This window comes from Pleurodeles waltl, chromosome 9 (genome assembly GCF_031143425.1).
Source record: "Pleurodeles waltl isolate 20211129_DDA chromosome 9, aPleWal1.hap1.20221129, whole genome shotgun sequence".
In the NCBI taxonomy this organism is placed as follows: domain Eukaryota; kingdom Metazoa; phylum Chordata; class Amphibia; order Caudata; family Salamandridae; genus Pleurodeles; species Pleurodeles waltl.
The window spans coordinates 400,783,623-400,855,711 of record NC_090448.1 but is presented as its reverse complement, the minus strand read 5'-3'; the positions used below and the strand labels follow the sequence as shown (position 1 = coordinate 400,855,711).

The 72,089-nt window shown below is 45.0% G+C and overlaps 1 protein-coding gene across 2 annotated transcripts; it reads left to right on the top strand.

The window, feature by feature from the left end:
• The first annotated feature begins 39,027 nt into the window (after window positions 1-39,027).
• NAA40 (N-alpha-acetyltransferase 40, NatD catalytic subunit) lies at window positions 39,028-55,105 on the top strand. 2 transcript variants are annotated; one of them, XM_069207119.1, is made up of 8 exons: window positions 39,028-39,159; window positions 44,528-44,623; window positions 44,976-45,028; window positions 47,225-47,320; window positions 47,899-48,057; window positions 50,287-50,370; window positions 53,681-53,758; window positions 54,123-55,105. In XM_069207119.1, exons 1-8 carry the CDS (start codon window positions 39,154-39,156, stop codon window positions 54,262-54,264), a joined length of 714 nt encoding a protein of 237 aa, XP_069063220.1. In that variant the 5' UTR covers window positions 39,028-39,153; the 3' UTR covers window positions 54,265-55,105. The 2 variants fall into 2 exon arrangements, with proteins under 2 accessions (XP_069063220.1, XP_069063219.1); XM_069207118.1 differs by lacking the exon at window positions 39,028-39,159 and adding an exon at window positions 39,681-39,717.
• The last annotated feature ends 16,984 nt before the right edge of the window (window positions 55,106-72,089 follow it).

Here is a 72,089-nt window from a genome sequence, read left to right as displayed (position 1 = left end):
TAAGTTACAGGAAATCCGCCAAACACACTCAAAAAGAGTGAATGGATAGCTGATGGATGGTCTGGAAGGTAGAAACAAATCCAGCCTTAAAAAAGTGTACAACCCCTGCAGTGCTCAAGGCGTTGAAAATTCTGCAGGCCAGCTCTCCAAAGTGTTTGGGGAAGTTGGTATTTAATAAGGATTGTATCTTGGCTGATGATCTCGCTATCTGGAGAGCATATGTCCCCTTAGCCAATGTCAACGCCACTTGGTTCTGGAACAGTAGCACCTTTAGTGCGCTCAGCTTGTCAAAATTTACATTAGTAGTATCAATGTGAGGCCACATTTCTGCTACTCTTATCTCTTGGTGTGTGGGGGGTGGGGGGGAGGGGGTAAAACACAACAAGTTACAATTTGAGAAACTGAAATTGTGTAGGCAATTCCTGGTCTCCTTCCGCAGCAACACTGATTGTTCAGAACTACAAAACTTCCATTCAAAAGTATATGAAATGCTGGACGAATCAAGGGGACGGGAGTACCCTTCAGAAAGCATGCCAAGTTTGCGACCTCCGCATTGCAGAAGCCATGAAGGGACACCTGCTTACAAATCCTTGAATGACCAACACTTCCGCTCAGAAAGACCTCTGTTTTGCCGTTCAGAAATTTGAACTCAAAAGGCAACTCCCACTCTTCCTTAATACAGCTATCTCCTACTTGCTCGTATCTGCCCACAGCAAAATGTTTCAAACATTTTGTGAAACAAAAGGTGGAACTTGGCAGATGTATAACCCCATGTATGAGCCATACTGTTGATGATGTCTCTGCTACAGTGAAAGACAGCTTTTCAAACTTTTCAATGTTAAGCATAGTGTAACATGCTTCCTTTTTAGCCATAATCTATTGCTCCCTGGACAATTTAAAAGCAGCAAACAAGTCACTACTGTTTATGTGTTTCCAAGGAACACAGCCATTTTTCAGAGTGTTCATGCCATTATCGACAACAGCTAAGGCCTTTTCCATATTGTCCTTATCTATCTGCCTTAAATGTGCAGCTGCATCCATTTGAGAAAGCTTCCAGATTTCATTGTATATGGCATACATGGATCGTTTAGAGTGAGGCTTTCTTGGACCTACCAAGACATCCTGCAAGTCTACATCCTCTGATAGGAGACTTAGATGTTCTTTTACTGCAGCTAAGGTGTTAGTGTGTAACCATTATTGGCACGGTTTTTGCACACTGTATGTAATAACTATACCAGAGTGTTTACCCGAGACATACAGAGGGTCTGGCCGGCTAATCTTGAAACCCCCTGAGGAATTAACAAAACGTGCCTGACACCCATTTGTGTACAAAGGTCACAATAACCACCTGCCAGGACTTGAAAGCGTGGAATTATAGGTACCATTCTGGAACGAAGCATTCAGTTCTTCTTCGGTGACATTTAGGGATGTTTGCCAATTGGTGAAAACAAAGGAATCTGGATAGTTTAGCTTGGTGTCAGTCAGCAAAATCTTCTACATTTTAGAAGGTGGTAATTTGAAATAATACAACTCTGCATTTGTAGTGTCATGCCCAGAAAAATCTGTGAATTTATCCACATATGCTTTGGGGCTCCCCACATGTGGAGCTGAACAATGTTCTCATTGTGTGTAATTAAATACTGCTCTATGTTTAGTTGCTCGGTGCAGAAAGTAATGTCCCCTATGTTGATAACAGACCATTACCCCATAACTCACTGTGTTCATATATACATTTTCACTTTCAAATACAGTATAATCCTGCAGTTCAGACAGCATACAATCAACTGTTTTCACATCCCAGTCATCAGAAACCACACCAGGGGTCACATTTGTCACATAAATTTTAAATACATAAGGAATTTGGATAACCTCAGTAGGCCTATATATATATCAAATGGTACTTTATCCCAAACATTCCCATCTGGGATTGGTACTGCTGAAATGTTCACAAGGGACAAGTCTCTTCGGACCTTATGTGAGGAAAGATACGGTGTTAGAACTTCACCCACTGGCTCGACAGAAGGGTGTTCAGGAAGACAATGACCATTTATTAAGAGAAATAAAACAGTCACAAAACCAATCTAAAACAGAAAGGCATGCAATATCAGTAGTATGCACAGATAATGACATGGATAAACCAAATAGTTATTTATAAGCCATATGTACAGCTTACGTGTCTCTGAAACAGTTTCAGTTGCATATGTAGATGAAGTTGTAGAAGAGTAATCTTGGTCGATAAAGTAACCAGAAGCAGTCTGTGCAAACACAGGAGCCAGTGCATTGCTGGAGGATGGATCCACTCTGTGTGGAGGTTCATAATAGGTGATGTTGTCAGTTTGTGTTGCATTGGAGTAATAGACAGCCACATCTTGGACAGCTCTTGTTGGTGAAGTGGTAACACGAATCAGCAGAAGCTCATTCTCTACCCTCCCCATGCTCAAGGAGATATTTGTAACATTGTTGTACACACTGGTGTATTCAGAAGCATTGTTTCTTCTTTGAAGGGGTATATCCTGTTGGGTAGTGAGGGGGGACTACCCAAGAGACCTTGGGGTCTACTGTGCAGGATAGGCCACATAATGCAATTTGATGTGTCAATTGAGAAAATCTGTTCCCTTTGGTACCTGGCAGTGGTGGTAGAATAGCCGTTCCGGTGCCTTGAACTCCCAGTACTGGAACTGGTGGTCTGTAAGATGGGCCAAATTTCTTCTTCACAGCAACCTTCTCAGGAACCAGATACCCAACTTTAGGAACCCAGCCTCTAGAAGTTGTTGACAAATCCCTCATTCCTAAGGTGGCAGCACTGGCTGATGAATTATCATCACAAAATTGTTGAAGCTCCTGTGAGACAGTGAGATGTTTATTTATGTCAAAAGTTGTGCCTGCTGCCACCATACCAGGGACATCTAGATATGGGACATACATAGGAATCCCAAAGAGGACCTCACAAGGAGTGTGAACCCCCAAAGACCGTCCTGGCAGATTATCCAGTGCTCTCTGAACTCCATATTGGTGTTGAAGCCACATGCGGCCTGAACCTAATACTTATGCTGTTAAGGACTGCTTTTGGTCACGACTCCTCCTCTCCACAACACAATTACCTTTGGGATGATATGGAGAGGAGTAATGGAGATCAACACCCATCGTCCTCATGGCATCCCTGAATGTCCCAGAGGAAAAGCAGGGCCCTGGTCCGAGGGGAATGCTGGAACCACATATGTACTGATAAAGACCAGCAAGTCTTTTTTATAACGGTTCAAGCGTCAGCCAACAGCTTAGGTCATGCCCACAGGAATCTAGAAAAAGAGTCAACAGCGACTAAGATGCATTTGTATGCACCATCTTGTTGTAAGGGACAACAATGATCCAGGTACACACATTGTAGTGGCCTACTGGACACTAAGAGGGATGTCTGCAGTCGTTTTTTTTTTATGTCAGAGCCCTTTATTTGCTGGCAAATGCCACAGCAAAGGACATTTTGCTTGGTCTGTTTTATAGACTGACCACCAGAAGCGTTTCTGTAGAAGTGAAATTGTGGCCGAAACACCAGCATGAGCAGATACAACACCCTCATGTGCTGCTTTGATGAGATCTAAACTCTGGTCTTGGTTGGGAATCACTCGATCTCCAACCCCAGGAACTGTCGCAAAGGCAACATTCTGTGAACTGATATAGTAGGAATATTTTGTAGGGTATGCTTTTGGAAGAGGCTTGCCCTCAGCCAAAGCTTTCATGGCAGCCTGAATCTCATTATCCAATTTCATGTGGGAACAAGTCACTGCAGCAATAGAAGCAGTAGCTAGTGCTGATTCGGCAGCTTCATCAGCCAAAGTATTCCTACAACGTGCACTCCTACATGTTGATGGCCCAGTGTATGTACTATATGAGCATCTGGTAGCTTATCCTTTAGATCAGCTACCCTCCCCCACAGAGTTCTGTGTTTTTTATGGTGTTCCCCTTTGAGTCTCTGAACCGGTTTAACAGCCAATGACTGAGATATTCATTGAAGGACTGAACACAATAGTACGAATCACACACAATCAATGTGAGCTGTTCTGGATCTGTAGTTTCCAGTGCCAGGATAAGAACTTTAAGCTCTGCCAACTGAGTAGTGCAATCCCCCAGGGTCTGCTTATAAGTATGGTTAGGGTGGAATACACCCTCCTTCATCATTCTGCTCACAGCTGCGCAAGTGGCTGAGTGTTGATATTTTGTAACTACAGCTTGTTATGCTGAACCATCAGTGTAAATGACAGTTTGATATCTGTCAAGTGGCAAGATTTTAGTAGGTGATGGGTACTCCTGTTCATATTGGAGAAATTCTTGCGTTTGAAGTTTTGGGTCAAAGATGTAATCAACATCAGTGGCAGTCAGGGAGGTTGCCCATTGAATCCAGCATGGATGTAATGCTTTAGCGTTAGAACGCTTGCTTTGGGGCAGCCTCTAAGGCTGGCACTGGGGTAACGACAATAATGTGTTTTCCTTGGGAAAGTTGCTTCCTCTTGGTGACAGCTGTAGGAAACTGGCTCTGTATATAATATACCAAAATTAGGTATAGTGTGCACAGAGTCCAGGGGTTCCCCAGAGTCTTAACAGAGGCTAAAGAAGATAATACTAATACTCTCTTTTGTGGTAGTGTGGTCGAGCAGTTACGCTTAACAGAGGGTAGTGCAAAGCATTTGTTGTACACACACAGTCAAGAAATGAGGCACACACTCAATGACTAACTCCAGGTCAATTGTTTTTATATAGCAAAAATACGTGTTGTTACTTTTTTGCTAGAACCAGAAGAACTCTGTTGCAGGTAAGTACAATTGTGAGTATGTATCATGCATATATATGAAATGTACTTTGTTTGGTTTTAGCAGTTAAAGAAGTTTACAAGTAAGTATCAAATTTCTATTTCAAAAGTTGACAGTTCAATTTTTCATAGGAACCAATGCAGTCCTAGAAGAGGAAAAGTATTAGCACGTTTTGAAGGTAAGTACTCGACTTACAGTTCTAGTCTCCGAGGGTTAGGATGTCCACCGGTCAAAGATCAAGTTGACCCCAAACATGCATCATCAGCAACATGGGGCCAGCCAAGTGTAGAGGTCAAAGTTGATGTTGGGTTTAGAATGGGTTCCTATGGCGACTGTGGGCACTTGAAAAAGATCTTCTAGCAGGTAAGTACCCGCGTCCTCGAGAAGCAGACCTGGAGGGGTTTAGAGGAGCACTAGGGGAAGGGGGCACATGTCTACACCAAACACACATCATCAGCAGTTCAGGGGTGGCCGGATGCAGGGTGCAAACACACAGACGGATTCCCCAAGGCCAGGCGGCTGCAGGTGTCTCCTTGGGTGTTAGGAATCTTCCTCAGATCCGGTCATAGTCAGGGAGGTACTCCGGATTTAGGCTGCAGGCATCGTTGTGATGGCCAGGAGAGGTCAAACCAGGATTGATTTGAGATTGGAATCACCCGGGGACCTTCTCTGGGCAAGTGGGCCACCTGGACTCGGGTCGTGGGCGTCAGGTGCAGAGTGGACAGGGCTTGCGGATCCGGGGCAGTTCTGGAGTGCTTTTGGTGATTTCTTCTGGATAGGATTACTGTCCTTTGGAGTTCTTGATCCTCTGCCGGGCAGGCAGCCCTCCAGAGGTTTGTAGAGGTCACTGGTCCTGCAGGTTGCATAGCCTTCTTGGAGTAGGTGGTGTTTGAAGCTGCAGACAGGCCGGTAGGGCTGGGACTCAGTCAGCTGTCGTCTTGAGTATTCACTGCTGGAGCCAGCTTAGCAGTTCTTCTTCTTTCTTCTGAGGTCATTAGGAATCTGGTGAGCAAGGTTCAGGGGCGTCCCTAAATATTAGATTTGGGGGTCTTACAGGGGTCAGAGGGCAGTAGCCAATGGCTACTGTCCCTGAGGGTGGCTACACACTTCCTGTGTCCACTCCCTTTGGGTAGGGGGGGGGAACATTCCTAACCCTATTGGTCCTTATCCTCCAAAACAAGATGGAGGATTCTGCAAGGAGGGGGGGTCACTTCAGCTCTGGACACCTTAGGGGTGGTCCCAGCTGAAGTGGTCACTCCTCCTTGTTTTTCCTAATTTTCCCGACGGACCAGCTGCCAAAAGTGGTGCTTGGTCCTGAAGGCAGGCATCTCAACTAGCTGGTCTACCCTGGGGCACTATAACAGGAGGTCTGGCCCTTTGAGGCACACCGCCAAGTGTTACAGTTCCTGCAGAGGGGAGGTGTGAGGCACCTCCACCAAGAGCAGGCTTTGTTCCTGACCCCAGAGAGCAAAAAGGCTCTCACCCATTGGGGTCAGAAACCTGCCTGTAAGTGGCAAGCTGGCACAGACTGGTCAGCCTTACACTAAAGGGTGGGATAAAATACAGGGGGCATATCTAAGATGCCCTCTGTGTGCATTGTACAATAAATCCAACACTGGCATCAGTGTGGGTTTATTGAGCTGAGGAGTTTGATACCAAACTTCCCAGACTTCAGTGAAGCCATCATGGAGCTCTGGAGTTCATAATGGCAAACTCCCAGGTACTGTATATGGCCACACTCCACTTAAAATGTCTAAGAATGGATTTAGGCCCTATGGGGGCATATTGCACTTGCAGCTATGCCCTCACCTGTGGCATAGTGCACCCTGCCTTTGGGGTGTAAGGCCTGCTAGAAGGGGGACTTACCTATACCACAGGCAGTGGTTTGTGGACATGGCACCCTGAAGGGGTGCCACGTCGTCTTTGCCTTTTTCTCCCCACCAACACACACAATCTACAATGGCAGTGTGCATGTGCTTGGTGAGGGGTCCCTGGAGGTGACATAATACCTACTGCAGCCCTTAGGGACCATCCCTGGTCACAGATCCCTTGGTGCCACTGTTACCTTTTACAAGGGACTTACCTGTGTGCCAGGGGTGTGCCAAATGTGGAAATAATGGTACAGTTTAGGGAAAGAACACTGGTGCTGGGGCCTGGTTAGCAGGATCCCAGCACTCACCTAGTCAGGTTAGCACAAATGCCAGGCAAAAAGGGGCACTTTCCTCCAACAGCCATCTGTACAGCAGTCAGAATATTTTCTGTGGGTGGAAAGCGTTGTTCTGTGTTGGAGTACAACTGTGATTTATATGGTATGGGTACTGTGCCACCCTCATTGAGAGTGACATTGGTGAGCCCAGTGGCACCAGCAATTATTCTGATGACCAAATTTGTCTTGTTGTCACATGTGTATAAGAGTTTTGCTTCTAGCACGTCTTGCTGCAGTCCAATAAGGATGCACGTGTGTTCAACTGTCCAGTGTCTGCTTGAGAAATATGGGTGAATTCATTCATAGATTGGTTTTATGCATTTTGCATAATCTGGAATGTAAGTTCTGCCAATGTTAAAGAAACCAAGTAATGACTTTAGTTTCTTGGTGGTATTTGGTGGTTGAAGGTGAGTGCATTTTTCTAAAAAGTGCAGGGCCAAGCTCTTGCCCTCATCTGATAACTCATATCACAGGAACAATACACTGAGAAAGGCTATTTTAGTTTTCTTGAAATTGAATTTGTAGCCTAAGGTGGTGAATCCTATGATGACCTAATCGACCCTGGCAAGATGAACGCTGAGGTTGCCATCAGTGAGATAGATGTCATCCACATAGGACAACGCCTCAGAATCAATATCATGCAATATCGATGTTACCAGGTAGAGAACAACCCTGGGCTGTTCTTATAGACCTGGGGCAAGCAATAAAAGCATTTTTGTGAGCCAAATGAGAATGCACTCAGGTCTCGACTTTCATGTGCTAATTTTGGCAGAAAAAAAACATTGGAAATATCTAAGGTTGATTTGTATTTCTTATGCACTATGTTGTTAACTAGTGTGGTGCTATGTGCATTTTGTATTGCATATGTGCATGAATAATTGTTTAAGTGTCTATAGTCGAAGACTATTCTATATGAATGGTCTGGTTTTGCAACAGGGAATAACAGGTTATTCATTGCAGAGACAAAGGGCTCTATTATTCCCTGGTACTCGAGTTGAGTGAGGGTCTCCCTCACTGAGGCTTTAGACTCATGTTTGACAGGATATTGGGGCTGAGGCTGGGGTGTAGACCTAATATGTATTACATGATAGGGGGAATCTTTATCCCACCCTACGTGGTTGTGGTACAGTGTAGGAGCCAGTGCCGAAGCCCAGTCGACTGCATCCGGAACAAGATCTGAGAAAGCAGGCAAAATGACATCTTCCCCATGCGAGAGCGTACAGATGTATTATGAAGGCCGGTCTCTTTCTGCCAATAAGATATCACAAGTTCTTGCCAAAAAATATGCTAATAGAGCGCTCTATGACTCCCTCAATTTGGATATTTAAATCATAAACCCTGTTGGGTGGGAGAACACGCCCGTCCGCAGTCTCTACTACCAGAAAGTTGTTAGTTGCTGTCAAATGCAGATGACCTTTCAGACTCTGGCGACATATCATCACTTCTTCTGCGCAGTCCAGCAGGGTCACTGCCCGAGTCTTCTTCCTAAGCAACGTTTGCTGGCATGTTTAGTGAAATCGCTGCCACCTTCTTCTTTTTGAATTGTGGCTTTTGTTGTGGCGATTTGTCCTCTTTCTTGTCTGAGGAACACTGTGAGTCTTTCTTTTGTTTCACGAAGTCAGTGCGTTGCTGTGACTGGCTCACTCTCTCACTCAGTCTATCCAACGTGACCTGAAAGGGACGTGTATCAGTATAATTGTCAGGAGCCTTTAAAGTTTCTCTATATCTGAGATTTTATTACAAGACTGGAGGCTCATACAGTCTTTTCTTGCTTTTAATTTAAACAGCAGCCAAGAAAGAAAAACTACATTCCCGAAAGGGAAAGAAAAAAAAAAAACTACAAAGTGACGTCACAATGGGGAACAGCCAATGGGACGTCGAGTACAGCTATTAATATATTTACTGCGAACAACAAGACCTCTTTTCTTGCTGCTCACAGTCAAGATAAGTACTCGCTCCTTTCATCTTTATTCATATTCAGCGTTTTATATATTTATTAAAAGTTATTGTGTTTTTGACTTCGTTCTGATCAAGTGCATACCTTCTTCCTATTCCGTTTTTTCCTCGCGTTAGCGCTTGAGCGCGCGTACCATTCTGCAGCCTCGCGTTTTCCAACGGTCCCATTCGGCTATAGGAAACGCTTTGTAGAGTTCGCCTTGCCTCATTGCTTGCTGCTCCAGTCGCTTCCCTGCGACGACTGCTCTGCTGCTCCGGTTTTTCCCTGGTTCCTTCCCCCTGGGAGGGGTTTACATTAGGTTACCGCCTCTTCTTGTTGTTGCAGTAGGATTTTTCTCCGATATTTCGACACACCTTTTTCCCCAGGCCACTCCCCCCTCTCCTAAGTTGTGTTTTAACCCTGTTTTTGCTGGTTAACTTTTGTTTACCAGTTTTCTATTCATTTTTTAACATATTTTTGGGATTATTTCAATATGTACGAGGAAGAAGACACTCCGTTTCTTCAAGAATCTTTAAAGAATTTGATAAAAGACTCTATCCAGCAATCTGTGTCTGTTTCAATATTGGATTTGTCAAAGACTTTGGAAGCTTCTTTTTCAAAAATGATTTCTACTAATGAGGTGCCTTCTAGCAAAGGCAAGAAATGTGCAGCCTTCCTTTCCTGGGCCCTCAAAAGATGTTTCTGTTTCTATTGGTCCTCCCACCCGAAAGGCTCTTAAATCGGGACCCCCCCTTCCTCCCCCATCCACATTACCCATTTAAGAGACACGGATGAGGAGGATGATCATAATGACTCCCTCAGTTAAACTGATGATGTGCATAGATCTGTTGATCAATATGTTTATGGGCCTACGGAGAAAAGGTGTAAAATATCTCCTTATGATGGAGGTGCTGCTCACCCTGTGTCTCAAGTTTTGGTGGACCATTCTGGTGAACCTATGTTTGACCCTTCCTTCATGGTTCATCCAAACTCTAAAGAATGGTTTCCCACTCACCATGTGGCAGATTATGTTTCTTTTTATTTACGCCATTCCATAGACAAGTTTACCAGAAATAAACTAAAGTCTGAGTGTCCCCGTCCTTCATTATCCACCAATGTTACCGCTACCCCGGTCATTGACCTGAACATGCTAATGTTTTTACCAAATGTGGCAAAAATCCCAAAAAAGTGTGGATAGAGCTTGGTCTGGTTGCCAGGATAAGCTGTTGGACTTAGTGGGTCCTCTAACCAGGATTCTCGATTTGGCAGAAGAGGCAAAAATAGAGCGGTCTCCAATAGACCCTATAGTTCTTTCTAATTGGGCACAACGTGCTATTTCTATGCTGGGTAATGCAAACACCCAGTTATCCATCGAAAGAATGAAGAGTCTACTTCTGCAGATTGACCCCAAACTGGCATCGCTGGCCTCCAAAGAAGAAAGTCCTTCCACTAATGGCCTTTTATTTGGAGATTCCTTTATAAAAGAACTCGGCAAGTATGTCTCCACCTTTGCCGCTTTGGACAAGGCTCAACTTTCTCTGAAGAAGATTTTTTCTTCACAGGTTTTTTTCAGGGCCGGCAAAGGCAGGAGTTGCTTCGCCGGCTGCTCCCTCAGGGGCCAATATCCCAACCGAGACTCCTACTCTCAACAGTACCAGCCTGATGCCTACTCAGGATATAAGCCATGTTTCTACCCCCACCGTTCAAGAGGTTACCAGAGCAGAGGGCACTCCAATAAAGGAGAACAATTGTCTGGTAAGTGTTTTCAATTCTGGCCTACCTCCAGTAGGAGGCAGATTAGCTTTGTTCATAAATTCATGGTTGCTTCTCACGTCAGATCCTTGGGTGATTCAGTCCATTCAGGGTTACCTGTTAGAATTTTATCACCCCCCATTCCAATCTTCTTTCCCTCTTCCCTTGGTTTCTTCACAAGAACTACACCAACTCCTCCACAACGAGATTCAATCTCTCCTTTCCAAACAGGCCATAGAGCCAGTTCAGTTCGACTCTTCGGGTTTTCCCAGCACCATTTTCATGGTCCAAAATTAAAACCAGAAGGCTCGGCTAGTTCTAAATCTAAATAATTTCAACAATTTTGTAATCTATCGCTATTTCAAAATGGAGACTATCCTCCACCTCAGGGACATTTGTCTACAAAACGATTGGTTGGTCAGATTAGATCTTCAAGATGCTTACCTCATGGTACCAATTCATCCCTCTCACAGGAAATATCTCAAATTTCAATGGGGAGACTCCTTTTATCAATACATAGTCCTGCCTTTCAGCCTCTCTTCGGCCCCTTGGTGCTTCACCAAGATTCTCAAGCCTGTAGCAGCTTTCCTCAGATCTCGAGGTGTCTGCCTCATCCTCTATTTAGACGATTTTCTCCTTATGGCACAATACAGAGATCTGCTTCTTTCCAACTTACATCTTTGTCAAGATCTTCTCCTCAAGCTGGGATTTCTCATCAATTTTCAAAAATCTGCCATCGTTCCCTCTAAAAGACTGGAATTCCTTGGTTTTCTCATAGACACTACTCTTTCTATTCTTCAACTTCCCCAGCACAAGGTTTCCCTAATCAAGAAGGAAATTTGTCAAACGTTATCTCTTCCTCATATCTCGCTCAAAACACTGTCTCGTCTGCTAGGGCTTCTTGCTTCCTCGATTCAAGCTATCTTCCCAGGTCCCCTCCATTATCGCACCCTTCAACGTTTGAAGATTTGCCACCTTCACAGGGGCCTTGCTTATTCCGATCCTCTTGCTCTAGACCCCAAGACCAGGGAGGAACTACTTTGGTGGCTGACGCACCTAGATGCTTGGAACGGGAGAAATATCTTCTCTGCCGTCCCAGATCTTGTATTAGAATCCTATACAAGTCGGATTGGTTGGGGCGCAAGATGTGGTCAGTTGACTGGAGGCGCATGGTCTCAGAAGGAGTCCTTCTTGCACATCAGGAGTTTAAAGATGCTTGCAGGTTCCTCTGCCATCCGCGCCTTTACAAAAGACAAGGTAAGTTGCACCATTCTTCTCCGAATGGACAACCTTACTGCCGTCAGGTACATAAACCACCTAGGAGGTACCAGGTCCAAGATTTAAACAACCCTGGCAAAGCATCTGTGGGAATATTGTCTTCCTCGAAACATCTCAGTCAGAGCTGTTTACCTGACAGGGTAATTGAATACAGTTGCAGACTGGTGCTCCAGACATCTTCAGGATTCCAGCCATTGGCAGCTGCACCCTTCAATGTTCAATCATCTTATTTCCATCTTTGGTGACCTTTCCACAGATCTCTTTGTTTCACGCCTCAACTCCCATCTTCCTTCCTTCTTCAGCTGGAGACCGGATCTGCAGGCTCTCGCCACGGATGCTTTCCTTCAGATCTGGCCATCATCTCTTCTTTACGCTTTTTCTCCTTTCCTCTTGATTCTTTGAGGCCTTGCACAGGCACGCAGATAGCAGTCCACGCTGGTTCTCATAACCTCCTTTTGGCAAGCTCAGTCTTGTATCCAACTCTCTTGGAACTAGCGGCCGACCATCCGGTCTGGCTTCCTTATTTTCCCAACATATTGCTAGATCCCCAGTGTCGTTAGCACCACATGGTCCTCGACAACTTCCTTTTTCTCAAAGCCTTGAAGATTTCGGGTCCTCCTGGAGACCCCAGGAATTTCGTAACATGCTCTCAAACTCATCCAACAATCTAGAGCCCCTGGTACCACCAAGGCCTATAAGTCTGCATGGACCGCCTGGTGCAGCTGGTGTATGGACAGGAATGCAGATCCCCTTTCAGCTGATGTAGTATTGGTTGTGAATTTCCTTGCATCTCTGGCTTCCCAGGGTAAAGCTTACTGTACTATTAATACTTACAGATCAGCCATTTCTGCTGAGCACTATAGAGTCAATGGGAGACCGATTTGTGAGCACCCTCGTTTGTTAGATTTTGAATGGAGTAAGATATGTTTTTCCTTCATCTCCAAAGTACAACATAATGTGGGATGTTAATTTGGTATTAAGATTCCTCATTGACTGGCCGGATAATGCTTTCCTTTCCCTTAAGCAGCTGTCTGCAAAGTTGGCTATGCTTTTATGTCTGATTTCGCTTAAACGGGTTTCAGATGTTAAAGCTTTGGATGTGCCCTTCTTTTTCTTTTCTCCTCTAGGTGTTTCTTTTTAGGTTCGAAGGCGTACTAAAACTAACCTTGCCTCTGTTCATTATCTGTTTTTTCCCTCTCAACCCAAATTGTGTTTTGCAACTTGTTTAAAGAATTATGTGAATCGTACTGCAGACCTGAGACCCTCCTTCGCCTCCCAGTTACTCATTTCTTTCCAAAAGCCTCATAAACCTGTTTGTTCCCCTACCTTAGCCCGTTGGATCAGATGGATCATGTCTTTAGAGGGGATTAATGTTGATTCCTTTGGTGCCCATTCTGGTGCAATGGCCTCTCGAGCTTTCTGGGCTGGAGCCTCATTGCAGGATATTCTCAGGTCTGCAAATTGGTCCAATGAAAATACGTTTAGAATCTTTTATTGTAAACAAGTTTCTCATGTTTCAGATTCTGTTATTGCTATGCTTTGAACATGCAAAATATGAGCCGGTCTTGTAACAAAATTGAGATTTTCCTAGCCTTGAGCTGTCTGAAAGGCTAGATTTTATTAAAGACAGGGAGGCGGGTATTATCCCTCCACTTTATTTACCCTTCCCTGTTTCTTTATTTTAGTTCCAACTCCTTCTTCCAGCGTTGGTTCCGCCTAATCCACATGATGTTCTCCCTTCAGAACAGGATAGCTTCTTCAACGGTTCTCCTTCCTGGGCTCGCCTCTCCGCTCACCAGCTTCAAGATTGTTTTATGGACATTTTCGCAGTTATGGCTATATTTTATGCTGTTTTGTTGATTATCCTCCTCTTTAGTTCTCGCACCAAGAAAAGAGGTCTTGTTGTTCGCAGCCAATATTTTATGCTGTTTTATTCGTTGCTTATCCTCCTCTTTAGTTCTCGCATCAAGAAAAGAGGTCTTGTTGTTCGCAGTCAATATACTAATAACTGTACTCATTGTCCCATTGGTTGTTCCCCATTGTGATGTCACTTTGTAGTTGTTTTTTTTTTTTCCCTTTGGGAAATTAAGTTTTTCTTTCTTGGCTGCTGTTTAAATTAAAAGCAAGAAAAGACTGCATAATACTCGCCTCCGTGTCTTTAGTAAAATCTAGCCTTTCAGACACCAAGGCTAGGAAAATCTAAATTATATCTCCTTTCAGAGCTCTCCGGGTTGTGGAGAGTTCGTTCTATGAACTCTTCTGTATTTATTTTGTTTTGTTTATCCCAGAATATTTTATAACCCTCCTGAGCCTGTTTACTACCTTTCTTAGGGGTGGTACTCCGAATTTCAGGCTTCTTTGGTTTGACTCCCAAACTATCGGGTCCTATAGTAGTATAGGTTTGGGAAATAGTTTTTAGTAGTTGACGCTCCTGTTCCAAATGTGGAATCTCCTGGAGCCGCTGGCAGATATCCAATGCTACCGCTTCTCCTTTAATGTTACCGAGTATTACTGAGGAGACTGTGTCGAAGTTACGCATCAGTTTCATCCCCAAATCTAGAACTACAGCAGCCTCGTGCTCATTTTGAATTTGTTTATCTGGTAAATTGGCAAGTGTTGGGGTACCATGTGCGGTACTGTAAATTGAAACAAAGACTGCACCATATGTGGCGCAGTCATCCACTGAGGGAACCCTTCCGAATGGCAAGTACATTGTGAGAAATCTATGTTTATCTTGGGGTCCCGAAATTGGGAAACACTGGTGTCCAGCTGGTGCGGCCAGTGCTGGGGTAGTATTCAAGGACCGCATAGTGAATTGTTTCAGTCTGTAAAGTGCTCCTAGCTCATTATAAAGTGTGCGTATGTCAGCTACCTGCATTGCCTGTATGCTAGGATGTGGTGTATACATAGCAAACATAGGCCACGTTGGTCCGTCATTACTTAAGGGACCTAATCTCACGGGTTGTATTACATGTGGTAGGGCACCATCAAACCAGTTTTGATGTTCTTGATAAGAAAGCAGAATTTCTAAATACAGATAAGACTGGTACTGCTGTGGTATGTTAGCTATTTTATATGTGTGAGATGTGTATGATGTAGTGTCTTCCTCAGGAAAGGTAACCCAGGAATAGATGTTTCAGTTTGGTAAGCTTCGTGAGCTTCCACTTTCAATGTGACATCCCCGCCCTCAACTGTTAAGCCATGGGCAACTAGATGTTGTGTTTATGCATGTCTGACATTTTCCGACATGTTGAAGAATGACTACAGAGAAGGCACACCAAATGGGGAAAGATCCTTTTAAATAGTTCAAGCTTGAACAACCGACAGTCTAATTAGTTGCTCCATATTCAGCTGAGGAGGATTACCCTTAAGACCACGGACATCTCCGTATAATGGTATTTAGGGTACCTGCTGTGTGCAAGACAGAGATATTCAGGATATCCATAAATTAGTGCCAAAACACCATCGTTTTACATAGCGCCATGTAGTAGTTGGACTCTCACTCCTCAGCAAGACTGCTGGTTTAGGGATGACAGTACTTTTGTTTGTAGGCAAATGAGTCACTCCTAAAAGAATTTGCAACTGTCAGCCAAACCATTCCGGCTCACAAGCAGTACCTCACCAAACCTCAGAAAGTAGAGGTAATTTCTGGCAGCCTTACTCGTGGACTCTGGATTAGACCTCTCAGGGAAGTCGTGGTGGAACGGACGTTACCCATTCATCTCGTTAGCAATAAGTCTCATACACACAAAGGCAATGAAGGAGATGCAGGAGAGTTTTCAATGTATTTATTGAAAATGCTGCAATCTACGATAAAATGCATATGCTGCAATGATTAGGATAATAACCAGTAATAAAAACAGAATTGTGAAGATGAGAGTTGTGAATATAAAACCTCCCTCCATCTTGCAAAAAAAATATTAATTATAAAATTCCTATCCAAGAAAGCTTAATCTCTACCCTAACGAGAGCCAGGTATGATAAACTTAACCTGCGAGCCCCATGTCCATGAAAAGTGCCCCCAACCCATGTTACCTTAGAATGAAATCTCTAGGTCAGATTCCTTGGTGACACAAAGGCTGAGTTTTGCAGCAAGGTGATGTGCAGTGTAGATGGCATCTGGAACAAACCCTATCTAATGACCTTGTCTGTTTGAGTTGTAATTATACAGATCATGTAGGATCTCTGACACAGGTATGATCCTAAACAATTGATAACGTGGCAGACTTGTGTCGGCAACTGCATAAACAATCCCTAACAAGTATGCATGGTGTTCCTATCACATGTAAGTGAGAAAGGGACATCATGACAATACCTATGTGTTTCACTGATAGTGACGCCGATAATGATGCCTTCTCAGAATGGCACTGATAATGAAAATCAAAACATTTCTTATGAAATGTAAGCAATGGTAAAAGCTAAAAGAAATAATAAAATAAATGGAATAAAACAGAGCATGTTAAGTAGGTAAAAGGTCACTAGGTGATGGAGGATACAGCCCTGCAAGCCAAAGGTTAAGCGGATTCCTGTGTCCCAGTGGGAAACTAAAATGGATTCACCACATAACCAATTTCAAACAACCTGGAAGACTTACAGCTGCTGGATCTAATACGGCTGACAAAAAGGCTATGGGATGCATGGGACCACCATGCCTCTGTGTCAGAACTGAAAGTGTAAAGGTAATAGAGATAAAACTTTAGACTGTTAACAGGCATCTCGGGTGCAGGCTTGTGATACAGACTTTTTTTTAGCTCTTCAAATGCATCAGAACATTCTTTGTAAAATGGCACCATATCTTAAATGTCAACATGTGTCGGCCTTACTAAAGGTTTTGCAATCAAGAACATTTTTGAAATCCACTGATGACAGTAGTCAACATTTTCCGAAAACATGTGAACCTCCTTCTGGGTGTCAGCGGGGTCATTTTCTGAATAGCAGAAATGCGTTGAGACTTGCCTCACATCTTTTCCAGTATGGTGTCCAAGACAAAACACTTACTTCTTACAGTACTGCATTTTAGTTGGAGAAACCTTGTGCCCATTCACAGCTAGTTGGCTTTTCAGGTCAATTGTATCAAGTTTACAAACTTCTTTTGTTTGTGATGTAACAAGCAGGTTATCAATATACTCAGGGCCACTGGAATTATGCAGCAGGAGAGGGTCAAATAATTCAGCAGGGGTGGAAAATTAAGCAGCAAGAAAAGGCAAATTATAAGGCACATTTTGTGATAGTATTATTTCATAAAGTTGTCATTCTTAAACTTGTTAACACTGAGCATTAGCTACACCTCATTATTACCAGTTTAACACCCAAATATAGCAATAAACCACAGTACAGAGACCAATCAAACTTTCCAAAGGGCATTCCGCTGCGCTGCGTTTTTACTAACTTTTGAACAATTTGAGCTAGAAAAAAACTTTTTCTTGTTAAAATCTGCAGATTATGCAGCAAATTTACAATTATGCAAAAATCACAGTGGCCGCACAATTGTATAATTCCACTGGCCCTGACAATACTGAATGCCAAAAAAGCCTCAAACTTTCTAGAGCTTTCTTCAGGATTTGATTACAAATTGAAGGTCTTTCCGTATACCCTTGTGGGAATTTACACCACATGAGAACTTTATTCAAAAATTGAAACACAAAAAGAAATTGTGATTCCTCATGCAAAGGAATTGAGAAGAACGATTTCATAAGTCGATGACTGTATACCATTCTGCATCTGACAGACTTTGGAACAAAATTACTGCTAGATTCGTTAGTACCGAACAACATGGAATCACTATCTTATACATTTTTCTAGGATTTTGCACAATACGCCACTTGTCATTCGGCTTTTTAATTTCCATCACGTGAGAGTTACAAGGAGCACCAAGTACATCCCAGGGGATTCCCTGCTCAATAATTTTCTCAATCAGTGGTTTCATACCTCCTTCTGCTTCTTTAGTAACTCTGTACTGTCTATTTCGAGGGAATATTGCACCTGCTTCACCTTTATTTTCACTGGCTCTGTTCTTTTAATCAGTTCAATTTATTTTCCAGAACAATCCCACACCTCATCTTCGACAGTATGTTTTAAATCCAAAGGCAAGTCTTCCTTTGTTAAAGCTGGGAATAACTAAACTCTAGAATCTGGTGAATTTATTTGAACATCGAATCCTCATCTTGCATCTCAATCGCACAATTCATTTTGCAGAGTAGGTCCCTTCCGAACATATTCACAAGACTTGAATCACACAAAATGAACTGGTGCTTATTCTCCATCTGGCCAGTTTTAACTGGGACATCTGCTGTAACCTGGTTAATAATTTGTTTATTGCAGAGCCCTACAACTTAGATTTCTCTTCCTGAGAGGGGTCGTTTTGGAACGTCCAGTGGATGAATTGAATAGGGAGCCCCCATAACAATCAAAAATGAAATGGGATGACCACTGACTTCTTAGTCACCATATGGGCCACTTTGGTCTACCTCTAAGATAGCCTCAAGTATGGAACACCCCTCCTCCCCGAGCACCATCATTGTGCATTGCTCCCTGCCAATTCATCATACAGAATCAATGAGTTCTGTTGATTGCCTCTATGATATGGCATTTTGTTTCTCATGTTTTGCTGCATCACTGGAGCCGAAGGCATTGACATTCTAAATAATTTCTGACTCTGCACATCCTGCTCAGAATTTTGCATATTTGGTACCATCACAGTTTCTGCATTTGAGGAACAACTTTGCCCTGAATCCAGTTGGGATTCTAACTACACTCCCTCTTTCAGTGTCCCAATTACACACAGAGGTGGCAAGCTGTGTTTTTCATCATCTCAACATTCATATTTATTCCCTCATTGTTCATCATCTCTCTTCCACTCCCATACATTTACATCACACTGTTTACCATCTGCGCACCTTGTACTTGACTCATCCCATTCATTCCATTCATTCCAGGCTGAACAAAATTCACATTTGAATCCATTTGGTTTTCTGATGCTCTCTGAAATTGCTTTGTCTGAATAACCATAAGCTTTTTGTTAGGCTTCATCTACTTTGAATCAAAATAATCGCTATTGTATTTTGCCAGCTTCAAAATTGTATTGCCAACACAATTCACTCTACTGGATGTGATTACTAAGCTCAGGTCTCAACCCCATTACAAAAGCAGATATAACTCCACTGACTCTAAATTGTTCAAGATCATTTACTCTATTTTGTTTCTTGAAAATCTTATCAACCTCTCATAAAAGGCATGCTTTTACTCTTTCGGCTCCTATGAAGTTCTCAAAATCTTTAAACAATGTATATCCTCTCCAGGAACACTTTTTCAAATGCTTACACGTCTTGTGGTATTAATCAGCTGCATCCCCTGCAAGAGCATTATTAGGAGGCACTCTAGCAGGCTCCTGTGTTAGCCATCCAACCATAGCCTACAAATCACTAGGAACGACAATTTCAATCAGCAACTTTAAATCCGTCCACAACACCTGGGAAATGTTTATCAATCTGTTTACCTCTTCATACCACCTCTCTGGCTCGTCTTGCAATTTCTGGAAATTATTACTAAATGCATACAAATCAGCTCATAACCATGGCACATGCACCAGATTCCCTCCATAAACTTTCCTCAAAAGAAATTTCAAAACTGTTCCGGTCATTTCCTCTGAATACCTGGCAACACTTCTTGCCCCACCTTCAATTCCCTTTCATTTTTTTTACCTGCCACTTCTCTTTTGTATCTTTCTTGCTATTTCTTTACATCGTTCTATTCTCAATTCAATCTTTCATATAGGATTTCAAATCAATCAAGTCAATTTCCTTAAGTTCATCATGAGCCAAATCCATCTTATAAGTTAGTTTCAATTTGTAATTCATCAGCTAGCTCATCTAAGTTTATTGTCTACTTCATTTAGAGATCTTGTTGCTTCTTTAATCGAATATCTAATTTCATCAACACTGTAAATCAACAACCCACAACTCCTTCTTCCCTTATAACAGTTCATATAAATAATTTCTTAAATGCCAATGCTAATTCTTTGTGAGCCTCGTTAACTACCATTGTCCTTACAGATGCAGCAGCTTTCACCTGTCCCTCTGGTTACACTTCTCTATTCATACTGGGCAAAGCTGTCAATTCCATCTCAGTCTGTGGACTTAGTCCCACTTCTGTAGAAGCTTGCACCTCAGTAACATTTCCCCCAGCACCTGCATCAGGTCCTAAACTAGTACCACTTGTCCCTTTTGCTCTGGCTGTATACGCAACAAATTCATTAGTCTGCTCCTCTCCTGTATCTTGCCCGTGTGATTCATTTCTTTAACTATAGCAGGAGAGCTCTTACACTAGCCATAATATCCTCCCTCCAGCATTTTCCTTGTCTGTCCCACTTGCTCTCGAGCCTTCATCTGATTTGTTATTGTCTTGCTCTCTTTCTATCTTGCCATCGAATCCCATTTATTTAGAGCCTCAAACTGTCTGGGTCTGGGCATTGGCTTAATAGCACTCATAGTCTGCCCAAGGAAATCCAGCTTTTTAATATCAAAGGTACCTTCTAAAGGACCTTGCAAATCTTTATTACAAGCACCATAGTCATACCGTTCAGAAATCCAGGTACGTGTATAAACCCAGTCCATCATCTTGTATTCAGGAGTCCCTCTGCCAGGTAATTTCTGATACAGATACTACAGTAACTTTAGGCTTTTTCAATAACCCCCCCCATTATTCTTCTGCTTAAAATAACCTCAAAATCATATCAGATGAAATAGCAAACAACAACCAACCACAGTGCAGTTTTGTGGAGACGTTTCACCAATTCCAGCGTGGCTCCCCAGCTGGCTATCCAATCAAAGCACGACTTCTCCATGAACAGAAAAACAAATACCAAACCTCTCTTAAACCAATAAACTAAATAACCTCTTATCTGTTTTCCCCAGGATGGAAACGTCAGTAAATCAAGTAGAATAATTCAATCACAAACCAAGAAATTTCAGGAACAAGAATTTGAAATCAAGAACAGATAATGGAAAGCCCACTTTAACCACAATTCACAGCATGTAGACCCCAGCCAGTGACAATCTAACCCAGCCAGGGTGCTTCACTACTGTGCACTTAGGAGAATAATACACCAATCCAAATTACACACACAGCATGAATAGGAAACTTCCATTACAGTAGTTCAGAATCCCAGTCCATGCATATCTGGCACCTCGCACTACGATGTACAGGCAAGCAAAACCACAATATCCTGAGATCTTGGATTTTGACAAATATGCTAACCAAACCAACCAATTTGAAACTAAATGAGATTACACATATGAATAATACATCAACAAAACAGTGATAAATCCACCAACTGAACACACAATAAGCACTGCTTAGCCAAACAACTCACATAGGCAACAGAAATAATTTTCTCAAACTCATACTTCAATCATAGGCATAAATCAGTTTATCCTATTCATACGTACATTCCAGATCATTCAGGTCACTGCAAGTCACTTCTCAGGCATCTCAAGCACTGGAACATTTTCACAAAAATCCACTATTCCCTCGGACTTCATGTCTAGGAATACTTCTGGAGACCGGAATAACTCTAGGGAGACCCCTCAAAATGAGGAGGTGCACTTTAAAATGCAGCATTCCACTACTACCAACTTGTGGAAGTGGAAACCCAAACTCCAAATTTTAGAATACTCAAAAATTCAAAATGCATGCAAAATTTACCTAAGGGGTTCCTGTTTCTCCAAGGTTCATCTTGCATTAAAATGCCCCCTCCTCATCAACAGACCCAACATTAATTTAGCAGAGTAGCAAATAATAAATAATGGGGGCCACTAAATAACTGAGTTCTAGATCAGGGAAAAGTTAAAGGGTTTTATTATAAAATTTCAAACATAAGCGGTTACAGAATAATTGCTATAAAAGCTCAAATGCAGAATATATAATCAGAAAATCAGAAATATTCTAGGTCTCAAATTAACACAAAAACATAAGAAAACTGACAGCATACCTAGAAGAAAATCATAAAAATCTGGCTCACTCTGAGAATCGAAGGGTTCCTGTACACAATTCTTGCATACAAAATTAGAGAAAATTGCAGTTTCATAGTGACATGTCTAAAATTAAATAATATTTGGTAAGTCAGAACAATGCTAGGTCACATTATTGCCTGTAACACAATCCCATTTCTAAGGAAGCTTTGAGCTACATTGGTGTCACAAATAGTCATAGGAGTAAAATGAAATATTTCTAAACAGTGGGCTATATACCAGAAGAGCGCTCACCCAGCATCAGAACTACAGCAGAAGAAACCTTGGGCACTTTGCAACACTAAGAACACAAGAAGGTTCATTCACAATACATGCACATTAGGAAAGTTACAGCAGTGAAGTTATTTTCTCCTTGTTCTGAGGAGCTGTGGAAGGAAAAATACAAACAGAGGAATGGTTTGGGGGGGGGACAGAAGTGAGGAATAAACAGCAAACAACATACTTATTACATAAAATGGAGATTTGAGCAAAATGAGGCCTAACTGAAGTGTATTAATAATCACACTTCTATACGTTATTCAAACTTGTTTCAAGTGAAAATGTATTGTTGTTCTATGAATGTATTGCATCCATCATTAAATTATCCAGCAATATTTATTTTTCACAGAAATGTAAACCTCAAAAGCACGTTCTACATCACCAAATATGCTAATTAGCCTCACTTCAAATCATGATGAAAACCTGAGAATGCTGCTATATGTATTACAAATAACTTTACGATATATAGGGCCTCATTATAACATTGGCGGTATTGACCGCCTACCGCCACAGTGACGGGCACCAACATACCGTCGCCGTGGCTACCGACCGTCCGTGCCATTATGACCGTAGCCGGAATTCTGCCAGAAGGCTGGCAGAATTCCGTCGACGGTCATGGTGGCAGACGGCGGTAAGGTGGCTCTGCTGGCAGCCATGATACGGCCTGGCGGTGTTTTGCTAGCGGACGCTGCTGCTGGCAGCAGCCCCATGTCCAGTCTCCTGCCAGAGGACCTCCGGGTTCTCCGACAGGAGAGTGGTGTGGGGGTGTTGTGTACATGTGTGGGGGTGTGTGTGACCAACCTGGCCCATCAGGGACCCCTGGACAGTTGGTTACCCTCCCACAGTCCCAACCCACCACAGAGCCTCCCCCCTCAGGAAACACCACCACAGCACCCTCCCAGCGGGCCCATGCCACTGTCCTCAGGACACGTCAATCAGCAGTCTGTCCACCACTACAGGGACCCCAGGCAACCCCACAAACCCAGGACGATCAGTGGCAGTGGGCACACGGTTCAGAGGACAGAGGCACAGGACAACAGGGAAGCTGGGCGGACTGCTGTGCGACAGGGGGAGGACAGGCCCAGGGAACCCACTCTCCACGAGGCACTTACCAACATCCTGGGAGCATACCACCATTCCCAGGAGACCATTGGCCAGATACTGTACAAGTTGCAGGAGACCCAGCGGCTGCAGGAGGGACAGTACCAGGGGATCAGGGAGAACCGCAAAAGCATCTACACCATCCTGGTCACCATTGCAGAGGTGCTGGCAGATATGGGCAAGACCATGAGGGAGGCAATGGCACACCAACGGGCTCCTGACACTAGCCACACCGAAGAACAGCCCTCCACCCCTGCCGGCGCTAGTGGACAGGAGGCCTGCCACAGGACCAACAGGCCACCAGCACCCCACCCCCTGCAGAAGGAGAACCACCCCGCAAACGGTCCCTGCAATCCAGGCAGAAGCCAGAGAACATTGCCAAGATCCCCGCCAGGAAATGAGACTCTCCTGAGTGTCACCCTTCTGTCCCACTCTGTCACCCTGTCCACATTGAACTGCCATTACTCCCCTTCATATGCCCCATTGGACAATGCACCTGTGATACCAAGAGACTGGACTTTCCTCCACCATCACCCCAGCCCATTGCACATCCCCCTCTACTTATGAGCACTTAAATAAACACCCTTGGAACAAATAAAAATCTGGAGTCTGTCAAAGATTGAAATATGTATTAGTACAACATTATCAAAGCATTGCAAGTCATATATACAGTTAAATAAACTTTGGAATGACCTTTGGTGGGTGGCAGTACACAGAGATCTGAAAATAGAGATGCCAAAGGGTACAGTAAGTGGCCATAGACATAGGGAAATCAGTCTGCTGTGCACAATGTCCAACAGAAAACTGAAAAGGTAAGTGAAGTTAGTGTCTTACCTGTGTGTCACTGTAAGTACTGCTGTATTATATTACTTCTGTTGTCAACATCTTCTTCCTCTGCCTCTTCTTCCTCACTGTCCACAGACTCCACCGCTGCCACAAGACCATCTCCAGGCTCATCTTCATGCAGAAAAGGCACCTGGCGTCTCAAGGCCAGGTTGTGCAACATGCAACGATGATCTGGCACATCTTCTTGGGCGAGTAGTATGGGGATCCAACTGTCAGATGGAGGCACCGGAGCCTGGTCTTCAGGAAGCCGAAGGTCCTTTCAATAATCCTCCTTGTATGCCCATGTGCCTCATTGTAACGTTCCTATGCCCTTGTCCTGGCATTCCTCACTGGGGTCAGTAGCCATGAGGGGTTGGGGTAACCAGAGTCACCTGCAAATATATCGAGGGATACCTGTTAGACACACACTAACCCTTAGGGACAACCCCATACCCAGACACCTACTTATACTGTGTGGGGACCTTGGGCTCACCTATTAGCCACACCTGGTGCCTCTAGATTTGACCCATCACATATGGGATGCTGCTATTCCTCAAGATAAAGGCGTCATGCACAGAGCCAGGATATTTGGCATTCACATGAGAGATGTACTGGTCCACCAAACACACCATATGCACATTCATAGAGTGATAGCTTTTTCTATTCCTGTAAACTTGTTCATTTCTCCGGGGGGAGGGGCGGGGGGGACAAATGCCACATGTGTATCTTCAATGGCACCAATGATGTTGGGGATATGTCCTAGGGAATAAAAGTCAGCTTGCACTGTGGCCAAATCATCCACCTGGGGGAATACGATGTAGCTGCGCATGTGTTTCAGCAGGGCTGACAACACTCCCGTCAACATGTTGGGGAACATTGGCTGAGACATCCCTGATGCCATGGCCACTGTTGTTTGGAAGGAACCACTTGCCAGGAAATGGAGCACTGACAGGACCTGCACTAGAGGGGGATAACTGTGGGCTGGCGAAAAGCTGACCACGTCTGGCTCCAATTGGGCACACAGTTCTTGGATTGTGGCACGATAAGGTCTGTAGGTTAGGATAATGTGTCTGTCCTCCATTGTCGCAAGGTCCAACAGGGGTCTGTACACCGGAGGATGTCGCCTTCTCATATTCAGCCTCAGCGGTTGAAGCCTATGGAAAAAAAACGGTGAGCAGAGGGTCATATTCACACATCTATTGCACTAATGATTATTTTTTTCTCTTCAGAACCAGTATGTGAAGCCGACAGTCAGTTGCTGTGCCAGTGTCTGCTGTGACGCAGTTAGGAGCCATGCCTTGTGCCCCCCTGAAATGGTGGCTGCCTGATCTGTGAGGAGGGACAAGTGGAAATGAGGTGATTCCGTTGGCATTGTGTGCCATCACGGTAAGCGGTCGAAGACTGCCACGCAACTTCGCATTGGTTATCGTTGGGCCTTATGGGTTCCAGGAGACAATGGCGATGTACGCCGGTGGTGACGGTACGCACTGCTGCGGACGTGACTGCCATTTTCTATCTGTTCACTCACTTGCTACCTGACCTTCAACAGGAGAGTACCTACACTGCAAGTGCTGCTGTGACCTGTGTCTGGAAGCGACAATGGTTCATGTGTCTGGGGAAAGGGCCCCTGCCTTCACTGCGGAGGAGTTGGAGAAACTGGTGGATGGCGTCCTACCACAGTACACGTTATTCTACGGTCCTCCAGACAAACAGGGGATTACACTGTGAGCATGATGCGTGGGCCATGACTGTATGGAGTGCTGTGTGTTTAAACCACATGTGGGGGGGCTGAGGGGTCCTGGGCAGAGTGCTGCATGTATGGTGGTCAATGTATGTGCATAAGGGGATGGGAGGGATATGGTGGGCCATGAGGATGACAGTCCAGACAGTATGACTAATCCTTTTTCTGCTGTCTTTTCCCTGTAGGTCAGCGCCCACCAGAAAAAAGGGTATTTGGCGTACCTTCGCCAAGGAGGCACGGACCCTGGGGGTCTTTGACAGGCGGAGCACCCTCTGCCGCAAAAGGTGGGCGGACCTGCGCCACTGGGCAAAGAAGATGGCGAAGGCCCAGCTGGGGCTGGCCTCCCAACGAGGAAGGGGGGCCCGTCGCACCATGACCCCCTGATGTTCCGCATCCTGACGGTGGCCTATCAGGAGCTGGATGGGCGCTTGAAGGCATCACAGCAGCCACAAGAGGGTGAGTACAGATTCTGAATCATTACTTTGCGCGCATTAAGAGTTACCAGGGGTGGGGAGGGTGGGCTATGGGTGCCCCTAGGCCAGGGCGAAGATGGCAGGGTAGGTCCCTTGTTGGGCAGGCTCTGAAGCACTCCTACCCCGATAGTGTTAGTGGGCATCTACTATTGGGCAGGGTCCTGTGGGTTTCAGCTGAGCAGCTAATGGCGGTAGGCATTGTACCCCATGGGCTGGTGGCTATCTTAGTAACTGGTAGTGCATGGCCTAGTGCATAGGGCTGCTCCCTGTGTGTTGGGTACGCCAACGGTAGTGGTGTTGCTAGCATTGACCAAGTGTATCCTCTGTCTCTCCCCCCTTTTTGTTTTGTCACCCTGTCCTTGTGTGCATTAGCATCATCTGGCGGAGGAGCAGAGGCACCGGCGACGGAGGGGGCTGCATCCCACATGGGCCTGGAGGCCAAATCCACTGAGGGTGAGGGCACCAGTGGGATGGAGGGCGAGGAGAGCATCACAACGGGGACGGGAGGGGAGACCACAGACAGCGACGACTCCTCCGATGAAAGCTCCCTGGCGGTGGCAGACACCTCTGTGCCCACCCCAACAACAGGTACAGCCGCCACCCCCCTACCAGCACTGCTCTTCCAGCAGGTCCTCAGCGTGTTTCCTGTGCCCGCTTGCCCAGGAGGGTAGGCATCTCCTTCGCCCCAGGCACCTCAGGCCCTGCCCCAGTCAGCCCTGCTGCCCTCAGTGAGGAGGCTATTGACCTCCCGAGAACCCTCACTGTTGGGCAGTCAACCATAAACAATGCCATCCAGGATGTCGAGAGGCATTTGCAACAAACAAATGCATACTTGGAGGGCATTCACTCTGGTGTGGCGGCCCAACAGACAGCATTTCAGGCTCTGGCCTCAGCACTAATGGCAGCCCTTGTACCTGTCACTAGCCTCCACCCTCCAACTTCCACTACCCAGACCCAATCCCCTAAACCCCAGCCTATCCCAAGCACACCTTCAGACCAGCATTCATCCAAATCAACATACAGAAGTGGCTCTGGCAAACACAAGCACCACACTTCATCTCACAGGCACTCCCATAAGCAGCATCCCCATGCAGACACAACATCCACATGCTCCACGGTGTCGCCCCCCTCCTCATCGTCCACCACCCTCCCAGTAGCGTCCCCACTCACACCTGCATTCAGTACATCCACTACCTCCATCACCAGCACGCCCATGACAACACACCCCTCACAGGCAGTCACCACCCCCACATCCATGCACACGTCCCCTGTGTCCTCTCCCAGTGTGTCTGTGACCCCCTCCTCCCACAGTACACAAACGCAAGCACTCATCCAACAGCCATCCACCTCACAACAGCATCCCGCCCATGCACCTGCACCCAAACTCAGCAGACATACACCTCCTAAAACCACTCCCTCTTCCTCCACTCCCAAACCCTCTCCCTCTTCACACCCCAGTGTCTCTAAGAAGCTTTTCCTGTCAAACATTGACCTCTTCTCTATCCACTCCCCACCCCTCCCCCCTAGTCCTTCCTCTCGGGCCAGGGTGGCCAGAACCCAGCCCAGCACGTCAGCCACAAAGTCGACATCCGCTGTACCTGCAACTCACAGAGGCTCAAAGGGGGCACCCGTCAGCCCAGCCAGTGTGCCACCAACTCCTGCAAAGGACAAAACCATTCCGCCAACTGCCAAGGTGAAGAGGGAGACAGTATGCAGCAAGGGCATGGAGCACAAACCACCCAGCAAGGCCTCCTCAAAAACTCCAGCTGCCAGACCCAAGGTCACACCACCATCTGCCAAGGTGAGGAAGGGACAAACAAACACCAGGCAAGGCACTTCAGCCGTCGGAGGCTGCCGGTGAAGGCCTGGTGGCTACCAGCACAACTGCCAGCCCCGCCACCTTCACCGTGGCCAGCACCGCCACCTGCCCCACCACTAGCACCACTACTTGTCAGCAGCAGCAGCCCCCGTGGGCAGCCGTCCAAGGCTTCAGGAGAAGGGCTGGAGCCTCCCTCCACCACTGGCAGCATTGGCATCTGCACCACGGCCAGCACCTCCACCTGAACCGCCGCAGGCCCTGCCGCAAGCACCGCCACCTGCACTGCTGACAGTAGGGCCACTACCAGCAGCCCCAGTGGGCATCCGTCTGAAACTGCAGGAGAAGGGCTGGAGCCTCCTACCACCACTGGCAGCACCAGCACCGGCACTACCACCTGTTTGCAGCCTTAGCCGCCGCAGAATGGAGTCTAGTCCTGACTCCATGGATTATCATGCAACCTGTTCCCTGCAAATCTTGTGCCTCAGACACCCAGGTGAGAGACTGTGACCTTGCACAATTCAGGATGGAGCACACTCGGCACAAAGCCCCCTCCAGAACCAGTGGAAGAAGGAATCCACTCACCCCGTCTTGGCAGGATGAAGCACACTGGGCACAAAGCCCCCTCCAAAACCAGTGGAAGAAGGCATCCACTCACCCTATCCTTGGCAGGATGAAGCACACTGGGCACAAGGCCCATCCAGGACCAATGGAAGAAGCCATCCTCTTGGAAAACTGTGGTCTTGCGATCCCCAAGACCAAGCAGTGGGCAAACCACCCACTTGAGAGACTTGCGAGACTGTGGCTTTGCACTCCCCAGGACCAAGCAGTGGGCAAACCACCCACTAGAGAGACAGTGACCCTGCACTCCCCAGGACCAAGCAGTGGGCAAACCAACCACTTGAGAGACTTGTGAGACTGTAGCTTTGCACTCCCCAGGACCAAGCAGTGGGCAAACCACCCACTAGAGAGACTGTGGCCTTGCACTCCCCAGGACCAAGCAGTGGGCATGGAGCCCCCTCGAGGAGCAGTGGCGTTATTCCATCTTCTGGCTGTGGTGCCCCCCCTTCCCCCTCCCCCTAAGATGCCTGTGTGTTTTCGACCTGATGCCCCTGTAGTGTTCTCTCAGTATTGAGTCAAGTGTAGGCTTGGCCCATGATTTTTGGCCCAGTAGCCCACGGACATCTTGAATGGACAACGTACCATCCTTTGTTCATATTATTACGTATATCTGCCTATTTCTAAAATATCACAGTTTCACTCAATTCCTTTTGTCCTTGCGTTCTTCTAGGGGGTTATGGGGTGTAAATGTAATGTTGATGCATGTGTATGGTGTTGTGGGTGAGGGTGGGGGTTGGGGTGTTGCATGTGTGTCACTCTCTTTTTCTTCTCCCCATCCCCTGTGTACTAGGTGCAGTACTCACTGTGGTCGTCACCACCGCCTTTTGTTATCCTGGTAGATGAGGAAGTAGATCAGCATGGACAGGACTTGCAGCTCGGGCTCCATGGCATCCTGGTTCTTCGTTGGGTGTCGAGAGGTGAGTGGTTTCCCTTTTAAGTCCTGTTTCTGGTGTGCTTTTGATGGCGCTGGTACCGCCCCCGAAAAGCTGGCGGATTGGCGGGTTGTGATGGGGTAGGCGGTACATTGTCTTCTGCCTGGCTGTTGGCGGTTACCACCGCGGTGTTTGTTGCTACCGCCGTGGCGGTCGGAGTGTTAAAGTGGCTGGCTGTGGTGGCAGTTTCAGCCGTGATCCCATTTTTTTTACTGCCGGCCTGTTGGCAGTATTACTGCCGCTTTAACACCGACCACCAGGGTTGTAATGAGGGCCTAAGACTCTTCAGGCAGTACGCCGGACATGGTGAGTGGACAGGGCAGCTGGAGGCACCTGGCATCACAGCACATCTCCACGGTTTAACCAGACTCCTCTGGGCACGAATGGCAGTGTTGAAGAAATCCAGATCTCCCAGTCTCCTCTCCATAATTTTACAGTTCACCTGGGCACAGTTGGTTCTGTCACACCTGGTCTCACAGTGTTGGAGTTTATCTACAAAGTCCCCTTTGATGTTGCATTACAGGCAGTGGTGGAGTCTATTTACACAGTTCAAAGTGGGTGCATCAGGAACGGTGGGGAGAGTCCACAGCAGATGTCTCTATGAAGGCGTTCAGGCTCCATGGATGGCAAACCTGTAAAGACGGAAGACGACATGGATGAGTGGGCATCTTCCTTGAAGGTCATGATGCTTCCCAATGTCCGCTGGTAGATCAGCTTCCGACTTCCCTCTAGTACCACGACTCCCTCGCACAGGGGTCTCCTTAAGGCCCTTTTGCAGGGCTGCCATAGGACCATGTGGTGCTAAAAGTGGCCTATCTGGGCCAACCAAAGGCGTTGGTAAAGCACTGCCAACAGGACCGCATCCAAGTCATGTTTGTGGCAGCAAAGGGCGGTTGTCTCAGGGTCTGTGTGCTCTGGCTGCTAGGACAGGACTCAGGTGCATGGGCCTTCGTCCAATAGTCTTTGAGAGACCAGTCTGCGGTCTCTGTGCTTCTTGGTGTCAGTCGTGAAGCAGCTTCTGACATCTCTCTTTGGTCGGCATCCCCCTCTAACTGGGACTCCTCTGAGACCCTTGCCCCTGGATTGCCACAGGACCACCTGGGCTCTGCGGGCCTACCGTAGGCCAAGCCAGGGGATTGCTGAGAAACTCCCAACAGGGTCACGTCCAGGCCTTGTGCAACCCCAAGGATGGATGGTTCAGTGGTCGAGCGTGCTCACTTTGGCAGGTCTCAGATTCACGAGGCTTGCAGAAGACTTCTGGGTGGCTACAGACACCTTATTAACCTCTGGTTGTTTTTGGAAACGTGCGGCTCCACACTGGTGATGCAATGCTCCTTAGGTTGTTCTGGTGATGCACCTGGTAATGATGACAGTCTTACCATCGAAAACTTGATCAACAGGTGGCGAAGTCTTGCTGTGAGAAAGGATGTCCAGAAGGACTTCGTAGCCATTTGTGATTCTCGTTCACCATGTACAGTTACCAGCAGGGATGCCATCTATGTCAAGCAGCCAGTGACAAGTGGATGGACGGTCACACTGTGAAACATGAGACGTGGACTTGGTTTGCACTTGCTGGCGGCTTACAGTTGGTCCACCCGTGGAGCTGTCTCCAGTGATGTCTCTGCACCCTGGTGGCTGGCTTGTGTTGATGGATGCCCTCTACGGTGTTGGTATGAGTCCTCAATCTTATCGCTCTTCTTCCTTTTCTCTTGCGCACCTGTGGCTTTCTGGATCTTCTGTGTGACAGCTCTGTCACACACATTTCTTCTTCCAACCTTCATGACTTGGCATCGTGCCACGCTACCGTCTCCTCCCCTTTCCATTTTCTTGCATGAGGTGGCGAGGGTTGCATGTTACTTCACATGGACTTTCCTCTGGTTGTGTCCTGCTCCTGGGGCGCTGTATCGTCTACTGTTGGGTCCTCGTGGACCTCTCGAAGGTTCTGTCTGCAGGACTAGGCATTCTTCTTGTGGATCTCCCGCAGGTTCTGTCCCTTCCTCAGGGATCTCCCTGTGTGCTCTGCTCACTGGATCACCTTCCTTCACCTTCTATCCTTCACTCGAGGGCATAACACTTGTGCCTCGAGGCTGCGCAGTCGCAGTAACTGGACCTGTCTAAGTGCGGGCATTCTTGGCAGGGTCGGTCACTCTGTGTGACATTTTCCTTGATGAACCAATGGTGGCCCTTCTGTACTAGGGTGGCTGGATGGTACAACCTCTTCTGGCAGCAGTGGGGTTATCAAGCCGTCCCTTTGTCGGTACCCTCACCTGGCATCTTGCAAGGTCTGCTCCTTTTGCTTGCAGTGATGACCATTCACCACTAGGGGCATTTGACTGTCTTCTCACTTGTGGTGGCCGCAGACGACCACTAGAGGGTTGCACGTGCAGCGCACAGCGATCCTTGTGCTTGCTCCAGTTGGCTTTGTAGCTTGGTGCATGACTGCCTTGGGTCTCACTTTTGGGCGCTTTGGGGCTCTCTGAGGGATAACAGTCTCTCCTCTCCAGCACTGACAGGTTTCCACCCTGGGAGAGTGTCACTCTGTTGCCCAGTCTCTTCTTTGTCCTTCAGGGCAATGTCAGTTTGTTGCTTATGAAGGTAGCAGCTAGCCGGTAGGGGGCTTGCAGTGCTGTGTCGCATTGGGCAATATCTGTCATTTCTCCTAACACTGTGGTCTCTACTGTAGTATGGGGGACAAAGCGATATTGTGAACGATGACATTTTACTAATAAATTATTCATGTACTATGAATATTGAATTTTCATAGAATTCGACTTAACATAGAAAATAATGTGCAACATGGAAAATGTGCCCTCCAGAGTCATCAGCAGTAATCACGAAGAGTCTTTACTAAATGCTAATTTAAATGATTTGATGTGCTCATGTTTAGGATTAATGTTAGTGTGTTGTATTAATGATTACGTATTGGCTTTATTCGTTGTAAACCTTAAGTTAGCAAGGCTTAGGCCTAGTTGCACAGCCTCATCTTAAACTGTGCCATTGAGTGTATTGCTGATAGAAATGTACGCTTGAAGAAATTATTACATGCATTGTTTTTCACTGTGATGACCAAATGCTAGCAGAGGTACTTTATTTTCCCCATGAGAACTGCTTGCTAGAATGTGCTGTACTAGTTATTGACACTTTGTATAGTTTAGTATGTGAAAAGGCGATGTTCCCAGGAGCTAACACTGGATGCACAGACTGAAGGACAGAGAGATACAAAATTGTTACCTGATGAGCCTGACGGAGGAAACTGAAGAAGAGGTGCCAATCATCGACATGTGAAAGATGCTTTAGTTATATCTTAGATTTATGTTCTTATTCTTATTGGACTAAATGTGAACGTACGATTCTTTGACAATGGCAACGTGAGAAGAGTTTTTAACTTAGCCTGACCGCACTGAGAGGGAGAGACTTATTCCTGTTTTCTTCTCCACCACTGAGATGTACTCGCCTTGATTCTTTGTTGCTTAAGACTTCTGATGCTGATTGCTGATTACTTAGACTAAGCTTTACAAATGGTTCAGATAGTTTAGAATCCCCAGTTCCGAACCATTCCCTTCAATGGTCCGATGCTGATGCTGACGGAAGTGATGTCCAACTGAAGAAGACAATCGCAGCTTGCTGATCCATATTGAGGAGAGGTATTAATCAAATGTTATTGTGTTTGATGTAATTTGTCTTTTGATGGAGCCATAGCTAGATGTTTTCCAAATTTATGTTGACTAAATTGTTTTCGCATGAAGCCCAACATGTTGATGCTAATTAAACGGTTAGTAAGGGAAGTCCTGAAATGCTAACAGGTTGCAATTAACAAATAATTGACGCTACTCGGTTGCTGAACCTAAATGTATGTTATTTCTATTAGTCAGCTGTTCTTGCTATTGATTTGTACTGTCACTCCAGAGTGCGTAGTGATCCATGCTTTAGTTGAACTGAGACTCTTTAGAAGATTTGGTCAACCGGTGCTATTCTTATATGTGTGTCAGAACGTGTTGAGATTGATTTACATGATATTAGCTTTGTTAATTTAGGGAAATAAACATTCTAACTTTTACATAAAGGCGTGGTTATTCATGGCCCAAGGGGTCATGGTGTGCGACATTACTGACTCCCACGGTTATTGATGTTGTTGATGGATATTAGCTTTGTTAATATAGGGAAATAAACATTCTAACTTTTACATAAAGGCATAGTTATTCATGGCCCAAGGGGTCATGGTGTGTGACATTACTGACTTCCATGATTATTGATGATGTTGATGGATATTTAATGATGATTTGTTTTGAAATTTAGCCTTGAGGTGGGACATACTCTAAGTGTAGACCAAAGGTCCACCGAATCTCTAATGCGTCCCCTTATAAATTAAAACCAAGAAACCAAATAAGGTCAGACGAGCTCACAATATCCATGTCACTATTTAAACCTAGAGAGTTGGTGCTGGGTAATGGGGTTACAGTTCAGGTTCCTGTTTGTTCTTCTGCTGCAGGTAATGTGTGATTGCGCCGAGGGACCTATCTGCCAGTCTCTTGCTGCGAACGTTTTGGGGCGCAGGTGCGGGACACTGTATATTTTTCCTGGATACAGGGCGGCTTGTTTGCACCTGGCACAAATGTTCAATTGATCATGGTCATGACTTTGGTACAATACAGCACCTAGCCACTAAGTGACACAGCAGCCATCATGTCTCACTGCTGTGACGTCTTCTCTATGGCTGGCTGGTTACTCAGGGTTGAGAATGTCGGTGCGGTGCCATGCTACTCTAGGGCAGCTAGTCCCTCATTAAAGACCGTCTTGGCCAGGCACTCCGCCCACAACTACCTCAGGTAGGCAGGGCAGCTGCATATTATTTCGAGGACGCATCAGCCTTCCTAGCGCTGCGTACCTTACTTTCACTGGGGGTCACCAGTGTCCGCATTGGGTGGCATTCTTCTCGCCCTACGCCGGTTGCTGTCATATGCTGGCAGTAGGTGCGGGGTGCCTCAGACTGAGGCTACACTTCCCCCACGAGGAACAGCAAAGTAGCTGCCAGCACGCACGTGAGGACAGACCACCTCATCGCCATTGTAGTTGGGGGCCCTCATGCTACTGAAATGACCACACTTAAACAATTGCCCCTATTATTTGTAGGGTCCCCTTACCGGTGACACCTGTGATGGATGGGTGTGGGCAACCTCACTGACCTGGTCAGTGAACTGATCTGCCATCGCGTAGCTCCACCAGTAAGTGAAGCCCATCTGTCTTTGAACTCTGACCTGGGTCAGTAGTTCGAGGCACTCCTCCACCCGCAGGCTCTGTCTGCGCCTCATCCCTGGTGTCTAGGGGGAGAGCTCTGCTCTTCTGCTAGGCTGCCCTCTGCCTCTTTCTCTTTTTCCGTCCTCTGCCCTCGATTTTTCTTTTATTGTGCCGTTTTTAGCGTGTTTCACTTTCTGCGCTTCCTCTATCTTTTTCCTCGTTTTCCCTATCACTCCTCTCATTCTCACTTCTCTCTCATTCTCCCTGCCGCTGCTGCCCTGCCCCCCCTTTTTCACGCCATTCTCCCGCTCCCGCCTGTCCTCTTCTCCCTACTTGATGGTGGCCATGCGCGCCTAAGGAAACCCCATCTGCGCCTGACCGCGACCAGCGCCAGGACCCTTGGACCTCTTGCCCACCACCGCTACACGCCAGTAGCACTCATCGCACTCAACCCAGGACGTGACAACAACTGTAAGCAGGCATCACCAAGTGATCCTTCACCTGTCACCACTGCAAATTCACCAGCCTCTGCCACTCAAGCCCACCCCGAGAACCCACAAAACAGAACACAACTCAGATGTATCCTGATCAACACACGCTCCATCCACAGGCACGCCATTGAACTCTGGAACCTCATCAACACAACATCCCCGGACATCGCCTTCCTCACAGAAACCTGGCTTAACCCCTCCTCGGTTCCAGACATCGCCATCCCTGATGGCTACAAGATCATCCGCAAAGACCGCACAAACCGCCCCGGGGGAGGCATCGCCATCGTCCACAAAGAGTCCCTGCGCCGCTCCACCAGCACCGAAGACACCACAACCAACATGGAACTCCTCCACTTCCAGATTGGAACCAACCCTAACACCACTCTGCAGGGCACCCTCATCTACAGGCCGCCTCGTCCCCACTCCCTGTTCTGCAACACCATCGCTGACCTCGTCACCATCCACGTTCTTGCTTCGAAAGACTACATCCTCCTCGGGGACCTTAACTTCCACCTGGAGAACCCCAATGACAACAACTCCATGACACTGCTCGAAAACCTTGCCAACCTTTGACTCAAGCAATTCATCACCTCGCCCACCCACTCCGCTGGACACACACTCGACCCCACCTTCACCGCCAGCAACCACATCGCCATCAGGCACAACACCGAACTCCAATGGACCGACCACCACTGTATCCACTTTACCTCCAGAAAATTCCCCAAACTACACCTCGCTCACCTACCCCTCCCTCCCTCCACAGGAGCTGGAACAAGATCACCAAGGACCAGCTATTCAACAGCCTCAATAACTCGTGCCTCCCTCCAAGACGATCTCGACACAAACACAGCTGCCTGAGACCTCAACAACTGGATCTTAGACTGCACCAACACCTTAGCCCCATCAACAAACCCACCAAGAGATGCACATCAATGAAAGCCAACTGGTTCACCCCTGCCCTCAAGGAGTACAAACAGAGCTGCAGACACCTCAAAAGAAAAAGGCGCACCGACAAGACCCCCACCAACCACGAAGCCTTCAAAAAAGCCATAAACACACACCACCAACTCATCAGGACCACCAAGAGCAACAACTTCCAGGAGCGCGTCAACAACAATGCACACAACAGCAGAGCTCTTCGCAATCATCAGTGAACTGACCAACCCCACAGCGAACTTCACGGATATCCCCCCCCTCACAAGAACTCTGCAACAACCTCTCTACCTACTTCCATCGCAAGATAGCAGACATCTACGACAGCTTCCCTTCTCAGGACCATCCCACCACTGTCATATCCACCACCAAAGCTCCTCCAAACCCCCACCACCTACTCTGCTGGGCCAACATCTCAGATGAAGAAACCCTCAATATCATGAACTCCATCTACTCCAGCTCTCCCTCTCACCCCTGCCCCACCACATCAACAAAGCAAGCAGCACTATCGCACCCAAACTCCAGCAGATCATCAACTGCTCCTTCAAAACCGCCACCTTCCCAGAAATCTGAAAACACGCCGAAATCAAGCCCTTACTGAAGAAACCCACCACAGTCCCAGACGACCTCAAGAACTTCCGGCCCATCTCTCTGCTCCTCTTCCCAACAAAAGTAATTGAAAAAGCTGTCAACAGACAACTCACCAAACACATCGAACTCAACAACATCCTGGACCCTTCAGTCAGGCTTCCACAGCAACGAGGCCACCCTCCTCGCCGCCACAGATGACATTCGCATCCTCCTAGACAGGGATGGGACTGCGCCTCTCATCCTCCTGGACCTGTCCGCCGCCTTCGACACCATCTCACACTGCACTCTACAGACTCGTCTCCATGACGCCAGCATACGCGACAAGGCACTAGAACGGATCACCTCCTTCCTCTCCGACAGGACCCGAAAAGTCTGACTCCACCCCTTCTACTCAGAGGCCACCAAGATCATCTGTGGCGTCCCACAAAGCTCCTCTCTGAGCCCCACTCTCTTCAACTTCTACATGGCCCCCCTAGGTACCATCGCCAGACACCAAGCACTCAACATTGTCTCATACGCCGATGACACACAGCTTATCATCTCCCTCACCAACGACCCGCACACAGCCAAAGCCAACTTCCACAACATAATGAAGGCAGTCGCCACCTAGATGAAGGAGAGCTGCCTCAAACTAAATACTAAAAAAACAGAAGTCCTCGTCATCGGCAACAACCCCTCAGCCTGGGACATCTCTTGGTGGTCCACTGCCCTCGAAAGCATTCCGGCCCCCACCGACCACGCCTGCAACCGCAATTTCATCCTGGACTCAGCACTCTCGATGAACCTCCAAGTCAGCGAGTTCTCCTTCGCCTGCATCAACACCATGCGCATGCACTGGAAAATCTTCAAATGGATCCCAACTGAATCCAAAAGAACGGTCAACTAGGTCCTCGTCAGCAGCCGCCGCCTGGACTACGGCAATGCACTCTATGCCAGAACCACCACCAAGGTACATAAAAGACTATAACGCATCCAGAACGCCTCCGCCAGTCTCATCAAGAACACTCTCAGACACAGCCACACCTCCGCCCTACTGAGGGACCTGCACTGGGTCCCAATAGACAAGAGAATTACATTCAAACTTCTCACGCACACCTACAAAGCCCTTCACAACGCAGGACCAGAATACCTCAACCACAGACTCCACTTCTACACGCCCTCCAGACAGCTCCGCTCTGCCGACCTCGCCCTCTCCGCCGTCCCACACGTAAGGAAGGCCACAGCCAGAGGAAGATCCTTCTCTCACCACGCCACCAAGACCTGGAACTCCCTTCCCATCCACCTCAGAAGATCTCCCACTCTATTGCAATTCAGGCAAGACCTCAAAACCTCTTCTTCTAATCCCCTCTGTTCATCAATAACTACTCAATTACTGCCCCCCACCCCTTGAGACCCTAGCGGGTGACTAGTCGCACTTTACAAGTATAGTGTTTTATTGATTGATGAGCTGTGTGTGGAAGCCACCCTCAAGGAGTGGCAGATGGAAACACGTCATTACATAAACACTGGCATCGATGACTACAAGATAACACCCTCCAACGAGAATGCTTTCAGATGGAAAGTAGTATGCTTTCCAAGTCCCGTCACCGTTAAATGTGGTTAATAATATCCTGACTACTGCAAAAATCGACAAACTGTTGTACCTCTAGTATATTTATATTTGTTCTTAACGGAATCAAGATTGCCAAGAAGTTTACCAAGGTTGTCACATTTCACCGCTTTGAAGGGAAGGTTTGCGGGTCTCATCGAAGACTGAGCCAGGTAGCCATCATTACCTGTGCAGCTTCTAATGAATACGAAGCAAACTTGTCCGATGCAAGATGGCTGCAGTTAGAAGGTGCTCCTTTTCACCCACCGGCCCCCAGCAGTTCCGGGCTCTTGACGTATGGCCAAGCACACTACCATTCATAGCCACCCCGACCGACCATGGCGGCAGCCTCTTGTGATTACTAAGTACGGTTCTGAGAAAGACCCGTCTTAAGATGGCCGCGACGCCAGAGCCCGTAGATTGTACGCTGCCCATTGTACTCGTTTTTTTCGGAGCTGGGCGCACGCGCAGTGACTTCCCGGCGCGCGCCCCCTTTCTATACTCCCGCCGCTCGAACTAAGCCTCTGAGGTACCGGTGCCATCGCCATGGGGGTAAGTCAGGGGGAGACATTGCCGAATTATTGTAGAAAGAATGCGGGGGTCCCATTTTGGTTTGTAGGTGTACTATTAGGCATGGTGGTAACATGAGGTATCGGAGGTCAGAGAGGAGTGCGGGTAGTACAGGAGCCAGGTAATGGGGAAGCCGTGGAAAAAATATCGCTAGGGCAATCTTGGCTGTATTAGTGTCATAATTGGCCAACTGATGGTTAGTGCAGGATGGGCCTTGTGGGCAATTTGTGCATTACTGATGGGTTGTGTGGACGCGGGCGGGGGGCAGAGGAGGGGAAGGGGCCTTAAGATTAGACCAAGTGGAGGGGGTGGGAGGCTTTGAGATTAGACCAAGTGGAAGGGGGGTAGAGACTTGGGGACTCGTAAGAAAATGCGTGGGAGTTGTGGAGCTTTTAGGTGAATTAATAAGGGGCTTATGGGTAAAACGTTGGAGAGCTCGGGGAGTGGCTCAGACATAAAAGACTTGAGAGTTTGACATGGGAGGGCAGGCTGCATGACATGGGGTACGACCTGAAGAGCATGGGGCGAGATTCAGTGGACGTGGGTATACCTTGGGATGTTGCTGGTAGGGGTAATGGGGGGTGGGGGTAGGTAGGGCACCCAGCATAGATAGGATGGTGAAGTAGGCGTCCTTGGTTGTGAATGATACAACAAGCAAGGTATATAAGGTGTCCAAGGTGTGGGTTCATATTCGGAGTGACACGAGTTGATACTGGCTATGTGTTCTGATACAGAGGTAGAAACATGGACGATGTTAAGACAGAGGGATGTTGTGACTATACAATAGTTCGTTACTAGTACAAAGGGGTTTAAGGATTAAACATGAGTTAATATAATAGGCAGGTGTTAAGATGAAGAACAGTGTAAAGTAGGGCGTTTGACTCTTTAGGTAGCAATGCCATGTAGTGAAGATTAATTTCCAATCACTGCTATAATTTCAAAGAAGAATGAGGCAACTCTTTAGAGGTCAGTGGTTCAATACAAAAATTAATAAATATACTCAAAAGGTATTAGTGCCACCTGGGGGTGAGCTATGACACCAAACTTGTTTGTTGCTCCTTTGCTCTTTTTTTTTCAATATATAGCATTGGCCATATCATCATCCTGGGAAGACCTGTGGGGGTTTTATACTTGTCGTGCTTTACCTAGTACAATTTGTGTTTTGCTATGGAAATGATTTTGTGTTATGAATATGGAATAGGGTGACTTTGACGAAGCCTTTAAAGTTGCCTGACTGCTGCTGAGCAAATGCTTGCGCTGTGTTCAGATGCGGAGGTTAACTTAAAATCCAACAAAAAGGTCTCGGTCTATTCAGTTGTCCTCCATTTATCTGGTCCTTGTGCAGATCTTCTTGGGGTCATGTCAGCTTTTCTTCTTGCTGATTGTTCAGCAAATTGAGAAGACAGCTGAGATTCCCTTCTTTTAAAGGACTCTGCAGCACAGCTTCGCACAGGCATCCCTGTCTTGGCCTCAGGTGTTCGGAGAGCAACAAAGCAGCAGAGGTTAAGTTCCTGAAAACACATTTGTTTTGCACTGGTGGAAGATCCTTATCGAAGTCCAAACAGGGTGCGCAAGTTACCGACTCTAGCAGACCATTGTTTACCCTCTTTAGTGATCAAGACAGGAAGCCAGAGACAAACAGTTTACCATTTTTAAATATCAGTGGCGTTTCCGAACAAGTAGAAATGCATCATTTTCTTTGTTTCCAGCTTGTGCTTCTGTGCCAAAGAGTCACAGGTCAGACTGGGTTCACATGGCCAAAGAGATATAATTTATTCTGAATTAGATGAGGCCGGCACAGGTAACCATTGACTGGTGACAACAAGAATCGGGAAATGGGGTGAACTTGATTTAAGCTGAGGTGAAGGAAACCTATAGAAACAAAAGAAAGGGCTGGCAGTCCTCCCTGAGCTTTTTGTTAGGTGGGTCAGGTTTTAGTGAAGGAAGTACTGCCGACTAACACACACACACTGGACAAGAGCAGGTCAGGTGCGGAGCACTCTTGTGCAGCATACATTTGATGTTCCAGTAGACCTAAGCAGATGTGTAAAAAGAAAACACACACACATTCCGCCTTTGTAAAGCTGTAGAACACATGAGGAATGCAAATATAGTTACAGACTGGATGGACCTTTAACCTAGTGAGAGCTAATATGTATTGTCCCACACGAGTACTGGTGAAAAGGGACCGGACTAAAAATCAGTCACCCCAAGAAGCCTTGAATGAAGGGACAATAGCGACACTCACTCGGTCAATACCAGAAACTTTTTTTGTGTACCTAGTAGCCGAACTCTGCTCATGAACAGGAAGGTAGCTAAATAAAATAATTGACAAAGGTATTAGGTTTCACCTTTCAGCAGCATTACTGAACCTTTGAGCTTTGCCATTGCTTTTGCTTTTTTCTGATGCTGTTTTAGATTGTACTGCTAAATATCAACACTAACAATATCGCGGCACAGTAATATCAAGGGACAAAATGTCGAAAGGTACGTGCATATAGGGGAGTATAGAATTACTATTCCTAACTTCACAACTACATTATTTGAAGATATATGTACCACATAGGCATATATAATCTAGACTTGCCTCTCTATTCATTTTGTTATTCTTTCCTCTATATTATGTTTCAACGATATTGTTGATTCGCTAGTCAGGAGCACCCTGCAGCTGTGCGCCAGCACAAAGAAAATACTTGGTTGCTAACGTGTCGGTAAAAAAGGCTTCCACAGATTGATGTTTACGCATGTATGAAAATTCATGCCTGTGCATGAGAATGTGCTGAGCACCGGTAACCGCCTTTTTTAAAAATGAAAAGGAAACCCCTTAAAAATAGAGCACCTCCTGTACCCTCTCATGATCGCCCAGCTCACTGGAAGAAAACGCTGGGGCTAGACAAAAAGACAAATGTGAAGCATGGGACTTCACACCATACCATGCAGGGCGCTTTCGTTGTAACACATAGTCTGGTGGTGGAGGGAGGGAAAATTGCGACATTACATTGAGTTCTCTGTACTGGGGCCGACATGCTGGATTACTATGAGTAAACTGCAAAACGTGCGAAAGAAAGAGACTGCAGCAATACTTGAATAAAATAGGGTAGCTACTGTATATTGGGGCTGGACTTGATACTTAGACGTGTTTTCGGCAGGTAGAGTTGGAGTAGCTGGAGGTGATTGTGTGGACGGGAGGGCTGAAGGGGTGGCCACGGGTGGTGTTAGGAAGGTCAGGCAGGAAGACTTGGGAGTAGTATGGGATAATCCTCGTACACGGGCTTCTCTTTGAAATTTCCAGAAGGGTGTGTTTGGCTGTTTTAGGCTCCTTCTTTAATACCATACGCGGGCTTTTGGCTCCGAGAAAAGTTTTTACCTTCTAGCTATGTCAATTTTTGACCTTTTTGCATTTTGGCATCCTGAGACTTCTCTGTGACTGTACATTTGAAACCTCGATTCCCTTTTTTTTCTGATTCTGGAAGCCTAGCCCGAAGACTTATGTCTATACGGGCTGGGGGAGTCATTCAAGTGTGGAACTCTGTGTTTGGAATTATGGTTTTCCGAGATATACAAATTATGCCAGGTTTAAAAAAAAAAAATCAAAAAAAATCTTGTGTATGCTGTTCCTTGCTTGTACTGAGACATGCAGTATCGGATTTAGATGTTTTGTTAGTACAATGTGTTGATAATTGTCTATAGCGTGGCTGAAAAGGGACCGTTACTTGTTTCCTTGGAAACCATCTTTCCCAGACCGTCCTCTTCTTTCCTAGTAATTCCAGTTTTAGGTTCTAGCCGGCCCTGCCTTATGTTCTGGGCTACAAAAGCTGAGCAGTCATTTCCTGAGCAACAATCTCCCTGTTCCCCTGGTTATACGGGTGCATATTAAAGATAGGAAGAAGCACTGGGTATGATCTCTGATCTTTGCTGCCTTGCCGGCAAGTAGTTACGCTTCGGGGTCCAGTGACGTGGCCAGGCCGTTGGGGACCCTGTTCATTTACCAACACTTGTGAGCGCGGGAGAGGCACATGTCACAGAAGTTACGTACTTCATCAGACATTCGACTAGGGGATACTTTTTGAAAAATGTTGAGCATTTTGATGCATCCGGTTTGTCCCGAAAAGCTCGTTGTACTATTTCGTGTGAAAATAGGGACAAACCAAGCTTCTAATTACTTTACACTTTTAAGGTAAATACCGACTGCGTATACGCGGAATTCTGGAATCCACAACCATTTTACTGTCCCGGCAGGCTCGGTCTCTTCATGGGTTGTTCGCCTGCAGAGTTAAGCTGCCGCGCACCAGGCTATTGATAAACTACTTTTTTTTTCTAAAAGTGGCAACAAAAGGCTTTCATCTAGGACCAGTAGTGGTCCCTATTACTTTCTTTTGATCCTTGAATGTTTTTGAGGCTCTGAACTCGAAATCTAGGCAAGCGAAACGGCCTGAGAGTGTTCATGTTTTCTCCTTCGCCGCGACATTTTCAGGCTTTTCTTTGTTTTCATCTCTTGGTTAGTTTCATCTCTGAAGGCTGTTGAATGCCCAGCAGCAAAAGTGCGCACAATTTAAACGCAATACACTTTCTGAAACAGTGTAGTGAAATCTTTATTTCCTTGATATTGTAATATAACTACCATTAGTGCACTGTGGCAAGGCCTTCTGTTCTCTGCCTTGCTTACATATAAGCTAGATGGCGGAATAAACCGAGCATGATTTTCAGGGAAGTGCGGTTCTCCATCACTCTTTTAGTGTCCAGTTGTAAGTTCCAGCGGCATCTCCTAGGTAACAGGCAGGACCCTTGGAATTATGCAGCAGGAGAGGACCACATTATGTGCTAGTGTTGACTATATTATGCCGCATAAAACAAACAGTGCTGCACGTTTTGTTAGGATTACTTCATTATTTGGTTATTCTTGCACATGTTAACATTTTTCTGGACAAAGCTTTCACTTTATTAGTACTAGTTTAACATCGAAGTACAGTAACAAGCAACTGAAAGGTGATAAGTAAACCTTTGTGAAGGGCCTTCCACTGTATGGAAACACATGTCACTGCGTTCTTAGTAACTTTTTATGTTTGCAGTAGAAACAAAACATTTTTTTGCAGATGATGCCTTATGTGGCAAATCCACAATTGTGCGGGACCACCTTGGCCGCAGAATTGCTACAGGTAATGAGTGAAAGCACTCTCACTACCTTAGTGAAAATAGCCCGAGGGTAGGCCTGCAGGCTCAGCGAATTAAGCATTTAGTTCCATTGTACATTTGTTGAGGCACGTTTATGATTACTATGGAGATCCAATGGCTAAATATTTATGTCCGTCCTTATTTCCGTCTCTTTTTTTGTTTCTTTTTATGGATTTAGAGAAAGTCAAGCAAAGCCAAAGAGAAAAAGCAGAAACGTCAGGAAGAGCGGGCTGCCATGGATGCAGTCTGTGCTAAGGTGGAAGCAGCCAATAAAGTAAGTATCTCACCAGTGGCTACCCGTCGCTGCCAAAGTTTTAGTGATAAATTGACTGGTTCTAGTGGCTGAAGCCAGTTTGCGCAACACATTGGAGTAGAACCAGACACATTGTGGTCCGAAGCCTTGAAACTCGATATGTATCCAGTTCAGTCTCTTCTTTTCTGCTTACTGAAACACGTTTCAATAGACCTGCAGCTTTGTCATGTAGTCTGCACTGCTGCTGAGTTGCAGGTCCTTTAGGGAATGTAAGCTCCAGCCTGCATAGACTAGAATGCCTTTGTATTTGGTGTGTTACCATGTAAACTGTTATTGTCTGGATAGCTGAAAATCTTGTGTTTTATCCTCTTAGCTCGGAGATCCCTTACAGGCTTTCCCTGTCTTCAAAAAGTACGACCGAAATGGGTAAGACCCGTTCTTTAGTTAAATCGCCTGTCTTTTAACTTAGGTGTGAATTTTAATTTGTCTCTTTACAAACGAGTGAGACCTCATATGCATCCCTTTCTTTTATCTTTTTCTGGCTCTTGAGCACATTTTCTTGGCCCGTGTATTAGTGTTTGCATGGTTTTCTCTCAGCTTAAATTGTTCTCTTACCCTATGACTTTCCACAATCCATCTATTTTCACCGCACTAATGTCTTTTTGGCTCATTGCCCTTGGATATTTCTCTTGGTCTCATAAGTATTTCACTTTCCAGGACTCCTGGCTTGCTTTGTCTTTCTAGTCTAGCCCCTTTCATCCTTGCTTAATTCCACTGGCCCACACTTATTCTTTACTGTACTGTGCTAATGTACTTTATGGGTCATTCTTTCCACTCTTCTCTTCAATCTCTGAGGCCATTCTTTGGTAAGTGTACTTTTACTGTTGTTGATGTGCACATTCATGTAAACACAAAAGTGATGGTGGGATGGTTGAATTAATCTCAGCCACTGGTCTGCATTCCATTGTGTGTGTGTGTGTATATACATGTACACACACTGCTGCATCAGTGTGTGTGTATATGTATGTATGTGTGTGTGTGCATATATATATATATATACACACACATTTTTTTTTTTTTGCCTACAAAGTTACTTTAGATAAGACCCAGCCATATGCAAATTGTCTTGGTCCTGCTCCCTTAGAAACAGTCCAGCCCAAACTGCTGACCCAGGTCCTCTCTAAACCGGAATACAATTAACATAAGACCGATTTTGTCCTAGTTGAGGCTCTTCTGTCTTGTGAGGCTGGGTTCCAGTGGCACAGTGAGTATGGGACCCACGTCTGGTAATACTCATCACATTTAGGGCGTTGCACTGAAGTAAACAGAGTGATCAGTGGTATCTTGATTAATTAATCTTAGCCAGTGGTAAAATTGCTATTGGGCTCTGAAGTTCAGCTTCAGCATCTGGTTCATGGTCAGAAGCCAGAATGGCCGTACCCTATTCAGGGAACCACTAAATTGTGCTGCATACAACGTGTGCTTACAGAGCACACCATTTGTGCTGCAGTTGCCCTCCATATACACCACATGTAAGCATAAATACATTCTGTGAAGAGAATGACATGCATTTCTGAACAAATATTATTGGAATAAGGGTTTTAGGATGTCTCTCCCATCAATCCACTTAAGAGGCCTGTGCCTTATTGAACTCACTGTTGATAACCAATGTTAATCTCTTCATAGCCTAATTACAGGGCACTGTCACCAGTCTTCTTTAAATGGGTTGGGCCTTTTGGACCCACCCCTAACCAAGTAGAACATGTTTCTGTGTTTGCGAGCCACCTACAAGAAAATAGAACTTAGATGTAGAGTGTGCTAGGGTAAGCACAGGTTCTGGTAGAGGGGTTGGTTTCACAACTGCCTGCACAGTTTTAAGAACTGAAAGTACAGAAAGGCTTCACAGATCCAATCCTTTTTGGGCATGTCAGACTTGAAATGAAAGTTCCTTGCTGTAGTGAAATATTTCGCAGACCTAATCTATTTTCATTGTTAAAACAAAGGCACAGCAGTAATTTATGAAGGTTATTGTTCTGACATTAGAATCACTTTTGTTGTGCAGTACATTTTGGGAAGGGGAAATGATACCACTAACTGTGTGTGGGACCATTGGATTGGCTTACCTAGTGTTGAAAGTTGACTTACCATGTGCTCTGTATAATGGGTCTTGTCGGTATTCTCAGCCTTCTAGGGAGAACACTGCCCACCTGATGCCAGTCTTGTCCTTGCCGAGTTTAAAAGGGCAGGCTTTTGGTTTTGTCTGATTTTTGGGTTGAATTCTGTCTTCTGTAGTTTTCATTAAGTTCAAATACGTGACACTGCTGCAAGCACACTTGTGCGCCCATGTTCACTGTGAACAGAGGCTTGAACTGGGAATGCTGATCTGACCTACGTGTGTTGTTTTGCAGCATAAGGTTAAGACTTGTGCGATTTGCCATATGGGGCATGTATGTGAAGACCCGTTGTAAGTAACCACACTATCTTTTCCACACTATATTACATCTTGCTCGCAAACCTTGCAGCTAGCTCCTTCCTTCTCGCACAGAGGATAGTATGATTTTTGTGTGAATGTTACTTGTGCCAAGGCTTCTAACATTTCCTGCCACTTTCCAACTTTTGTAGGATAAACGTCTCCATTGAGTGCAAAAAAGTCTCCGGTTTGGACCCAGCAACGTTGGACTGGGCTTATGAACTTACCAAAACCAACATGCAGACTTTGTAAGTTTGTTTTTTGATTACACATGGTAGCAAGGGGGGATATCCTAAGAAAGACAGGTCACTTGGCTTGCCTGTATCTTAGTTTGAGCACACATCTGCACCTCTGCATGTGAAAGCCTCAGTCTCATGACTGTGAAGTCAATGCTACATGCCACATGTTGCCAGTGCCACACATTTTAAACTTCTATCCTCTCCTTTGCTTTTACTTTCTGGCCCTAAAACTGATTTTGGACTTGTAGCCTGTGCTCCAGGGAGAGCTCAACTGTATTTTATTTGCATTTTTGAGGTAACTGCTTCTCAACCGAGAGAGATTGCACCCTTCATTTGGCACATTTTCTTTTACTGTTTCAAGCCTACACACCTATTTCAGCACAATATGATGATGCACTCAACACTTCTTTTTGGGTCCTCCTGCAGCCAAGCGCTGCAGTGTTCTTTGAAGTATTTCTTCTGCTAGAGAAGACTGGTGCATTTGCTACATTTTGTTGAATGAGATGGAATTACGAAAAAAAGTCCTCTATTTGACACTGGGAGGGAGTAGCCCTCCAAAAGTGATTTTTTTTTTTCACTCTTTACAGGTATGAACAAAGTGAGTGGGGCTGGAAGGACCGTGAGAAGCGAGATGAGATGACTGATGACCGGGCCTGGTACCTGGTGGCAAGGGAGGAAAGCTCTGTGCCAGTGGCATTCATCCACTTCCGCTTCGACGTAGAATGCGGGGATGAAGTCCTGTACTGGTATGTGTTGCCCCCATGCAGTCTAGGACCAAGCCCTATATTATCTAACCTTGTGGCTGGCCATAGAAGGTTTGGCTTAGCTGCCAGCTTGATGCCTTGATGCCTTGATTTGGGAATCTCCTCATAGGCTTTTCTCCTGGGAAATATTTTAGCCAAAGCTTAGCTTAACATTTAGCGTTCACGACATATGGGGGGTTTTGAGAGTATTTTTTGTTATTGTTAAAGCACAAAGAAAAGCATCCTTGTATTCTCCCTGCCACTCTGCCTCTTATTGGTCTTAAGCTAGATATTAAAATGTTTCTGCAGTACAAACGTTCCATGAGCTTCTTAGTGATCTGTTAATTCGATTCTGTGTAGGGTATAGGGTAGTTAATTCCTTAAAATACATGATGCCTGACCCAGTGCTTCCGAAACTTTGGAATTATTACCCAATTTTTAGAACTACCAACGTTTACGACCCCCCTAGCGATAATGGACATTCGGTGGTGGTTTTTATATATTTTATATATGTTTGTTGTTGTTGTTTAAACGTAATGAACTAAAGCAACGTGGTTGTCCACTGTCATTTACAGACAGCATATTTTCCATTTAAATGGCCTCTTAATGTGTACAGACACACAGTTTTACTCATAAAACTACATTGCACGCAAATGATAATGTGTGGAAATCAGGTTTCAGTGAATATCATTTGTACATTTGTAAACTGTCTCGATTTGTTTTGATCCTTTTTAAAAACTTTGTTTCCACCACAGTCAGAATTTCAAAAAATACATAACCTGACATTTGAACTCTCTTTGAAGTGCAGCAAATGTAAAAAGATAAATATAACATTTTAAGGCATCTTTATTTAATGTTTGGACTTCGGTGACCCACCAAAAATCAGCTCATGACCCACGAGTAGGTTACGACCTGCTGTTTGGGAAACACTGGTCTAACTCCTTTCCAAAACATATGCAGTCTCTCCATGCCCTTCCACCTGAAAATTAGAAGATGTTCCTGTGCTATGGCCTGGTGGGCATTTGGCAGTGGTTATCACTGTTATAGTCTCGTACTGATTTATAGAGTATCTGAAGTAAGTTGCCAGAGAACGCCAAATTTGTCAAAATGGAGCTGTGTATACATTTTTCATGACTGTTGCCATTTATAGCATATTTGTGTAGTTTGAAGCACTCCTTCATTTGTTTAATTCTCAATTCCTAGGGACATGGGGTGTAAGTCATTCTTTTCCATGTTCAGATCATTTCGGGTATAAGCTCAGCTTTGCTGTTCCAGGAGCTTGTTCTATGTCTGATAACGAATATGTATTTTCACATATAGTTGTTAGCTTTCACACTTCACTTACCACCTCTGACTGCACCCAAAACCTTTCTCTCCTCATAGGTAGGTGAAGTTTCCCGGAAAGATTGTTAAAATAGTGACTAATCCTGGAGAGCACTGTTAGTGCAGAGCTAAGTACTGTTGCACTCTCAGCCTTTAACTAAACTCCCTGGCAAATCCTAAGTGTCCATTGTTCCTTGAACTGGGAAAGTTCCTTCGCTTAGACAACACAAAAAATAGGTCCTGTTGAATGAGGACGACTAATTGTAAGCTGTGGCTAAAAGTAATTGGCAGTAAATTGCAAATATCTAGGTTTTTGAGTGTTCTCTGTTAGTGGAAGTTTTATTACTTCCCCCCCTTGGGACCTCACTTTGTGTTATAGTGTGGCAGCTAGTTATGTGCCCGTATTTGAGAGACCCTTCTCTAGGCTGCAGTCTCCACTTGCAAGACTGCTGGTGTTACTCAGCCTATGCCATTAATATTTTATCCTTTCATCACTTGTTGCCGAATTGTATGGTAGTGTGTTTAGAACGTATTTAATTTTAGTGTTGTTTTCTGGTCCTGCACAAGGATTTCAGGGTGGAGTAATGGACACTGGCTTTTGCCTCAAGCACAACTATTCCTAAAGCAGGTGTCACCTGTTTTGCAGTGTCTTTGCTGCCTACACTCATGTTTTTTGTCCATTTGTTTCTATAGGTTGAACATTATTGCCTGTTTAAAGTGCATTTGATGCTAATTCCTTGGTAAGACAGTACCACATCCCGCTGAAACTTTTCTTCTGTCCCATGGAACTCATTCCTGTTCAGTATTGGTGATGCACTTACGTGTTTGTTGGAATGTCCCATGGTCGAGTGAGCCAGCCTGCGTAGAATATACCAGTAAGAGCATGACTGACAGTCTCCTTCTCCACAGCTATGAGGCACAGTTAGAAAGCAAGGTGCGGAGGAAAGGCCTGGGCAAATTTCTTATTCAGATTTTGCAGCTGATGGCAAACAGGTGAGTGAATCTTGTCTTTTTTCTTGATTGTTGTAAAACACCGTAGGGGATCCCACATATATTTTGCTGCCCGTTGTATGGTGCATAGAGCTTGTTCCTTGTCCAGACATTACAGCAATGCAGGAGTGTGAAATTCCTATTGTTCGAGTCCTAGGACATATTTTTAGGGGTGAAGGGCATCAAGTTTCAATGTTTATTTTGCTCATAAGACAAGTAGATGGGCCTGGAAATCATACTCTTTGCAGACTTTTACTGATTCTTCTTTCACGTGTTATAATATACACTCATGTATGTGAAGTTCTGCTGAGGCACTGTAAATCACATCCTCCAAGCACTCTTTCTTTACCCAAATCAGGAGTTAATTTCCTACTTTTCCAGTTTGGGGAGAGACTGGAAGGGATTTGATGAATATCCTTAAACATGTTAGTTTATGGCTGCGCAGAGCCTTCCTGGGCTTTCCAACCCTGGAACTGTACCCATTCACGTCCACTTATAGCCTGAAAAATCCAAACCATGACAAAATAGAAGCCCTAACAAAATCCAAGAGTATCAGACATTTGATAAAATGAAAACTGCCATTATTTGTCACCTCCCTACATGGCACCAAAAGTGATAAGATAAGCAGATTTTTTTTTACCCTGGACAATTAGATGTCTGAAGAATTCTGTCCTTTGGGAAAATGCTATATTATAAAATTCCTCACCCCTTACGGAACGTTGTTGTCTTCATTGACAGGAGAGACGTACAGAGATCTTTGAAACAACTTTCTTAAACATCAGTAACTCCACGTGAGCTTTTGAGGAATTCAACAAGTTTCAAAAGCACTGTTAACAATAAAAAGTGTGCGGCTTCCTAGCATGACAGAAGAATTGGCAAGCTTAAAATAAAGTTAAAGTATAACTAACGAGAGCAAGGTCAAATGAATGTGAACTATAAATTTTCCTTTATTTGTTATGTATAAAAATGCTAATTTAAGAGGTTGATTGTGGCCGTATTGCCAAACCAGTATGCTAATTCCACAGATATTATTAACTTTCAGCACATCCCAGACTTGCGCTGCCTCTTGACATTTCTACAGTGTCTTTACAACAGGCAGCTGCCACCCTTGTTTAAGGACATTACCATTATGATACCTGCCCAGGCAGCATTTACACCTTGCACTCTGTATGGCGGTGAAAGGTAATGGTGTCTGAGCCCTTATTGTGTCCATATTTTTGTGGCTTAATAACAGCGCCCATTTCATCCTTCTGGGAGGTCTGCATTGATTTTCAACGTTCATCTGTTAAGTTCTGCAAATGCATCTATTTGGGTTCATCTGACTTCACTGACTGCCCACACAAAGAAAGAGGAAACGTAGTACTTCACTATTAAACCTACTGTAATGCATACCTTTCTACAGGGTGTTACCATAGTAATTCTCCCATGCAGAGCAAAAAATATACTACTCACTAGACTGATGTAACTTCAGTTTGAACAAGTGCACAAATGTACAGAAATTGTTGTCGACAAAAGCATTTCGGAAATGTGGCTCACACACCTGAAACCGTGTGATAATAATAGTCACCTTCTGATGGAGAACCCTTTCTAAAAATAAGTAGGAGCAGAATGCAGTTGAGATCTGATGCCAGGTATCTTCCAAACGTCACAATTTCCCTTACATCAGATATTGAATTAACCTCTATCTTCCAATCCTTGGACAGCACTGGAGGGGTGTTTATAGATCATAAAATGCAAGGAAGGATTTAAATGCATTTCCTTAACAGAACAACTGCAGGTCAGCTTTTCTTATTATTTGGACCACAATAGAAAGGCAATGGGATTAGTCTGGCACAGATTGTGAATCCTATTCGGCTGTGTCAGTTATCACCTCACAGGATTGTAGAAATTGCTCTGTAAGTGAGACCACAGGTACCATACTGCACCTAAGAAAGTTGCATCTTAGACTTTGTCTGCAACACGAGTGTCTGGTATGCCCATGGATGTGTATCTATACATTTCCTAAGCATTATTTCCTAGATATCCATGCCATACGAGCATATTAGAGCTGGCAGTGGTAAGAAATCGGTTTGCTATGTTAACTGTGGGTTAGCACTTGGGAGAGTGGCAATCTACTTCATAATCGATGCACAGAGTCATACTGCAGAATAGTTCGTCAATAAAAGAAATAAGTTGATTTCGTACAGTAATAGTTTTGCACATTAAACAGATTCTTGGTTCACAAGGACCCTCGACCCCTCTATCTGTAGCAAATTTCGCTTTAGCATGTTTTTACTGTTCATGAATGTTCTGACACTATATAACATATCAGGACGAAGGTGAAGGGCATTGTGATGGTTCTTTTCAGCCATTTGCTTGTGCTTGTTGTCAAGGCCCACAGTTTTTTGAATTTCTAAATAAAATGTTATTTGAAGAGCATGTATACAATGGGAATAAACATAGCATGTGAATTAAGCTTCTAAACTATACAGGTAGGTGTTTTCTTTCCCCATTTCTTTTGGATATTTCTCTGAGATAGAAGGGTATTGTTTACTTAACAGGCTGAAATATTCTGTTTTGAGAGAATAACGCGTCCAGTAATTGATCCTTTTGTCAAAAGTGTTATTTTTTAGATAATGTTTGACTTTTTCTTGTCCCCTGTAGTTTCTAGCCGTTTTAGTAATATTCCACGAAGTTGATTAAACTAACTTCCTGTGAGCATGCACTACATATTTTGACTTTTCTCGAATTTTATAGATTTCTTGTGTTTTGGAAAGCACTTGTGCTTTTTGGGTGGGTCAGACCAATCTCCACAAGTTTTTATTTTTCCAATTGAAAGGTTCAAGTGAACAACATTGAGGCACGTCCTTGTTCTGAACACTGGGGCCGTTGAATCAAAAGGTTTCGACCATTTTTAAACATCTAATTCCATTATACACTGGTGGGTGAAAACTGAAGACTTGCCAGGAGCTATGCTAAAGGGGCTAGTCAGTGTGTCTGAATATGTTCTTGCATTGGTTAACAGTATCTTAACATTCCCTGTTTCAGCATTATCCTTTATACCTTTTCTTAGAATCATGCAAAATATCTCCAATTTAGAGATCCTAAATCCAGACTATCCAGAAAATGGGCGGGGCGTGGTAATCTTGAGGAATCTAAATAGTGCTAACCCTCCAGTTTGTCGATCTCTAGTTTTGTGAATTTGTACAAGTGAGTGGTGAATGACTAATTAATGAATAATATATTTATAGAGCGCTGCCATGCCGTAAGGCGTCCAGGTGCCTATATAGCAGCATAACGTGCAAGCTGATCTTTAATGACTCTTCTGTTTTAGTACACAGATGAAGAAGGTCATGCTGACCGTGTTCAAGCACAATCATGGTGCCTACCAGTTCTTCAGAGAAGCTTTGCAGTAAGTTCCAGTTTGCTCCCCTCATTATGTAATTTTGTCAACCTATCGTGTTGCAAGAAGAAACATTCTAGCACTATTGGTGGCCATATACACATGTAAAAGCATGGTGTCGCCCACTCCTGTGTGCGTGTTTTTTTTCCCGGCATTTTCTGTAAAATTTGGTTCAGTGATAGGTGCGAAGGCCTTTATCTTAACGTATTCACATGTATTTTTTCCAGTGTCCCTGCACCTTGCATGGGAAGTGCCCCACGGATCTTTTTTTTTTTTTTAAGCTTGTGCCCCTTGGTCTCACTCGAACTTGCAATTTTGTTTTTTCCCCTTGGTTTTGAGGTTAACCTTTGCTTCTCCACTCACTTTCTTTCAGGTTTGAAATTGATGAGAGCTCTCCTAGCATGACTGGCTGCTGTGGGGACGAATGCACGTATGAAATTCTCAGCCGAAGGACGAAGTACGGCGAGGGCCAGCATTCACATGGGGGCAGTCACTGTGGGGGCTGCTGCCACTGATGCCCAGTGCCCCATGGCTTTGTAATATGTATATTTCCGCCTCTGTACCCTCAACCAATAGACTGGACAGTATAGCCGTGGTAAAGACTTGGCCCGCAACAGGATCGGAGAGACCCACAAGGTTGTAATGGCTTAAAGACATTGTTCTTTTGAAGGGCAAGTTTTTCCTCGGTACTCCCTTTTTGCACATCTTTTATTGAACTTCTGGTCCACTTCCCTTACAAAATTCACACAAAGGACCTTCATCCAAAACTTATTTTCTTGACTTACAGAAAGATGCCTTCAAATCACTCTTTTGATTTTTTTTAAGGAAACGATCAGACTGTTTAATTTGCTGAGATAGTGCAATGTGGAGTGAGGAGCTTGATCATTCCAGCAGACTTTTTTTTTTTTTTCTTTTCTTTTCTATACTTAGACTACCCAGGTGTACTGACATATAGCAATCTGTATGTTTTTCTTAGTAAATCTCCCCCATTACGCCTCACCTTTCATTCTATTGTGCCACTGATTTCACCCAACTGGCCCCACTACATTTTTCTCCGAAATCTTTTGCAGCTAATTGCATAAAAACTTGCATTCCACCTTGGCATTCTTTCTCCCAGTATGGAGAGTTATGGATGCCAAGGCTATGAGCTGAAATATTAATATATAACACAGTACCTCTCTTGCAAAAATCTCCTATTTGTGCTCAATGCCCTGCTCTGTTACTCCTTTCAGCCCATCGGGGTTCACTGCCAAAAATGTTCCATTTCCATCACCCTAATTGTCTCTGTGGTTATTTTGAAATGTCAGATTTTACAGTATTGATTATGTTTTTTCTATAAAAAATCTTTTTACTCAATGCATTTGTCAGATGATTTTATGTTGCAGGTACTAGCCCAAAATGCATTTTTTCTTCCATGTTTGTCCAAAGTGTGTGCTTATCCTGTACTAGCTTGTTTTTTTTTTTTTGTTTTTTTAACCAGGGGATTTATTTATTCATTCTCGATCGTTAATATTACTTGAGGGTGCTACTGTTGATCTCTGTACTTAGTGCAGTGCTGTCCTCTGCCTATATGGTGTAATAGTCTAGGGTGGACCCAGGTGCTATGATTGTAATGTTCTCATTTTGCATAGACCTCAGGTTGCTAAATGAGGGGACTGAAAGCTCTCTGCTGATTAATTCAGAAGTATGAGATGATGATGATCGGTCTGTGAGGTAGGATATTTTGTCTAGGATGATTCCCTCTAATAGCCACACCGTATAACCTAAAGTGAAGAAATGATGGACTCTACCAAATATGATAGACCAGTCCAGAATAAGGCAGCAATTTGTTTTTTGTCACTTAGCATCTTATGAGCGTCCTAGGTGGACATGCAGGCAGTTTTGGCTCCTCCTCTCAGAGCAAAAGCCATTGTGATTGCTTTGAGAGTAAGTTGTTTTTATTTCGGAAGTTGAAGAATTGAGTGAATTGAATGATTTCAGTCATTTTTCCTAGGAACAAAAGATTTGAGATTGGCTGCTAGCTAGCTGGCTGGATCATAGTGGTTCTTTATGATTGGCTTGATGCAAGATTCTTGAGGTCATTGGAGAAAGGTGACCACTACTAGGGAGATGTTGATGGTTTTGCCAGGGTGGTGGCATTCATGGTGAGTATGATGTCGTCATAAATTTGAGATGGATGAGTGTAGCCAGGTCACTGATCTTGAGTGTATTTGTGACTGGTTGTTAGACAGCTGCTTGAAAGTGTCTAAAATCTGTTGTCTGCGAGCAGACCTAGTCTTCTTTGAGGTCTGAGAATGTGTCTTGCTGGGTGACTGACTTCTGACGTAGTTTTCAAGGGTCATTGCTTTTCATTACAAGTTTTTAGTTTAACCATTACCAATTGTATATCCACTCCCACACCTATACACCACCATTTACATGGTAAATATATGTGCCGCATACACAGTCTTCCTCTGCTTAGCAAGTAAGCAACAGTGGTGCTCCAATGTCCTTGGACGTAAAGCTGGGTTCTCCTTTTTCACATACTATTCTGCACATTCATTAGATTTAATTATTTTGGACAGTCTGTCCTTCCTTAGCCCATGGCAGTCTTTTTTTAGCCTCAAGCGCTCTGCACTCTTATGTGATGTAATTGTGATTTTTGTTGTGTCATACCGACCACTAGTGCTATCGGGTACCTTCATATTACAGAGCGAACAATAATTTCTGATGAGGGGGGGGTCTGACACAACTTTCTTCTTCCAAAAAAGTCTCTATGCTGGTTCAGGTTAAATCTGCTTTCTTTGCACTGCTGCTAACACACCTCCAGAGGCGTGTTCTACAGATTCTCCATGGGTGGTGCATTTGCAGCAGCACCCCAATCCATCAATCAGTTGATTTGCAGAGTGCTTCTTGTCACCCGTGAGGGTAGCCAGGCACTGACAAGGTCCAGTTAATTAGATGAATAGCCAGGTTTTCTGGGACTTTCTGAACTCTGGAAGACATGTGGCGTTCTGGAGATTAAAGGGTAGCTCGTTCCATGACTTCTCTGCTAGGTAGGAGAAGGCGTGACCTCCGCATCTGATGCGTAAGATGCGGTGGTGAGGGTTAGAGAAAGGAAAGCAGAGTTGGATGTGTCTGGTGGGCTGATGGAAGTTCAGGTGGTGGTTCAAGTAGGCAGGTCTACAGTTGTGCAGAGCCTTTTATGTGTGGGTCAGGAGCTTAAACTGGCATTTTATTCTGTACAGGGAGCCAGGACTACTCTGGCTGCGGTGTTCTGTATGGTCTTTAGTCATAGGAGGTGAGTTACAATCTCTGCATAGAGCGCATTGCCATAGACCAGTCAGCTGGAGATGAGGGCCTGGGTGATGGTGCGTCTTGAGCTTTGGTGTACCCATTTGAATATCTTACGAAGTATGCAGAGGATGAAGAAGCAGGAGGAGGAGACAAAGTTAACCTGAATCATCCTGGTTAGCTAGTTATCCAGAGTGAAGCCTAAGTCCCTAATACGATCAGTGGGAGTAGTTCTGAGGGCCACCAGGATGCCTCCCACGGGGAGCTTTTGTTTCCGAAGATCAGTACGTCTGTCTTGTCCTTGTTGAGCTTCAGACAGTTGTCCTTGATTCAGTTGGTTGAAGTTGGTCTTGGTGGTGTCTTTGGAGAAGAGGAGTGGTGTCTCAGTGGGATAGAGTTTAATGCTGAGTCTAGGTGTTTTGATGATGCTGGCTAGAGGTGTCATGTAAGTGTTGAAGAGGATGGCGCTGAGCAAAGATCCTTGGGGTACTTCCTTGGGTTCAGAGGTGAAGGTGGACTTTTTGTGTTTTTCTGGTTAAGGAAGAGGCGATGCACCTGAGAGTGGCTTCTTGGAAGGTCTATATTGTGCAGTTTGATGAGTTTGTTATGGGGGACTGTCAAAGGCTACCAAGAGGTCTAGAAGGATCAGCGCCGCGTTCTCAGTGTCAAGTAGGATTCGGATATCGTTGGTAGCCGCAATGAGGGCTGTCTCTGTGCTGTGGTTGCTGCTGAATCAGGATTGGGAGGAGTTAAGTAGGAGGTTCTGTTCTTGATGCAAGGAGAGTTGTTGGTTGATGTCTTTTCGTAAATCTTTGCCTGGGAGCACGGAGGTCCATGGGTAATTGCTGAGTTTGCTGGGGTCTGCTGATGGTTTCTTTAGTAGGGCATTGACTTCTGCTTTTTTCCAGTCCTCGAAGAAGGTGGCCTAGGCAACTGAGGTGTTGAACAAGGGGGTGAGTATGTGGCTGACTCAGTGTTCGCCTAGGTTAAAGATTTGGTGAGGGCATGTGTTGGTTGGGGCCCGTGAGTGGACCAAGTTCATGATGGAGGTAGTGTCCTGGGGGGGGGGGACAAAGGAGGGGGGGGGTAAGCTGGCTCCATTTGGTTATTCGGATGTCTGTGGTGGTAGCGGGGTCATTGTGTTACTTTAAGTCAATGGCCTTGGGCTGGGGTTTGAAGTTTCCGTAGATGTTGGCAATCTTGTTGTGGAAGACGTTTGCAAGGTTGTCACAGCGTTCCTGTGAGGTGGTATTGTTTGTTGCATCCTTACTTTTATAGTTAGCTGCCAAGTTGGAGCCCATCATTGTTTTATCAGAGGTGGAAATTAGTCTCTCCTCTTGCCTCATAATGGCCTTATTTGTCTATAATTTAAAAAGGGAATAGGTTTTATTGGGAATTATAGTAGCGGCTCTAACATAGGGAAATACATTTAGGAGTCTGGAACTGAGTCACCTCCATTTTTGGACAGTTGTGCCATTTTATTCCAACTGACTTGACTGCCAGTGCACACCAAATTTATATATGTATCTGTTGGCGAAAGATTGCACTGGACAATATGAGAATAATGATAAACATATGCAGGAAGCTAGGTAATATGGCACTTTTCAGTAGGGACAGTATGCAGATGGCTGAGAACTGGAGTTTAATCCACTTCAGAGTAAGATCTTACAAGTCATCAATGCTGGCCCATAATTACTTTTTAATGAGAACTTTGATGTCCCAGCTGACATTGATCCCTAGTTATCTAATGGCATTGTACTGCAATCTTTAAGTGTCCGTCCAGTCTTACTGGTACTCACAAACAGATGCAAGAGTTTAGACAAAAAAAAAAAAACACTTCTCTACCTCTTCCAACTATGGTTGAAGGTACACCCTTGAGTCCCTTTGAATAATGTTTTCTACATTCATATGTGACTTTGCTTGGTTATGTTTGTAAGGGTTTTTCCAAGAGTTGATACGATAACTTTGTATGGTTGAGAAAAAAATTAAGCCTGCGATCTATTGGTGGGGACAGGTTTCCCCTTGACTCCTGATCCTGTACACAGCATGCAAAAAGGGGATGCTCCTTCCCCTGAGGAGTCTATGCACATAGCCGCTTCAGACAAGTGCATAGCGCTGGGGCCGCTACCCACTAGGGTGCATCACTAGTTCAGGGGGCAATATGTCAGTGCTCTCCAGATAAGTTTGTTATCATTAAGAGGATATGGAAGAGCACATCAAGCACCCCCCAGGCCCAGGGGAAGATAGTTCAAGATCTGATTGTTGAAGGCAAGTTAATTAGCAATGCCAACATCTGGTGCTCCCTGTATGCGGCGCACACCGCAATCGGGGGACTCAAGACCAGCATCCTTCTTGCAGGCATGCTTGGCTGAGAACCTCAATGTGCCTTCTGATGTTGGGCATCTGTTCAGCTCATAGGTGAAGATAAACTTGAGAAAATCAAGGACACAGACATTGTGAAGTCTGTGGGTGCCCTGCAATTCCCTGTTTTCAGGTCTGCCTTCTGCTGACAAAAGTGGCAGCCTTGAATCAGAGCCCGCACTACCAGCAGCAGCCATTTCTGGATCCCTGAGAGAGCAAGACATTCCAGTGGGAGGCTATAAGTGTAGTTGATGAGGGCTCTGCGTCCTGTGTGGCCAGGTTGGTAGCAAACGGTTTATTGTTCAGCAACCTGTTTGTAAAAGAGTTGAGCTTGTTTTTTTTACTACTTTTACAGCCCTTGGAGAGGACACAACTTTCTCTTAAAAAGATCCTAATCAGGGCCCTTTTTCCTTTTTGTCGGGCTGAGAGTGGCAGAGGGTGCACTGCCTGCTGCTTCTACTAGCACTCCCTTTGAGGCAGGCATATAGGCAGATGTTGGAATAGCTGCCTTATGAACGTTTTTTGACACTTGTATACTGTCTAAAAACCTGGGCAGTCAAGAACGGTTCAGAGACAACTTTATGTGGGCACCTATTACCAGGATTCTCAGGTGAGCCTTCTCCCCTTTTCCATTGTAAAACTAGAGGGTAGAAAGAGTAGGTTTTTCCCCCCTCAGCAGGATATGAAAGACATGGATGTTTCTCTGCTTCATAAAGATGGGATTGTGCTTGATTTGACATTCTTTGGCTTCCCTTGTAATATATTTGTAGAAAAGGACAGAAGCTCTGCCTAGTAATCAATCTGAGGTGCCTCAAAGCCTTCATATTGTTGTGCAACTTCAAGTCAGAGGGTATTGTAAAGAAGAGTTGTCCAGACCATTCATGCCATTTCTCACTACATGGTTTATTCAGCTTGCCACGGAATGACTACCCTTCACCAGCCCCAACTCTCAGCTGACAATACAAGAAACCCCATCTGAAACTTTCCTACAGGGAGTGCAGAATTATTAGGCAAATGAGTATTTTGACCACATCATCCTCTTTATGCATGTTGTCTTACTCCAAGCTGTATAGGCTCGAAAGCCTACTACCAATTAAGCATATTAGGTGATGTGCATCTCTGTAATGAGAAGGGGTGTGGTCTAATGAAATCAACACCCTATATCAGGTGTGCATAATTATTAGGCAACTTAACAAAAAACAAATATATACCCATTTCAATTATTTATTATTACCAGTGAAACCAATATAACATCTCAACATTCACAAATATACATTTCTGACATAACAAAACAAAAACAAATCAGTGACCAATATAGCCACCTTTCTTTGCAAGGACACTCAAAAGCCTGCCATCCATGGATTCTGTCAGTGTTTTGATCTGTTCACCATCAACATTGCGTGCAGCAGCAACCACAGCCTCCCAGACACTGTTCAGAGAGGTGTACTGTTTTCCCTCCTTGTAAATCTCACATTTGATGATGGACCACAGGTTCTCAATGGGGTTCAGATCAGGTGAACAAGGAGGCCATGTCATTAGATTTCCTTCTTCTATACCCTTTCTTGCCAGCCACGCTGTGGAGTACTTGGACGCGTGTGATGGAGCATTGTCCTGCATGAAAATCATGTTTTTCTTGAAGGATGCAGACTTCTTCCTGTACCACTGCTTGAAGAAGGTGTCTTCCAGGAACTGGCAGTAGGACTGGGAGTTGAGCTTGACTCCATCCTCAACCCGAAAAGGCCCCACAAGCTCATCTTTGATGATACCAGCCCAAACCAGTACTCCACCTCCACCTTGCTGGCGTCTGAGTCGGACTGGAGCTCTCTGCCCTTTACCAATCCAGCCACGGGCCCATCCATCTGGCCCATCAAGACTCACTCTCATTTCATCAGTCCATAAAACCTTTGAAAAATCAGTCTTGAGATATTTCTTGGCCCAGTCTTGACGTTTCAGCTTGTGTGTCTTGTTCAGTTGTGGTCGTCTTTCAGCCTTTCTTACCTTGGCCATGTCTCTGAGTATTGCACACCTTGTGCTTTTGGGCACTCCAGTGATGTTGCAGCTCTGAAATATGGCCAAACTGGTGGCAAGTGGCATCGTGGCAGCTGCACGCTTGACTTTTCTCAGTTCATGGGCAGTTATTTTGCGCCTTGGTTTTTCCACACGCTTCTTGCGACCCTGTTGACTATTTTGATTGAAACGCTTGATTGTTTGATGATCACGCTTCAGAAGCTTTGCAATTTTAAGAGTGCTGCATCCCTCTGCAAGATATCTCACTATTTTTGACTTTTCTGAGCCTGTCAAGTCCTTCTTTTGACCCATTTTGCCAAAGGAAAGGAAGTTGCCTAATAATTATGCACACCTGATATAGGGTGTTGATGTCATTAGACCACACCCCTTCTCATTACAGAGATGCACATCACCTAATATGCTTAATTGGTAGTAGGCTTTCGAGCCTATACAGCTTGGAGTAAGACAACATGCATAAAGAGGATGATGTGGTCAAAATACTAATTTGCCTAATAATTCTGCACTCCCTGTAATGGAACCTCACCTCCAGTCGTGGCTCACAGCACTTAAAAGGGGCAGGACGGGTGTGGTGCAAGGGGTGTGGGGCAGGGGAGCAGAGGGGTACATTAAATTATATATATTTTTAAATAAGTTAAAAACTTACTTGATGTCCGACCCACGCCGCTCTCCTTCCTAGAGTTGCTGCAGGTATAGGCTCCTGGCCTGCACTGCACCAATCCTGACGCTGATCAAATCCGCATCCGGATTGGCTGGGAGGGCCCATCCAGGGCGCTCCTAGGCAGACTGGGAGCCTGTGCAGTATCTCTCCAGCCTGGCAACACAGTTGCCGGGCTGGAGACAGCCTACTGTGCATGTGTGTTTGGCCGGCCAGCCAAACACACGTGCGCTCTGAAGGGATGTGCTGAGCACTGATTCCCCCCCCTCCCCCCCACCCTCAGTGCACGTCACCCCGGTGGCCCCACCCATTTCAGAATGAAAGGATAATAAACATAGTTTATTATCCTTTCGTTCTGAAAGGTTTGCAGCTTCTGCTGCTGAAGGGGAGTGGGGACGCTCCTCTGCCCTTTTGGAGGATCTGCTCCTGCTCACCTCAAAGATTCCACCTGTGTCATGAATATGACACATCCTTCCCCTTTCTCCTTGAAACAAGTACAATATTGCATTACAAAGAATAAAATCAAAGCAAAAGTTATTGTTAAAAATTTGATACACAAATAAGAAGTTGAAGTAAAAACATATACTTACATAATATTAAACCATTTACCTACTGTTAAAGTGGAATAAAACCTAATATCTTGATATGGCAAGAATGAAAAGATCATATGTCACCGATAAAAGAATATACATAACACATATCCTTCCCCTTTCATAATAAATTTAAAATAAAAATACAATTCTAGGAAACTGTAAGAATACATTGTAAACTGCTTACAAAGATTGCAAACAAATTATGAAGCCATTATGAAGTCACACCAACTATGGCATATAGCACTGGGCACAATCCTCCAGATATATGGGAGGTCTCTTTTCTCTCTTTATGCAACCCCCTCTTCTCTCTCCATCTTCTGCATACCTATTCCTTACATCACTTCCTGACTTTGAAGCCCAATTTCTATCAAGATGGGTACTGACACTCAAACCCCCATTCAGTTCCTCATCTACCATTAACATAAAACCACTGCATCTGCCACTTCCTTCTGCATCATCCATTTTCCTGTGCCCTTCCCTTCTGATACAAAGCCACTCCACCTTTTTCCCATCTGTCACCATTCTCCAACACCACCTACCATTCCTGTACCTCCCTGACCTTAAAAGGCCCCCTAAACTTAGATAAGTCCTTCCTTGTGCATCCATCCTTTGCTTTCTCCCAGTTTCCTACATGGATGTTAGTTGATTTGAATACCTGTCGATCAACCCCTTTATGTCCATTACTATCCTTAACCAACTTGGTACTAACTTGGTTTTGGGTTTACGACCTGTCATAATCTCAAGTGGTAAACACAAAAGCACCCTATTTACCGTGGTACCTATACCAATTCATTTACAGCACCATGCATCAGAACCACTCTGTACTGCCATTTGAGTAGCACCCTTCACCATACAATTCATCCATTCTGTTATGCTATTGGCTTATGGATTATAAAGAGCCGTACGATGATGTTTAATGCCATTTACCACACCAACGATTCCTTCAACTTTCTTGAAGTAAGTTGAGTGCTGTTATGTGTAATCAACATGTTAGGATAGCCCACCGCTCTGAAAATCTCTTGCAAGATTAAAATTGTACCTCTCATAGATATTTTACTCACAAATCTGACTTCCGCCCATTTCCATAAAACATCCACCAACACCATAGCAAATCTTAAGTCCCTTACCCCTCCTGCTATTGGACCAATTAAGTCCATAAAGACACTATGCCATGCCTAATTTGGATCTTGGCAATGACTCATCACAGACTGCAATTCTACTTTGAGTCTGTTTAGGGTCGAGCCTGCGTTGCATGCGCTTTCGAGACGCTTTAGGAGTTAGAAAAGTGCTCTGAGGTCCCTCCATGTCACGCCAGTGTCTTTCATTGGTTCGTGGGCTTGCCTTTCAAAATCTGCTTGCTTTCATTAGTGGAAGGCATGCATACGTCATGCCTTTTCCGGTGGTTAGCCCTCCTCGAGCACAGCGACCAAGTACTGAAAACATGCAAGGCTCGCTGTTTCCCGTCAGGTTTGTGGACTACTTTATATCTTTTTTTTCACAGCGTGATCTCGCTTGGCAGAAGTCGAGCGCTTTGAGTAACATCGACCCTGTTACATAGTTAATTGTACTTTTGCCAGTTACGTAGATAATTGCACTTTTGCCGATTAGGTTTCACTACGAGTGAACTGTAGCAGTGTGATCGTGCTGTTTTTTTCCATTTAATGTGGCAAGAAAAATCCGGTTGGGAGTTTACAACTGCTAATAGCTCTAACTCTGAGAAATGCGAAACCCTATTGCATTGCAAATGCTTGTTTCACTCTCCTAGCAGTTCACACACCTCTCCACCCACTGTATAGTTTGAACATCAATGCCGACCACCAAAAGTTCTCTCTTACCGTCCTCTGGATCATAATCAGGCCTAAATGCCCCTCATGAGCCAGTTGAGAAATTCTTCACAAATTCTCTGGTGGTGTATTTCTGCCACCCCTCATCAATACACTCTTGCCACACGTTGACAATTCATCCAAGATTTTTACGTATGGTTTTAATGTCAGAAAAACTGTACTCTGCCTGCGTCCTCCTTTCACCACCATACTATGCACCTCCTTCAAGATTTCATACATTTCTATCTCATGCACCTTTTCTTCCTTTGAAAATATCCCTACACCACTCTGAACTATGTGATCCCACCATTGCACCACACCCTCCTTCTCCTTGTGTACTACTGCCTCCTTGTCCACAACCTGCCAATCTGACTCCAAAAGAGAAAGCCCACCAGCTTGTGCATTTTACCACCCCTGGATATGTTAAACAATGTACTGAAAATCTTGCAGTCGGGCTGCCAACCGGGCCAATCGTGCAGAGCCCTTGCCGGCACCCTCTTCACATGTGTGAAATCTTTAACCAGGGGTTTATGATCTATACTTATTATATAACTCACTCCCCACAAGTAGATCCTAAATTATTCAGTACCCCAAGCTGCTACCAATGCCTCTCTCTCAATGACAAAGTAATTTAGCTCCGTGTCCGTCAGTGAACATGGCGCGAAGGCTGTTGTCTTCTCTACATCATTATGGAGTTGTGACAAGACCACACCAATTCCTGTGGCACTGGCATCCACTGTTGGAACTGTGGGACTGAATTTAAGATAAAAGGGAAGTAAAATATCTATTTATTTTGATAAAATCAAAACACTTTTGTTGTTCTACACCCCACTGGAATGTACACCCTTTTGTTAACAAATAACGTTTTCAAATCTCCTGTCTTAACAGCAAAATTTTCAATAAACTTGGCATAATATTAGATCAGTCCCATAAATAACCTCAACTGGTCTTTGTCGCTAGGTGAGGGAGCTGATTTGATGGCCTCTAACAAATCTTTCTTTTACTTCACTCTTTCACTTGAGATTGTGTGGCCTAGATATTTGATTTATTTTCTCAAGACAACACACTTTCCTTTGCGACGAGTAAGACCTGAATCCAATACCTTTCCCTACCCTTGTTTTAACACCTGGTTGTGCAGTTCCACCGTTGCATCTTAGACCAGAATGTAATCTTGAAAATAAATCACATTTGGGATTCCTTTAAACACCTGAAACATTATCCACTGAAACACTTTAGCCGCCGATGATAATCCAAAAGGCATCCTAGTGAAATGAAAAGTATTTTCCATGGTAACAAATGCCGTAAGGTCTATAGAGTTCTTATGCAAACGTATCTGGTGATAAGCACTCTTCAAGTTCAATTTTGAAAAGTACTTACCACCCTTCAACAACCCCCATTTATTTTGGGTAGAAGGATATTGTTGGTGACAATATTTTGGTTAACAATACTCAAATCGACACAATACTTAGTATCCCATCACCTTTTTGTGTCATGACAACCATTGGTATCCAATTTGATGCCTCCACCGGCTAGATTATTCCCTCTTTCATCATCACACTTAACATCCACTTGACTTTTTCCTGGAATACTAACAAACGTTTCTAACTTTGTTTAATCAGCACTGCCCCCAGTTTGACCCTGATCTCATGCACATACCCCTTCAACGCACCCAATTAAGCCCGAAACACTTCCTTCGCAACCTCCAAAATTTCCTCACTAATCATTTAATTTCCTCTACAATCATCACGTGCCCAGGAGCTCTGGGATTCACAATTCTATTTAGGTCATACTGATTCATCCATCCAAGTATAGGGGCTCCTCTTTCTGCAAAGTTCAGTTTTCCTAGTCATAAACTCAATAACGGTACTAAAATATCCCACTAGATCAATTTCTTCCCCTTCGTATCTCCCTGGACAAATGTCCTTGAGAAGAAATTTGATAGTAGAATATTCATCTTTAAACAAATCCTTAGGACGAATAGTATACCTTGAACCTGTGTCCACTATCAGTTCTGTATCTTTTCCCAACACCGTAAACCAAGCTTTGTCTATTCTTCCTCCTCTTGCACCCTTCATCCTTGGCTAAGCTCAATACACAGTCCTGTGTTGTTCCCCAGACACCTCTTCCATGACAGCCACCTTCGATTTAGGCAAATCATTGCACATACATGCAAAATGCTCTTTATGCCTGCACTTTCCACACTCTGCAGATAGCATAGTGTAGTAACAAAGCAGAGTCTGATTAACTTCAAATGGTTTTAATGTAGGATCGCTCTGCTCAATGTGAGGCTCCCATCACCGGCCAGCCACAACTGTCAGCGGGTAAGAACATACGTTCCAGCAATCACCAAGGTAATAAAACACATTATAATATTCCAAAGGACATTAGGTCACAACACACAGCAAAATTTCATATCAATTCCATGTAAGTGACTACTACACCTATTACAAGTTTTTGAGTCTGTCTGGTTCCCATAGGTCTTTTTTGTGTTTTGACATAACATTTGTTTACAGCCCCCACACTACTGTTTCTTATTTAACTCTCCAACAACCTTAAACTCCTCTTTATCCCAACTTGTTTGTTCATCTCCCTCATACAGCATTCCGATTGCTCAACGACCTTTGCCATATCATTCGCAGTCTTTAAAGTGGGATTTTTTATTTATTTTGCCGCCTACAACCATTCCTGGATTTTCCTACTTTTAATTGTACTATTAGTTGATCACTTAACAACACATTTCCCATACCACCAAAATGACGTTTCATAAACAACTCTCTTATTCTTGAAACAAATTAATCAGTCTATTCCCCTGAACGTTGTGTTTTGGGTATAGAGCATATCTAGGCATTACCACATTGGTTTCCTTGGAAAATCTATTTTCTAGCCCAGTTTTCACTTCTTTATACACATCAGATATCCTGGACCCATTTTTTAAGGCTTCAGAAAGAAACTTGTAAACCTGTTGGCCCTCACACCCCAAACAACTGAACAAAATAGCTTTTTTCCCCTCCCCAGAGCTAAATATCTGGCCATCCAATGACCATTATCAAAAATGCCAATCCATTCTTCCCACTGGATGACTGGAGCCCCTTGTGTAGCTACTCACAAGACTAACAGGTACTTGTTTGAGCACTGACAGTACCGTTAACAACAGTTTTGGTCACTACACAGTAACTATTCCTTGTAAAGTTGCACAAAGTTACAAAGCAGCCTTGGCAATACTGCTGCCTTGGCCCAGAAATTACTCTCCCAGAATGACTTGTGCACGCAGTCCGCCAGCCATGAAAATAAGTACCTTGCGTAGGAGTCGAGTTCTTAACTCATCAAATCTTCCGCAGTACTCTCCATAATATGCCAAACACCCTGGGCTCCCCACATGTTTATACAGCATATGTCGGTCAGACAAACAGCTACTCCTTCGTGCTCACACGCAGGGTTCTGTGAGGTTGAGACACTCTCTTCCCCCCCTCCCCCGACTATTCGTGCCATTTCTCAGTACATGGTTTATTCAGCCTGCCACAGTGTCACTACCATTCGCCAACCCCAACTGACAATGCAAGAAACTCCAGGTCAAACATTACTAATGGAACCTCACCTCAAAGATTCCACCTGTTATGAATACGACAGAGGGGAACCATTTATTAAGAGATGCTCTCTATCTATCAAGTGATATGGATGATCTGCTTTAATCTCAAACGTGAGTATATCACAATTCCTGTCCTCCATTCTCTTTGCGGGTTCCTGCAGTTGAGTCTGTTTCAGCACATACAGTTTCCAATAAACTCTCCAAAAGTCAGATAATTTCCTCCCTCACTGAAAACCCCAAAACCTTCAGGAGAGTATACTCATCTTCCCTGTCACCTCAACTTTATACCCCCAACATCTGTGTAGAGAAGTTAGTGAACACTTTGGGGGGGTAATGCTACCCCACTGGCCCACTAAGGTTGCATCTTCTCCAGTCCGTTCACCAACTAAGTTTGAGAATATAGTAACCACATAATTAAGATAATCTGCAATGTGTATTCTTTCCACTCTGCTTAGGAACTTGATTATTATTGGCCTGAAGAATCTGCCCAGAGCAGGCCACACCACCAAGCATCTTTGTGCCCTTTCAACTACAAATTGTTCTGAGTAATGCCAAACTTGGAACAAACAGCTTTTCAACAGCTCTGCCATACATTTTTCCATGTTACCCCACTTCTGGTTGTCTTCTAATTAAAACAATGTAGATGGTCTTGATTCTGGCATGTCATTGTAAATTAAAAAATGTTACCGCTGCGATTCCAATTTACAAATAGACCCCAGGTTTGAAGTCTCCTTGTCTTCAAGATCAGAAATACATGGTTGTGTTTGCCTGATTTCTTTTGTTATCACCTTTCTTATCTGGTCTGGCTTGTTTTTATTGTAGCATGTTAAGACATCAAGCTTTTGTGCCAATGCTGTTAATGCCAAATTTTAGTTCTGAGTACACAGCTTTGATGTTTGTCACACCACCACCCTCTTTATCATCTACCAGGAACCTGCTGGGCTGTTTTGTCATGTGAGATATGGATTTACATGTCCACCTTTAAAAATGGGGAAGTGGGTAGAGTCTGACTTGCTTAGATTGCATACAGTTTAAACCAAGGTAGTCTAATATTATCAGTATCCCACACGTCAATTTCAGCTGTCTACGGGGCTAGACTTTTCTTAGTGTTTCCCCCAAGTGTGGTTCTGCCCCTTGGAATTAAGTCTGTCCAGAATTGTACTTGCGTAGAAGCACCTCTTTAACCTACATTGCTGTAATGTGCAAGCAGTGGCATAGTGATGAAACCGTTAATAGGGTTCAGTAGTATATCTGTTCTCCCCAGTAGGCCAGCTATTTGATTTGTGTTGACTAATTCCCAGTACTTCTAAATGGGCAGGTACTGTAAGATTCTGAGTACTTGAACTTCTTTACTTGTATATGGAGAGTATCGGTACTTTCAGCTGGAGGTGCAATACATTAAATGGAAGAATTCCTGCAATTCTGATTAGCGAACCGGTAGTCTGTTAGTAGTGGGTACTTGACCGTCTCTGTTTCTGTGTCGAGCACTGCTCAGTTCATGTCCTTTCTTGTTCTAAAGCACACAATTAATCAAATATGGCTCCCAGTCTGGAGCAGTAAGTGTATCCTTCTAGGTTGGAGAGCTCTTTATTGTCTCAGTGATGAACCACTCTGGTGCAGGAGTCACCACTTCAGGACTCAGATCCAGCTTTACGCGAGCTCACTGACCCACGCTATCCCTCCCTGCATCAGCCAACCATTGCCCTAACTGGAAGGGGTATCCCAGACATGGGTCCCTTGCTCACTGTGCCACTGGATTCAAGCTAGCCTGGCTGATGAAGGATGATACTCTAAAACCGGTCCCAAGATGCTTGTTCCTGGTCCAGGGAGAACCTGGGCCGGCAGTTCGGGCTGGATTGTTCATAAGGGGAACAGGGTCAAGACTGATTTGCATATGGCTGGGTCCAACTGGGGTGGCATGGTGAGCAAAAGAACGATGGATTAAACCCAGATCTGTGACTGGGGGTGAGTGGTTGAAAAGTTTCAGCACTCCGTCCACCATCCTTTTGTGTTGCTAAAGTTGCCGTAAGTGGGAAGGGTATGCCAGACGTGGGTCCCTTGCTCACTGTGTCACTGGATTCAAGCTAGCCTGGATGATGAAGGGTGATACTCTAAAACCTGTCCCAGGATGAAGAGGTCAGATGGGGATCAGGCAGGAAAGTTTTTGGCAGGTATCCCGAGAAAGGTTTCCACACCAGCAAGGGAAGTCCTGAATGCACCCCTACTCTGGAGGAGCTGCACATTGCAGTTAAATCCTTCAAGTCAGGAAAGACACCAGGTAGTGACGTTTTACCAATTGAATTTTACACTTCACAGTGGGACCAGACCTTCTGGAGCTGTATGAGGAGATGGAGCAGGAGGGAGTCATGCCCCACACATTAAGGGAAGGAACGATTGCGCTCCTGTATAAACATACAAGATCCTGGCAAAGACAATGGTGAATAGACTCAAGTGCGCTATGGGAGAGAGAGTTCACCCAGACCAGACCTGTAGGGTTCCAGGACGCAGGGTAGCGGACAGCCTAGCACTGATCAGGGACACGATCCAGTGCATCACGGACCGGAATATCCGTGCTGCGCTGGTCTGTCTCGATCAGGAAAAGGCCTTTGACCATGTCTCCCATGAGTTCATGGAGAGGGTACTGCAGGGCTTTGGGCTGGGGGAGCGGTTCTGCAATTATGTTTGAATAATGTATACAGACATCTTCAGTTCAGTCATGGTGAATGGTTGGAAAAACAGACCCCTTTCCTATCAGGTTTAGGGTAAGACAAGGCTGCCCGCTCTCGCCCTCTCTGTTTGGTTTGGTTATAGAGCTACTCACGGAGTACATCAGGAAGAACCCGAACATCAGAGGGATCCCGACACCAGGAGACGCAAAGAAAGAAGTCAAGTGCACGCTGTACATGGACGACGTCACCCTCTTCTGCATGGATGGGAAATCGGTCCAGTCCCTGCTGGAGGCATGCAAGGACTTTGGCAAAGCATCAGGAGCAAAGATCAACATGGACAAATCACAGGCAAAGCTCTTCGGCTGCTGGGACCTGTGTAACGAGCCGCTCCCTTTCCCCATTGAGGCAGGACTGGTAAAGATCCTCGGTATCTGGCTTGGGGGACCAGGAGCAGCGGCAAAAAGCTGGAACGAACGCCTGGCCAAAGTCAAGCAGAAACTGGGCTTTTGGAGCTTGAGACACCTGAGCATTGAAGGAAAGGCTCTGGTGCTCAGGAACGACGCACTGCCCGTGCTGCAGTATGTGACACAGGCCTGGCCACTCGTGGCCAATGTAGCTCGGGCTGTGAACAGCATGGTTTTCCACTTTGTTTGGCACTCAAAGATGGAGAGGGTGAAAAGGACAGTCATGCACAAGGAGCATCGCAAGGGAGGGAAGGCAGTCCCTGACATCCCAACAATCCTCAGAGCCTTATTTGTGTGTGGCTGCGTCCGAATAACCTTGGCGAACGAGAACAAGGATCACTCCGCTTACAGAGTCTTCTGCTTCTTCCTGCTCCCAGTATGGAGAAGACTGGGATGGGATAAGTGGGAGACTGCAACAATGTTCAACTGGGACCTCCCCTGGTACTACAAGGAGATTGAGAAGTTTGTGGTGGAATTTGGGCTGAACTGTGTCACACCAAGCCTATGGAAGCCAAGGACAATCCACAGACTAATCAGGTCCAGGGACACCACAGAACCAGTGAGCGACCTGCCACCCGCTACAGCAACAAGGGTGTGGAAAAATGTATCCTCACCATCCCTGACCATCAGACACAAAGACATTGCATGGATGGCCATGAAAGGGGGACTGCCAGTCCGGTCATTCATGCACAGCAGGGGCCTGTGCCCACACAGAGAATGCCCAAGGGGATGCCCCGCAGAGGAAACTACATACCATCTGTTCTGGGCCTGCCCTTTTGCCCAGAGACTGCGGGGAGCCTTAAAACAAGAAATGGAAGCCCACATCCCATACCCAAACATCACTCACCACTCTGTGCTGTATGGGCTGTTTCCAAAGACGCACTCAGT

Bases quoted from the DNA above. Each gene is read 5' to 3' on its own strand.
- NAA40 (XM_069207118.1), top strand. From the start codon at position 39,697: ATGGGGCGAGATTCAGTGGAC. The intron at 44,624-44,975 runs GTAAGTATCTCA...TTATCCTCTTAG, and splicing joins AGGTGGAAGCAGCCAATAAA to CTCGGAGATCCCTTACAGGC. The intron at 53,759-54,122 runs GTAAGTTCCAGT...ACTTTCTTTCAG, and splicing joins TTCTTCAGAGAAGCTTTGCA to GTTTGAAATTGATGAGAGCT.